This window comes from Martes martes, assembly GCF_963455335.1.
Source record: "Martes martes genome assembly, chromosome: 13".
Taxonomy (NCBI): domain Eukaryota; kingdom Metazoa; phylum Chordata; class Mammalia; order Carnivora; family Mustelidae; genus Martes; species Martes martes.
Genome location: NC_137901.1, coordinates 76625827 through 76686774, shown reverse-complemented (window position 1 = coordinate 76686774; position 60948 = coordinate 76625827). Strand labels below are relative to the sequence as shown.

The window sequence follows — 60948 nt, the reverse complement described above, 5'->3', positions numbered from 1 at the left end:
ACTAACTTTTAAAGGGCAAGGGCCACCTGGGCACGCACAGGTGGCCAATGAGATTGTAACACACAGAGAAAGCTGCACAGTCATGCTAGGTCACACACGGGTGGCCAATTGAATTACAATTTACCCTAGTAGATATTTGAACTAGCCTATCACCTTGGTCAGAATTGGTGCCCAAAGACACCCAAAGGTCGGGGCCCATACTCCTTGGTAGCTAGGGAGACAGTAGGTACCCCCACCGATTGGATACCTCCACCTGGCCTGGCCCACCCTCGGGCTTTGTTACCTGGGACTGGTTTCCGGGACTTGTTTTTAAGTAAGTCCCCTGGGGGGAGAGGGGGCAGGGACAGTTTAAGTTTTACTGCATAAACAACAAAATCACTGTTTAACCGGATGGCATCGCTCTGGCTAAAGAGGCCCTTACATTACTGATACCAAACTCTGTAGAAATGTGGGGTCTTCCCCTGGAAATGGAAAGGTGGGAAACAGTTCATGGGATTTGGGGTTAAAGGGCCTCATCTCAGTGCCGGGCTCCCCAAATACAGGCACTATGACCCTGCTGTCATTCAGCACCCTCTCCAGCCTCCCTTTTCTCTGAGGCCAACTGAGTACCACAGGAGTCCTTCTCTTTAGTCATGATCGATCCCACTGTCTGCTCAGAGGTGAGACCCATCTTTAACTGAAGTCATTCCTGACAGACTCATGGGGATTCCAAAAATGTATTTTTCCTCTCAGAACCCTGGGAACATTTTCCTGTGTGGTAATGGGATTTTTTCAGATGAAAGAGGTATATTTGGCATACGATACACTACACAGATATTTAACTCTTACAATGCCGTAAGTTCTGACCTGCATACACACCCCTGAGGCAAGGGGATGGGATTTTCTTTTTCTTTTCCTAAATGGCAAAGTTCACATCAGTAACTGTGCTATTTAGGGAGACATAAATTCTGGGAAACACACACACACATAGACACACACAAAACCACATGCCCACTCAGAATCACACCTCATCAGTTCACACAGAGACACACCCCACCTCCACACACGCAAACTCACTACGTGAATGCTACACAGCCACTTACAAAGACATGACCACAGTTCTCCATGTGGAAAACCCATTGTTTCACTACACCCCTGATCCCCATTCCAATGGGAACCCAGGATCTGATGGTGTCCCTGACTAAAGACAGCAAGAGACTGATTCCAGGATATATACCTCTTTTGCTCAGTCTGGACGGCACCTGCAGGTACAGAAAAGAGGACATGATGAGGCTCAGGTCATGTTGTACACTGTCTGACTTCATGATCTTTAGTTCTCTCAGTGACATTAGGAAACCAGAGGGAACCCAGTGTTTGGCCCCCACAGTAAGCGAACAGGATGCCTGTAGGAAATTATTTTTCCTGGGGGATGTGTCTGCCCAGTCCACTCAGGATGGCGACTACAAAATTCTCATCCAAGCAGGAGAAACTCTTGCTGACGGAAAGGATCCTACCACAGTGATTATAACCAGGTTTGCTGTTGCCAATGGTAAATGTCCTCTTGAATCAGATGATGGTTGGCAAGAGACAACCACTCAGCACTCTCCCCAAAAGGGAAATTATATATATGTCCTCTCAAATGTGCATGTGTGTATATATCAATATATATTTCAATACATATAAATATATATTGATATATATATACACACATGCACACACACACATGTTCACACACTCATACAATTTAAACATTTTATTTCCATATACAAGCAATTTACATTAGGAAAATGAATTTTTATGTTCAATTCACCAGCATGTAGTATGTTATCTGATTTTCAACTGAATTTGATGAAAGAAACCAAGAAAACAATGCTTGTTCCTTGGGGAAAGATAGGCAAGCTCACCTTGGCAGTACGCCGGTCCTTCTGGACTTCGATGGTCGGGCGAGGCCATGCCCAGACTGAGCTATTGTCCACATCTAGACGGACATCAAGAATGTACCCGTCAGCACATTGGTGGTGCTTCTCAGGAATAATTTGGGGAGCGGCGCCTGGAGGGCTCAGTCCTTTCAGGATCGGCCTTCCCCTCAGGTCATGATCTCAGGGTTGTGAGATCGAGTCCCACATGGAGGCCACTCTGCTCAGCGAGAGTCTGCTTCTCTCTCTCCCTCTGCTGCTCCCACCTGACTGTGCTCTCTCTCTCTCTCAGATAAATAAAAACTTAAAAGAAAAATGAATAGCTCGGAGAGTATTGCTTGATATGAATGGGGGTTAGATCATGTGGGGTCATGTGGTTGGCTAGCAGGGGCTGAACTGCCCCTGTGGGGCCACCCGCAGTCAGAGGGCTAGAACATGTGCCGTGATGAGGTTTTTTTCTTTTCTCTGAGAATGTTGACATTGGCCATTGCACAGTGGCAGTGGGATCTATCTCCTGCAGAAACAGACACACTCTCTCTTGCTCTTTCCATCTCTCCCTCTCCCTGTCTGTCTCTCTGTCTCTGTGTCTGTATCTGTCTTTCTGTCTCTGTCTCTCTCTGTCTCCCACACAAAAGCACCCACTCACAATCACACTACATGGAGCCACAAAAGACACCCCAACCCAAAACCTCATGCACACAAACTCGCACTACACACACGGAACACATTGGCTTCCTAGTCCTGCAGACACAAGAGCATACTTTGTCACCTGGGAAATATGCCTGTCCCCAAACCCCCAAGAGTCCTGCCAGGAACCCCCAATCAGGGAGGCTCTCTAGACTGAAGATTGCAAGGGGGCCCCCACCTGCCTTACCAGCTAGAGTTTTTTCCCAGGAAGAGACTGAGTCCAGAATACGTACCACCTCTCTCTGTGGATGATATTTCTGGAGGCTGCAGGTACAGAAAAGAGGACACCATGAGGCTCTGGTCATGCTGTATACTTGTCTGCCTGCACTGATCTGTAGTTCTCTGAATGACTTTAGGAAACCAGATGGAACACAGTGGTTGAGTCCAAGGCCCCAAGTATGGGACCTGGATACCTGTAGGAAGTTGTTTTTCCGGGGGGATATGTCTGCCCAGTCCACTCAGGATGGCGACTACAAAATTCTTCTTTCAAGCAGGAGAAACTCTTGCGGATGGAAAGCATCCTACCACAGCATTTCTAACGAGGTTTGCTGTTGCCAGTGGTAAATGTCCTCTCTCATCAGCTAGTGGTTCACAAGAGGGCACCACTCAGCATGCTCCACAATAGGGAAATCATAGGATGTGTGTGTGTGTATATATATATATATACACACACACACACAGAGACACACACACACACACACATACACATATATAATATGTTATTTCTTTCCAATCAAATACAGATGACAATGGGACAATGTACATTTGAGTTGATATATATATACACACACACACATACATACATACATATATATACACACATACATACATACATATATTATATATATATATCTCAACTCAAATGTACATTGTCCCATTGTCATCTGTATTTGATTGGAAAGAAAACAAGAAAGGAACATTTGTTCCTTGGACAATGTCAAGCTCACTGTCACAGTGGATAGATCTTTGGTAATGATGTTATCACCCAGAGCTGTTCCTAGGAAGTCCTCCGAGAGATCTAGGACACAGAATACTTGTCAGCACATTGGTGGTATTGCTCAAGAGTAACATGGGGTGTGTTGCTTGATATGGACATGAGCCTAGAATGTATGGTGCGAGTTGGGTACCAAGCATGGACTGAAGTGCCAATGTTGGGCCACCCACAGCAGTAAGGTTGTAAAGTGTGCAGTGTGATATATATATATATTTTTTAAGAAGGTTGATCTCATGTGGTATCTGACAGTATCTCCTGGAGAAACACATTTAGCTCTCTCTGTCTTTATCACTTCTCTCTGTCTCTGTCTCTGCAGGAGGGCACTTGATGGAATGACCACTGGCTGCTATATGCAATACATGAATCACTCAATTCTACCTCTGAAACCAATACTACAGTATCTGTTACCTAATCTGAATTTAAATTTTAAAAACTAGCATGCAGGTGGCTCTTGGTGAGCCACCCTTCTTCATGGAAGGAAACGCAAGGCAGAGGAGCAGAAAAGAAGGGAGAAACAGAGTCTTGGCTTTGCCATTGAAGACAAAGGTACACCTGAAGCTAATGGGATATTGTGTGTGAACTCGGCCTCCATGAAAAAACAATAAGGGAAAATAAAGACACCGTAAAGAAAGAAGAGTGTTCAAAAATTTAAAAATATGAAATAAGTACAAGTAACCATTATTAATCTCATGGTATCTTTCCATCCAGTCTGTGTCTCATCTCTGTATTCACTGAGTTGGGTGGCTCTCCGAGCGAGCAGTAGTCATCCACTCATGGGTTGGTTCTTTACAGTGGGAGGCCTGGGTTCCTCCCGATGTTCTCTATAACCCAGCTCTGTAAGAGAGTTGCAAGGAAAAGAGTGGACCCTAGGTTCATAGCCAAAAGTGACTTTGAGTTCTTGTTTGTCCCTGTTGCTTGGCTGTGTAGTTTCCCGCATTTGAGGCTTTCTGGGGCTCAGCAGTCAAAGAGTACTAACTTTCTCCCCATTCCTGTTTGGGGCTGGCTGCTGAGAGGTGACCCAACACTGAGATCGACTTACCAGGTTTTTCAATGTTATGCCTCCCAATCTCAAAATCTGTGAGCTGGACAGACAGTTTAGACCTTTTCCGTGATTGTCACGCTAATGGTGATGCCGACATTGGTCCTCCATTGGACCACTGAGGTCACCTTATGATGATAGACAGTGTTTGGGATTTCTGTAGACTCATGCAGTTTAGAAATCTATACAGGCTTTGGAAAGACCTTCCATGGTTTCTATTGAACCCATGGCTCAGAGCTAGCCTTGTCAGTGTGGTAAGTGCAATTCAGTATCTCAGAGGATCAGCATAGGGTCCCACATCTGGGTTCACATTTTGACATTTCCACTTAAGAGCTTGTGTGCCTAGGCACATTCATCTCTGTGCCTCAGTTTCTCCATCTGAAGAGTGCCTTTAGCAAGCAAACCACTACATTGGTGGTGAGGGTTGAATGGTTTGTGTAAGTAAAGCATGCCGTGTGAATGCTCAGGAAGGGTACTTAGAGGTGAGATGTCTTGTCTGAGATCCTATAACTTCACAAAACTCAGAGCTGCATTCAAACCCCAGCATCCAAGCTCCCAGGGCAGTGCTTTTTCCATGACCCACAGCTGCTCTGTCTAAAAATGACCACTTTATCTTAAGCCAGACCTGGTGTTGAAGGAGTCAGAGAAAGGTCTCAGAAATCTTTTGGTGACTGCTTAAGTATACACTAAGTGGCCATTTCCCAAAATAATGTGCATGATGCTTCCAGAATATGTTAGTTGCCCGACCCAACACCTATGTGGTCAAATACAATGAACACTAGTTTGCTAGGGAGAGAGGGATTACCTACATAACATATGGGTGTTCCAAAATGTGTGAAATGGAATCATCTCGTGTGATTTATTCCTCCTCAAAGTGAGCATGTCAAACTAAGACCTGTTGCCAAGTCATGCAAATGACCATAGCTTTGCCTTTGGAAAGAGCTCTGGGTGAAGACTCATGGGACCTGAGTTGTGCATTATATCAAAAGAACATCAGTAGAAACTTGTTCCTCTTTAAAGCTAGTGCTCTATATGCAAAAGTATGCAATGATCTATATGCATAATTTTTTATTTCTGTTTTCATCTCAAAACTTGACCTTTCATTTTTTTGCTATGGTACTAACGCCCTATGGACTTGCGTTTCTATCCATCTCTGTCAATGGATTTCTTTGTCTATCGTTGTGTGTAAAAGGTTGGATACTCAATGGGTATCTATCTATCTATCTATCTATCTATATATTTTTTCTATTTTCACCAGTCCATACCTCTGGGGTGGGTAAAAGGTTGAGTGAAAGCATGTTGCTGATATTTCTTTATAAACTTATAATTTGGGATAACAGCCAAAAGATAATGTGTGTTTTAGTACAGAAGCTTACATCCAGACACATTCTTCTCAGCTGTTTTGGAAAAGTAGTTCTATGAATGAAATCACCATGTGCCCAAATATATTGAACTCAAGACACGTGCCAGGAGAAGGAAGATTGAAGGCACAGGAAGACGAAAGGAGAGGCTTCTACGTGCAAGGAGCATGGAAATCACCTCTTCTTGCTAAGGACAAGGGAAAGCCTGAAGACACTGAAAAAATCAACCACTCCTCTGGGATCCATAGGAGAGGGGAGGACACAGGGAAAACCATGGCCCTCAGGAGACAGAAAAGGGAACACAGGGAATCAAGCTTCTCTGGAGCACTGGAGCAGAGACTCTCTAGCAGAACACACCATTTTCTCAAGCTCACGTGGAACATTCAGCAAAAGAGACCACATTTGGACCGTAAAACACACCCCAACACATTTAATAGAGTAGAAGTAATACAACAGCTGCTCTCAGACCTTTATGAAATTAGAGATCAACAACAGGAAGAAATCTTGGAGAATCTCCAAAGAGCTGGAGACTTAAAAATACACTTCTGAATAACACAGTGGTCAAAGAAGTTGATCAAGAGAAACTTTAAAATATTTTGAACTAAATGAGATGCAAATATACCTTGACAAACATTTATGGAAAGGTAGGGCTTGGGGGAATTGATAGTACTGAAAGTCATGTGTCAGAAAATCAGAGAGATGTAACATGACTAGGCTTCATTTTTAGAAAACAAAGCAAGAGTGTAGTGGGGAGTGTAGTAGGGGTGGGAGGTTGGGGGAACCAGCTGGTAGGTTATTAGGGAGGGCACGTATTGCATGGAGCACTGGGTGTGGTGCAAAAACAATGAATACTGTTACACTGAAAAGAAATAAAAAAAAAACTTAAAAAAATTCCATCTTTACTCATATTCCATCCCTTCATTGTGTTTCCCCCTATTTTGTATATATATATGTTTCTCTTTCTTTATAATTTTGGGAGGTAATTTCTTCTAAGAGACAAAATACACCCAAAATCAAGTGGGTGGCTCTGTTCTATTCACCAGTCTAATATATACATATATAAATTATATATATATTTATACAATAAAATATAATGTGTATATATTTTAATTCCTTTATTCCCCATTGTTCTCCCCCCAGCTTTGGATCTCTTCTGATTTGGTTAGTGTACATTCTTCTGGGGTCCTTGCCACCCTTTTTAATCTTTTTTTTTTTTTATTTTTTTTTTAAATTTTTTTATTTTAATAAACATATAATGTATTTTTATCCCCAGGGGTACAGGTCTGTGAATCGTCTGGTTTACACATTTCACAGCACTCATCATAGCCCATACCCTCCCCAATGTCCATTTCCCCACCACCCTCTCCCGTCCCCCTTCCCCCCCGCAACCCTCAGTCTGTTTCTTGAGATTGAGTCTTTTATGGTTTGTCTTCCTCCCAATCCCATCTTTTCATTTTTTCTTTTCCTACCTCTCCCCAAACCCCCCCACCTTGCATCTCCACTTCCTCATATCAAAGAGATCATATGATAGTTATATTTCTCCGATTGACTTATTTCGCTAAGCATGATACCCTCTAGTTCCATCCACGTCGTCGCAAATGGCAAGATTTCATGTCTTTTGATGGCTGCATAGTATTCCATTGTGTATATATACCACATCTTCTTTAACCATTCATCTGTTGATGGACATCTAGGCGCTTTCCACAGTTTGGCTATTGTGGACATTGCTGCTATAAACATTCGGGTGCATGTGCCCCTTCGGAGCACCACGTTTGTATCTTTAGGATATATACCCAGGAGTGCAATTGCTGGGTCGTAGGGTAGCTCTATTTTCAGTTTTTTGAGGAACCTCCACACTGTTTTCCAGAGTGGTTGCACCAGCTTGCATTCCCACCAACAGTGTAGGAGGGTTCCCCTCTCTCCGCATCCTCGCCAGCATCTGTCATTTCTTGACTTGTTAATTTTAGCCATTCTGACTGGTGTGAGGTGGTATCTCATTGTGGTTTTGATTTGTATTTCCCTGATGCCAAGTGATGTGGAGCATTTTTTCATGTGTCTGTTGGCCATCTGGATGTCTTCCTTGCAGAAATGTCTTTTCATGTCCTCTGCCCATTTCTTGACTGGATTATTTGTTCTTTGGGTATTGAGTTTGATAAGCTCTTTATAGATTTTGGATACGAGCCCTTTATCTGATATGTCGTTTGCAAGTATCTTCTCCCATTCTGTCAGTTGTCTTTTGGTTTTGTTCACTGTTTCTTTTGCTGTGCAAAAGCTTTTGATCTTGATGAAATCCCAATAGTTCATTTTTGCCCTTGCTTCTGTTGCCTTTGGCGATGTTCCTAGGAAGAAGTTGCTGCGGTGGAGGTCAAAGAGGTTGCTGCCTGCATTGTCCTCAAGGATTTTGATAGATTCCTTTCGCACATTGAGGTCCTTCATCCACTTTGAGTCTATTTTCGTGTGTGGTGTAAGGAAATAGTCCAATTTCATTTTTCTGCATGTGGCTGTCCAATTTTCCCAGCACCATTTGTTGAAGAGGCTGTCTTTTTTCCATTGGATATTCTTTCCTGCTTTGTCAAAGATTAGTTGACCATAGAGTTGAGGGTCTATTTCTGGGCTCTCTATTCTGTTCCATTGATCTATATGTCTGTTTTTGTGCCAGTACCATACTGTCTTGATGATGACAGCTTTGTAATAGAGCTTGAAGTCTGGAATTGTGATACCACTGACTTTGGCTTTCTTTTTCAATATTCCTTTGGCTATTCGAGGTCTTTTCTGGTTCCATATAAATTTTAGGATTATTTGTTCTATTTCTTTAAAAAAAATGGATGGGATTTTGATAGGGATTGCATTAAATGTGTAGATTGCTTTAGGTAGAATAGACATTTTCACAATATTTGTTCTTCCAATCCATGAGCATGGAATATTTTTCCATTTCTTTGTGTCTTCCTCAATTTCTTTCATGAGTACTTTATAGTTTTCTGAGTATAGATTCTTTGCCTCTTTGGTTAGATTTATTCCTAGGTATCTTATGGTTTTGGGTACGATTGTAAATGGGACCGACTCCTCAATTTCTCTTTCTTCTGTCTTGTTGTTAGTGTAAAGAAATGCGACTGATTTCTGTGCATTGACTTTATATCCTGACACTTTACTGAATTCCTGTATAAGTTCTAGCAGTTTTGGAGTGGAGCCTTTTGGGTTTTCCACATATAGTATCATATCATCTGCAAAGAGTGATAGTTTGACTTCTTCTTTGTCGATTTGGATGCCTTTAATTTCTTTTTGTTGTCTGATTGCTGAGGCTAGGACCACCCTTTTTAATCTTATTCTCTCTTTCATATATTCTTATCTGGGTAAAATGACAAAGCAGAAAAACTCACAACAAAAACAAAAAAAGAACAAGAGGCAGTACCAATGGCTAGGGACCTAATCAATATGGACTTTGGTAATATGTCAGAACTAGAGTTCAGAACGACAATTCTCAAGGTGCTAACTGGGCTTGAAAAAGGCATGGAAGATATTAGAGAATTAAAGATATTAGAATAAAAGATAAATATCTAATAAAGATATTAGAATAAAAGATATTAGAGAATCCCTTTCTGGAGAAAGAAAATAACTAAAATCTAACCAAGTTGAAATAAAAAAAGCGATTAATGAAGTGCAATAAAAAATGGAGGCTCTTACTGCTAGGATAAATGAGGCAGAAGAGAGAATTAGTGATATAGAAGACCAAATGACATAGAATTAAGAAGCTGAGCAAAAGAGAGACAAAGAACTACTGGACCACGAGGGGAGAATCTGAGAGATAACTGATACCATAAGACAAAACAATATTAGAATAATTGGGATCCCAGAAGAAGAAGAAAGAGAGAGGGGGGCAGAAGGTACATTGGGACAAATTAGACAATTTCCCTAATATGGCAAAGGGAACAAGAATCAAAATCCAGGAGACATAGAGAACACCCCTCAAAATCAATAAAAATAGGTCCACACCCTATCATCTAATAGTAAAACTTACAAGTCATAGTGACAAAGAGAAAATCCTGAAAGCAGCTCAGGACAAGAAATCTATAACATACAATGGTAGAAATATTAGATTGGCAGCACATTTATCCACAGAGACCTGGCACGGTCACAAAGGACTGGCATGATATATTCAGAGCACTAAAAGAGAAAAATATGCAGCCAAGAATATTATATCCAGCTAGGCTACCATTGAAAATAGAAGGAGAGATAAAAAGCTTCCAGAAAAAACAAAAAACAAAAAACAAACAAACAAAACGCTAAAAGAATTTGCAAACACCAAACCAGCCCTACAGGAAATATTGAAAGGGATCCTCTAAGCAAAGAGAGAGCCTAAAAGTCATAGAACAGAAAGGAACAGAGACAATATACAATAACAGTCACCTTACAGGTAATACAATGGCACTCAATACATATCTTTCAATAGTTCCCCTGAATGTAAACGGGCTAAATGCCCCAATGAAAAGATACAGGGTATCAGAATGGATAAGAAAAAAAAACCCATCAATATGCTGCCTACAGAAACTCATTTTAGACCCAAAGACATTCCAGATTTAAAGTGAGGAGGTGGAAAACAATGCTAATGGACATCAAATGAAAGTTGGGGTGGCAATCCTTATATCAGATACATTAGATTTTAAGCCAAAGACTATAATAAGAGATGAGGAAGGACACTATATCATACTTCAAGGGTCTGTCCAATAAGAAGATCTAACAATTTTAAATATCTATGCCCCTAACATGGAAGCTGTCAACTATATGAACCAATTAATAACAAAATCAAAGAAACACATTGACAATTATACAATAATAGTAGGGGACTTTAACACCCCCCTCACTGAAATGGACAGATCATCCAAGCAAAAGATCAACAAGGAAAAAGTCCTTAAATGACACACTGGACCAGATGGACATCACAGATATATTCAGAACATTCCATCCCAAAGCAACAAAATAGGACATTCTTCTTCAGTGCACATGGAACATTCTCCAGAATAGATCACATGCTAGGTCACAAATCAGGTCTCAACTGGTACCAAAAGATTGGGATCATTCCCTGCATATTTTCAGACCACAATGCTCTGAAGCTAGAACTCAATCACACAAGGAATGTTGGAAAGAACTCAAATACATGGAGGCTAAAGAGCATCCTACTAAGGAATGAATGGGTCAACCAGGAAATTAAAGAAGAATTGAAAAAAATTCATGGCAACAAATGAAAATGAAAGCACAACTGGTCAAAATCTTTGGGACACAGCAAAGGTGGTCCTGAAAGGAAAGTATATAGTGATACAAGCCTTTCTCAAGAAACAAAAAAGGTCTCAAGTACACAACCTAACCCTACACCTAAATGAGCTGGAGAAAGAACAGCAAAGAAAGCCTAAATCCAGCTGGAGAAGAGAAATCATAAAGATCAGAACAGAAATCAATGAAATAGAAACAAAAAAAACCAGTAGAACAAATCAATGAAAGTAGGAGCTGGTTCTTTGAACGAATTAATAAGATTGATGAACCCCTGGCCAGACTTATCAAAAAGAAAAGAGAAAGGATGCAAATCAATAAAATCATGAATAAAAGAGGAGAGATCACAACCAAACCAAAGAAATACAGACAAGTATAAGAACGTATTATGAGCAACTATATGCCAGCAAATTTGACAATCTGGAGGAAATGGATGCATTCCTAGAGATGTATAAACTACCCAAACTGAACCAGGAAGAAATAGAAAACCTGAACAGACCCATAACAGACCCATAACATCCCCCTCATTGAAGACATTGATGACATTGAAGCAGTCATCAAAACCTTCTGACAAACAAGAGCGCAGGGCCAGAGGGCTTTCCAGGGGAATGCTACCAAACATTTAAAGAAGAATTAATAGCTATTCTCCTGAAACTTCCAAAAAATAGAAATGAAAGAAGAACTTCCAAACTCATTTTATGAGGCCAGCATGACCTTGATCCAAAAGCAAAGACTCCTTCAAAAAAGAGAATTACAGACCAATATCTTTGATGAACACGGATGCAAAAATTCTTACCAAAATATTAGGCAATAGGATCCAACAGTACATAAAAAGGATTATTCACCACGACCAAGGGGGATTTATTCCTGGGCTGCAAGTTTGGTTCAACATCCACAAATCAATCAATGTGATAAAATACATTAATAAAAGAAAGAATGAGAACCATACGATACTCTCAATAGATGCTGAAAAAGCATTTGACAAAGTACAGCACGCTTTCTTGATCAAAACTCTTCAAAGTGTAGGGATAGAGGGTACATACCTCAATATCATCAAAGCCATCCATGAAAAATACACAGCAAATATCATTCTCAATGGGGAAAAATTGAGAGCTTTTCCCCTAAGGTCAGGAACACGACAGGAATGTCCACTATCGCCACTGCTAGTCAACATAGTACTAGAAGTCCCAGTCTCAGCAATCAGACCACAAAAAGAAAAGGCATAAAGAAGAAGTCAATCTCTCACTCTTTGCAGATGACTTGATACTTTCTGTGGCAAACCCAAAAGACTCCACTCCAAAACTGCTAGAACTCATACAGGAATTCAGTAAAGTGTCAGGATATAAAATCAATGCATAGAAATCAGTTGCATTTCTATATGCCAACAGCAAGACAGAAGAAAGAGAAAATAGGGAGGTGATTCCCATTTACAATTGCACCCAAAGCCATAAGATACCTAGGAATATACCTAATCAAAGAGGCAAAGAATCTGTACTCAGAAAACTATAAAGTACTCATAAAAGAAATTGCGGAAGAGACAAAGAAATGGAAAAATCTTCTATGCTCCTGGATTGGAAGAAGAAATATTGTGAAAATGTCTATGCTACCTAAAGCAATCTATGCATTTAATGTAATCCCTATCAAGAAACCATCAAATTTTTTCAAAGAAATGGAACAAATAATCCTAGAATTTATATGGAACCAGAAATGATCCCGAATACCCAGAGGAATGTTGAAAAAGAAAGCCGAAGTTGGTGGCATCCCAATTCCAGACTTCAAGCTCTATTACAAAGCTGTAATCATCAAGATAGAATGGTACTGCCACAAAAACAGACACACATAGATCAATGGAACAGAAAAGAGAGCCCAGAAATAGACCCTCAACTCTATGGTCTACTCGTCTTTGGCAAAGCAGGAAAGAATGTCCAGTGGAAAAAAGACAGTCTCTTCAACAAATGGTGTTGGTAAAATTGGATAACTGCATGCAGAAGAATGAAACTAGACGATTTCCTTACACCACACACAAAAATAGACTCAAAATGGATGAAAGACCTCAATGTGAGACAGGAATCCATCAAAATCCTTGTGGAGAAGACAGGCAGAAACCACTTCTTCGGCCTCAACCACAGCAACTCCTTCCTAGAAGCATTGCCAAAGACAAGGTAGACAAGGGCAAAAATGAGCTATTGGGATTTCATTGAGATCAAAAGCTTTTGCACAGCAAAGGAAACAATCAAAACAACCAAAAGACAACTGACAGAATGGGAGAAGATATTCAGAAATGACATATCAGATAAAGGGCTAGTATCCCAAATCTATAAAGAACTTGTCAAAATCAACACCCAAAGAACAAATAATCCAATCAAGAAATGGGCAGAGGACATGAACAGACATTTCTGCAAAGAAGACATCCAGATGGCCAACAGACCCATGAAAAAGGGCTCCATATTACTTGGCATCAGGGAAATACAAATCAAAACCACAGTGAGATACCGCCTCACACCAGTCAGAATGGCTAAAATTAACAAGTCAGGACACGACAGATGTTGGACAGGATGTGGAGAAAGGGGAACCCTCCTATACTGTTGGTGGGAATGCAAGCTGGTGCAGCCACTCTGGAGAACAGTATGGAGGTTCCTCAAAAAGTTGAATATGGAGCTACCCTATGACCCAGCAATCGCACTACTGAGTATTTACCCTAAAGATACAAATGTAGTGATCTGAAGGGGGCATGTGCACCTGAATGTTTATAGCAACAATTGTCCACAGTAGCCAAACTATGGAAAGAACCTAGATGTCCCTCAACAGATGAATGGATAACGAAGAAGTGATATATATATAGATATATCTATATATATATATCTATCTTTAGGGTATACCCTAAAGATACAAATATAGTGATCTGAAGGGGGCACGTGCACCTGAATGTTTATAGCAGCAATTGTCCACAATAGCCAAACTATGGAAAGAACCTAGATGTCCCTCAACAGATGAATGGATAATGAAGAAGTGATATGTATACACACACACACACACACACACACACACACACACACACACACACAGTGGAATACTATGCAGCCATCAAAAGAAATGAAATCTTGCAATTTGCAGCAACGTGGATGGAACTAGAGGGTATTATGTGGAGGGAAATAAGTCAATCAGAGAAAGATACTTCTCCTATGATCTCCCTGATATGGGAAATTTGAGAGGCAGAGTAGGGGGTTTGGGGGATAGGAAAGGAAAAAATGAAGCAAGATGGGATCAAGAGGGAGACAAACCATAAGAGACTCTTAATCTCACAAAACAAACTGAACTGAGGGTGGCTGGGGGAAGTGGGGTGTGGAGAGGGTGGTTGGGTTATGGACATTGGGGAGGGTATGTGCTATGCTGAGTGGTGTGAAGTGTGTAAGCCTGTAAGTGTGTAAGCCTGACGATTCATAGACCTGTACCCCTGGGGCAAGTAACACATTATATGTTAAGAAAAATACTTAATAAAGAAAAAGAAAATCTATACAGTACCAATGTCCATCGTTGCTGATTCCATGCAAGGCACATTTGTAGTTTTGGGTTTTCTAAGAAGCACACTGGAAAGAAGAAAAATGAAAACCGTAAGGGAAATGTGAATGATAATTTGGGTATTTTTTTTTTTTTTTTAAGGAGGCTCCTGCCCAGTGTGGAGCCCAAGGCAGAGCTTGAACTCACAACTGTGAGATCAATACCTGCGCTGGTATCAAGACATGGTCTTTTAACCAACTGAGTCACCCAGGCTTCCCTAAATTCATGTGTTTTTAATTCAATATCCTCCACATGTTAAGATTTTTCACATATGATCTTTCACGTGAAAGGTGGCCACATTTCAAGAACTCAAGAGCCACCCAGACCTGGTTGCTGCCATATTGGACAGTGCTGCTGGAGATCATTTACATCAGGGAATGCTATTGGACAGTGCTTCTCAGGATATCCCAGCCTATACTGCATTTTGATTTATGAACATCCTGAAATAAGCCAATTCTTCAGACTGAGTACTGAGAATCACTTCTGTGCCTGTGATTCCCAAGCCCAGTGAGTCAGTGTGTGAGGAAATTCCATACATGTTGCCAGGCACGGATGGTAGTGGCTCAGTCATGGTTTACTCAACAATATCTAAATTCTCCATCTTGCTTTCACTTTAGCCACCCTCTTGAGAATGTGAGAAACAATGAACGGAATGAATGATTATCAATCATTTTAATTAATTAAAATAAATTAATTTAGGGCTCTCCTCTCCTCCCCTTGTAACTTGGCCCCTAGGTGTCTCTTTCTCTCCCTGTATTCACACCCTGTCAATGCCTCTTTATTCTGATAGTATTTTTACTCAATTAAAGTACATAGTAGAATATTGTACCCAGAGAGAATAGCTTCCCTGTTCTCTGGGACACATTCCATTGGTGTCCAGTGGTCCCCAAGCAGGGAGGATTTTGGACCCAGGGGACACTTGGCAATGACTTAGTACATGGGAGGTTGCCAACTGTGGGGATGGGTACTACTAGCATTTGGTGGTGGAGACCAGGGATGCTACTCAACATTCTATAAGGCACCCTGAAGCTCCCCACAAGAGTTACCTTGTCCCAAAGGACAACCCAGAGGTTGAGAAGCCCTGTCTTAAGCCATGTCTGTTAAGTCCCTTTAAGCAAAATGGAGATTCCTAGGGACACCTGGGTGGCACAGTCAGTCGGGCACCTGACTCATGGTTTCAGCTCAGGTCATGGTCATGGGGTCCTGGAATTGAGTCCCTGTTTGAGATCCTCTCTCCCTCTCCCTCTGTCCCTCCCACTTATGCTCTCTCTCTCTCTCTCTGTCTCTCAAATATATATGTAAATCATTTCTTTTAAAAAAGAAAGAAAAATGGGGATTCCTACTGATGTCTTTTAACCCAATATTAAAGGGTCGATATCTATGTATGTGGAATTAGTCATAGACCCCACTGATGTAAGAAGATATACACATATTCTTCATTTCAATTTTTTTAAGTAGAAAATATGGACTCTGAAAAACAACCTGAGGGTTTTGAAGGGGCGGGGTGGGAGGGTGGGGGAACCAGGTGGTGGGTATTAGGGAGGGCACAGATTGCATGGAGCACTGGGTGTGGTGAAAAAACAATGAATACTGTTACGCTGAAAATAAATAAAAAATTAAAAAAAAAAAAAAGAAAATACTGTTTTGAGAAGTGTTCTCTCAAAGCTCACTCCGTGGACCCAGTCATTTCTCCCCAACTATTTTTCTCCATGATTGCAAAGATGTATTTCCAAGCATTGTTAGACAAACTGGAACATGCCCCAAACCACCTGAAATTGGGCAATAGCCTTTCATTTTTGAAAAATTTGCAAGAGAGTATTATAGAAATAAGACATCGGAAGTTGCAGTAGAACATCCTGCATCTTTTATCCAAACTGAAATTCATATTCACAGACACATTAGCACTGATCAGCCATTTCTCACAATTTTTCACCCCCTGCTAATGCTAATAAAGTGTATGATTTTTGATTCTGGAGGTGGTTGACAAAAGTGTGAACCCACAGCCTTTACAGCCTGCTAGAAGGGTGTGTACCTTGAAATCAGATACAACCACCATTTCCCCATATTGCATCTGATGAGTTTCATATTTGCTTTTTTTTGTTCACCACAAGTTTGGAAATGTTTGAAACTGTACAAGAATTATGGGAATTATAGACTTTATTTCTGAGATGGGAAATTATGAATAATTTTTATATCATCTTCTCATTTCCCCATCTTGATGTTGTACCACAACTCAGGTAAATGGCCTTTGTTTAATTCTTTGCATAAGGTACAATCAAGTTTTCTCCCTTCAATTATGTTATATTGCTTTATAATACTCCTAGATAAGCAGGAGAGTGTAGGGAGCATGGAAATCAGGAGATAATAAAAGGTAAATCTGATTGACTTCAAGATATAAAAGTAAATTATATCAATCTAATAGTAACTATTTGTTATCTACTTTTTGCTGGATATTCCTTGTAGTTGATATCCAAAATCAAGACCACATACCCAGCTCTCTCTTAAATTTGTCTCATTCAAAATAACTTAAGACCACACCCATTCAAAAACATAGTAACTGATTCTATTAGAAGTGCTTATAAGTTGGGTCACTTGGGTGGCTCATTTGGTTGAGGGTTGGATTCTTGGTTTTAGCTCAGGTCATGATCTCAGGGTCCTGGGATGCAGCCCTCTGTCAGCTCCACACTCAGCAAGGAGTCTGCTCCTGTCTCTCTTTTCTCTCCCTCTCTTCCTCTGCTCCTCTCCTGCTTGTGCATTCTCTCATTCCAAAATAAATAAATAAAATCTTTTTTTAAAAAGGGGGGACACCTGGGTGGCTCAGTGTGTTAAAGCCTCTGCCTTCAGCTTGGGTCATGATCCCCGGGTCCTGGGATCGAGCCCCCCATCGGGCTCTCTGCTTGGCCGGGAGTCTGCTTCCCTTCCTCTCTCCCCGCCTGTCTCTCTGCCTACTTGTCATCTCTGTCTGTCAAATAAATGAAATCTTAAAAAAACAAAACAAAACTGAAATTGGAAGTCTAGCACTATCCGTAGTTCTATGTGTTAGTTATAGGGAAGTGGTGAAACAGAGGGACTATGGGAATCCCTGAATATAGAGCTAGTCTGTCAGAAAAATGCAGGTGGCCTAGGGATCCCCAAATTGCATCTGGTGCCTGATATAAGGACAGTCTTCTGAGGGACCTTGCCCTTCTCTTGGGGGATCTTGTGCTAACTCAGTGATCAGCAACTGTATTCTATTGGAGTATGGCAAGTTGGGGGGCAACAGAATACTTGAGTGTCAGAAATGGGGTATTCCTGAGAAGGACTGACTCACTAACACATGTGGTTTAGAAAGAGAAGGGATGAGAGTGTGGGTATGAGCTTCCTTTGAGTCCTACGTGATCAGAAGGCCACCCACAGTACCGACCAGCATCTGTGCCTCAGTCATTTCTCTAAAGTGAATGTTGCAGAGAAAAGCTGGGTAACAGAATTTGGACATGATGGGCCCAACGCCTAGGGAGCTGACCCACTAGAAATGTAAAGCAAATGTAAAATAATAAGAACAAGGTAAGGAGGCAATCCCTTGGTCATGGTTATCATTAATAGCTCAAAGGAAAAGGACACAGAGTGGTGGGTTGGATTTGAGGGCAGACCAAGCTCAGATTTCATTCAGACTCAAGGATTCCCCCAAAAGAAATATTAGGCTTGGACAACACAGTGCATCCCTAAGACCCCTGGTCACCAAAAAGGTAATGCAGCTGGGGGAGGGGGTGAGAAAACCAAGAAATTACTGAAGCCAGGAGGTATAGTGTGAAGAAGTTGCCTGATTTATGGATGGGCATCACCAGCTCCCCAACAAACCTTTACTGAAATGGGATGTGAGAGTGACTCATTTGGGGGCTGTGTCTTTCATTTTGAAGGCTACACAGTGGGAGGGCATGTTTGGGTCCAATGAGGACCCACGTCTCACTATGGAACAATTGCAATGGCTGTGCGTGGTCCAGACACACTGCACGTTATTCCTGAGACAACCAGCAAGCCCAGGGGCTGGATAAAAGGCACTGTATGGTTTGTTAATACTGAGAAGGAGGGGACTGCCTGACTGCCCCTATAAATGCCAAGGGAATGTCTTGGATGAAGCAACTGATAGACTTTGGATGTAAGAGAAGCCGCCCTGGCTTTATGATGACCAGGAAGTGTATCCCTGGAACAAGACCCTTGTCAAGGACATGGTAGCTGCTGTGATTAAAATGCCCCTTTTGTATAGGCACACCATATAACTTTTCCACTGCAAAATCGTTTGAGGGGTCAAACTCTCTTAAGGATTTTACTGTCTCAGTTTTCCCTTATGGGTCTTACGGATGCTGTCCAAAATGGAGAAAATCAGAGAGTCTAAGGACTCATCCCAGCAGAATAGAAATCTTTATATGGTTTTTAAGGAATGGGACAAAGAAGGCAGACGTGGAGTAATAAGGAATAGCACAGAGGACCATAGGGGAAGGGAGGGAAAGCAGAGTCGGAAAAAGTAAGAGAGGAAGACAAACCATGAGAGACTCTAGACTCCCACAAAAAAATGAGGGTTACAGAAGGGAGGGAGTAAGAAGGGGGGGTATCGGGGTGATGGGTATTAAGGAGGACATTTGTGGTGATGAGCACTGGGTGTTATACACAAACAATGAGTCATTAAACATTGCATCAAAAACTAATGATGTACTCTATGGTGGCTAATTGAACACAATAAAAACAAAGAATGTAGACAAAAGGGGACAGAAAACAACTATGGGTCCACACATTGGCTGCAGATGTTGATTCCTGTTAAACATGAGCCCATTCTTGAGTTAGAGTGTGTCTTGATTTCTAGAATTAGAGGCCCTACTGATTGACTGGATCATCTACCTTTGCATACAGGAGAGAGGAATGTGGCTGAACATCTCATAGTTTTCTCTTAAATATGGGTCACTGAATAAAATAGACTCATTATTCTTGAATGAACCTAATGAGTCTGTTTCCACAGTACCTTCAACTGGGTCATCCCTAGGGGGCCTCCTGTTGTTTGGCCAGATGTGATGTTTCCTGAATCACTGCTTCAGGCCAGTTGATATTCTTCACCTCGGGTGAACATTTCTTCTTAATCCTTGAGGCAAGATGCCGGGAAATGCATCATGATAGAGAGAACTGTGGACATCTTGCTGGCAGAAGAATCCAGGGAAATGGGTGGTAATCTATGCATAGTTCAGTCCTTTTATCTCATTATTCACCTGCTGCCTGCTCAGTGGAGCCTCCTGAATCTGAGTTGGACTTCTGGAGCTTCTGCAGTTGGGGTGCACTTAGAACACCTGACAGAGAGGTCCTGAGGGCACATACCTTCATTTGACGGAGGCATTGTGGAAATGCAGCAACGGGCGGTATCCATGACTGATGGCCTGGGTTCCAACTCCATTTAGAAGCCAGGAGTATGCAGAATGTTACATAGACCCCTCTGTGTCTCATCTCCCTGAGATGTTGAAGTGTGAATATGGCCTACTTATCAGTATGATATTATGAGGCTAAACATAATTAAACACAAGGAAAGCCTTAAGAAAAAATAGATGACTGGTGTTTCCTAATTGCCCTAAGTGTTCGAGCCCTGAGTGACTGCAAGAAGAAGGTAGACACTTGGGAGTGGTTGAATCCAGAGAGGGGATTTGGACGGCTCCACAGCAGGAAGGAAGGAAGCCCCCTCTTAGCTTTTGCATGGGAATGATGTTTCACAGCTCGTGGACGATACCTGTGACCATCTCCTGTAACCCCCAGGTCAGCCCTCTTGAGGTGTCGGAGGGCAGAGCAGGGGCTGTAAGCCATATTCTACAGTGGGAGGCCCTGAAATGTACAGAGATGAACTGACACGCCGGGAATTACCATACAGATGAGGATGGGGTCCAGGACAGGAATAGAGTTGTTCCCTGGGGAGAGAGATCCCTGAACACCCGAGATCTGCCCAGGGCACCAGAGATCATGCCTATCACCCAGAACCAAGTCTCTTGCCTGGACGCTCTTTTTTTTTTTTTTTTTTAAATATGATTTTTTTTTTTGCTACACCTCTTTTGGTTTGTCAAATTCTGCCTTTTGTCATATTACATTGAGAACATTGGAGGAGGTGCCTGAGCCAACAGAAAAGTCCAAATGTTTACTCAGCCTCCCACCTCTAAGTTTCAACCGCTGACCCAAAACACAAGACAGTTACCCCCAAGGGAAGCCAATGGAAGACCCATTGTGGCCATCCTTCCCCAGTGTTCACATTACCAACTGTGTCACATGGAGCCTTACCAGGGACCAGCTGGCCATGCTTAGTGGCCACTGAGTGGTCTGCTCAACTGCTCAACTACTGAGAACATAGGACATTTCCAACCAACTGTCATGGGATGGCTCTGCCAAGAATTAGATTCCTTTTACTGACCAACCCTCACTGACCAGTTACTGTGAACGAATTGGGAAAGTGGCCACCTGCGTTGGTGCTTTGGTGGCTTAATAAATTAAACCTGTGACCTTCCGTGACTCACTGCTTGTTGATCTGAGTAAGTGTGCAAATAACCTGGATTAAGGCCTGGCTGAGAGTGAACAGGGGCTGCACTGGCTCTGAGTGGGCAAATTTCCCGCTCCTTCTTTGCAAAGCATCTCCCCAGATCACGTCTCTACAGACTTTCTCCTTTATTTCCTTACGGGGCAGGGAACTTGTTCCATCTCCTCTTAGAGGGCCCCCTCCATACCCACAACCTGCAGACCCCCTCCCCAGGACACTCACCAAGGGTCCCCAGACATACGTTCCTATTTTCTCTTTCACTCAGGAAAACTCTGTGCTGATCGGTTCCAAACTTTCTGACCTAGCATGGCCCCACTTCAAATCTAAAATTTTGTCCACACCATGCCGCAGACGTCCAGAATCTTATTCAGCAATTCCACACAGTTGTCTCATGCCTCAGTCTTCATATTTTCAAAGCTGAAGACAAAGACAAGAGAACTTCTGGGACCAGACCCGTGCTGGAGCAATCTCGAGAGTGGAAATGGACGGGCAGATTGGCATGTCCAGAAGCACCCAAATCAGAAAAACCCCAGTGTGGGGAGTACCTGGGCCAGAAGCAGACTTCACAGGGTTTCCTTCTAGCAGGGGGTTCCTAGTATACCTGACTCAGCCCAGCTCCTTGCCTGGACAATTCAGGGTTTGTTGACACTATTCAGTGGTGCTGTCAGCATATAAATGAAAACCAACCACATGACAACAAGTAAAGGGGATTTATTCAGAACTTGCTAGAGCATGGGAGTCAGCCACTATCACTTGCATGTAGGCAGAGATTCAAAGGCAGCAGAGGAGTAGGGAAACTTTGTAGGGCCAGAAGGAAAGCCTTCAGAGATGCCCTGATTAGAGCCTCTTGACATAAGGAAGCTACAGTCAGCGGTCTAGAAGCAGGACATCCCATGTCTTTGTCAGGGCTATTGTATCTGTGGGGTCTCAGGTGGAAGTAGGGAGAAAAACCAGGCACAGTTTCAGTTACAAATCATGTCTTGGTCCTTCGGGGCCAATTGCTACAGGGCTTATTGGTTAGCTTTCTGGGCTGGATGCCCCAGATAGTGGTCTGATGCCTTCCAAGGCAAAAACTGTAGGTACTGGGTTGGTTTCCTGGGCTGCACACTTCAGGCCAGAGTCCCTATTTTTCTATATGGTCAAGGCACTGCCCGTTTGGGTCTTCCATGTGTCTGTCCCCCATTTTGGTCCTTGTCTCACTTGGGAGAGGTTGGCCCATTCTGAGAAGACCAGAGATCCCACACTTCACTGCTGGACATGGTCTAGTCATCTTCATAGGCAACTGTATTGGAAGATCTTCTTGACCATGCATGTGATGAGAGAACATCTGTAGAGATGCTTGTAAGACTCTGGCTAGAACGCAGTGGACCAGCACTCTGACCACTATGAAGACAAACAAAACAAACAAGACCATGTTAAGAGTCTATATAGGGTGCTTCCAAACCAGGAACCCCTATTGTCCAACCCAGGCCAAAAGCACCAATCCCCTAAGCCATGAGGATCAACCTTAATGCCAAACAGCTTCTTCCTTAAGGCATTTCAGAGCCTGTTCTACCTGTCTTACTTGATGGGGCCAAACACAGATACCACTACATCCTGCCCACAAGAAATCTATGGCAATGGCACAAAAATCACTATGCCACCAATAGGCTGAGACTGATCCATATTCCATCTGGGACATAAATTGTATTATCAGTAAATTTTCTCAAGATTAGAGATAGGTTTCTTACAGGCTTTCTTATTTATGCCGTTTCCAATAAAGGGAACATTGTTCTAACTTGTGGCATAACTAGTAAATCCTCCAAGTCGTGTGCCTGAATAATCAAAAGTCGCCTTCTTTTGGAGCTCACCCAGGACTTGGAATTTCCAGTCTTGGTGATTCATTTCATTTGATGAAATCTGAGTTTCCCAGAAGGATTTCCCATGGGGTCCAGGGATGGATGGCACATCCTGCGGTCAGAAGCACAGAGAGGATAATAACTAACAAGGATAATAGTTAGTAAAGTGATTATAAGAAAAAAAGGAGTAAAGGGGTCATTCTGGGTGAATGGTAGCAAGCGGTTTATGGAAAATGAGAAGAAGTATTTTAACTAAGCGTATACAAAATGAAAAAAGAACTAGATGGGAGCCTTGACCCAATATCTTGTGTGTTACATGCCTGCTTTTCAAACGAACGATTTTGTCAAATCAGGTTGTCCAGAGTTGGCCCCGAAGACCCAAATCATCATGGGCGAAGTTGTGGGGAATAAGAATTGAGATTGCAAGGAAAGTACATACAGGAAGCAGACATTTTTGTTTTCTGGGAAAAGAGAGAGTTTAGGTTTAGAGGATTCCGAAGAGAAGTGGTGATGGTTGGTCAAAATAGAACATTTATATATCTCATGCCTTGAGCCCCCCAAATGGCAGGTGGCCACCTCTGAACACAGGCCCATCAATATGGACTCTCCAGCCAGTGGAAACCCAGAGAGGATACTCCCAGGACCCAATATTGACGTAGTGGGAGAACTTCAGCTGGTTTGATTGGGGACCTTCAGCTCAGTTCATCCCGGCGGATGACAGTCTGCTGAGATCATCAGTCTCCCTGGTCTGTAAGGCTGACTCAGACAAGATCCACAAGAGCCTATACATGGTTCCAAGCTCTGATTCTTCTTTTTATGACTCACAACAGTTTTGCACAGCACAACACAACATTGGAACCAAAAGGACAGCATGAGCAGACAAAAAGGAATGGTCTGATTCCACCAAGGAGGCCAAAAAAAATGGGACCCCAAAACAAGGCCCAGGTGCCAGCCTGAGTATGAACAGCCTAGGAACTCACTGCAAGAGAGCAAATTTCAGATCCATTGCTCACTCACCAGGTCCTCACAGACTCGACAAGCTACAGGCAGCAAGGCCCAAGGGGCCTTGTGGGCACAACACTGGCTGGAAAGCTGTGGTTTTGAAGCAATGGCAGCTCAGACGGGGTCTCAGCGGGACCTCTGGGATGACCTGTCCGGTAAAGAAAGGCCATTCAAAGGACAACAGGCAAAGAATATCAGAGCTTGCTAGAGCAAGGGAGTCAAGCCACCATTATGTGCATTTGGCAGAGACTCAACATCAAGCAGAGGAGTGAGAACTCACACTAGTGGGGACAAGGGAACGCCTCAGCTGTGCCCGATGGGAGCCTATTGGCACAGAGAGCCTCAGTGAGCGGTCTAGAAGTGAGGCATCCTATGTGGTTGTTAGGGGTCCCTACTTGATGTTTTCTGGTCCGTCGGTCCTAGGTGGGGAGTGGGGACAAGAGTTAGGGAAGCTCTCCGATAGAACTACGGCCATTTGGGGCCCATTGTTCTGCGGGATCTGGTGCAGATTCCTGGCCTTTTGCTAGATACAGCAGCCAACCTCCTTCCAAGTCTGACATGCATACTAAGCCTGCTTGCTCGGCTGACACCAAGGACTGGGTCCTGGGTTGGTTGTGGTCAGAAACCTATCTTCATGTTCAGTCTGCCTACGGCCCATTTGTGCACTCGCTTTTTCATGCAGACTGGGGACCAGAAACCGGGAAAATACTGAGGAAGTTGTTGAGCAGGGCTGAGGAGACAGTATAGATTTGGAGATCCAAGAACATCGAGTGCCTGCGTAAGCTCACTCCTACAGGATGAGAATCGTAAAAAGCAGGAAAGAGGAAAGTAGCCAAAGCTACCAAAAGGAGGTTATCAATAAGGGAGAGGAAGGGTGCCTGGTTTCTTCAGCTGGTGAAGCGTGTGAGTCCTGATGTTAGCTGAGGCCATGGTCTCAGGGTCGTGGAGTCGAGGCCCCTGTCAGGCTCTGCACTCAGCCAGTAATCTGCCTGGGATTCTCTCTCTCCTTCTACCCTTCTCCCCCTCACGGGATCTCACTCTCTCTCAAAAGAAAATAATTCATTACCAAAAGAAAAGAAAAAGAAAGAAAAGAAAGAGTATAAAGGACTGAAAGAGGCCATAATGGCACAAGGATTGTGGATCTATCGTTCTGAGTATTCACGGTCTGCAAAATAGTCTTCTCTGGGCAGAGCGATGGTAACAGACATGGCCATGCCTTGGGAAGGGAAAGGGGACAGTCAGGGTGAGGTGAGGACTCAGGTCACTTCTCCCAGGATCATGTCCCTGACCCCAAAAGTCCATTTCTTTCCTCAGCTCTGCAGTCCCCCCATCTCACCAGCCCCAGAACCATGATCCCCTTAACCCACTGATAATGAAGGCCTCCAGGGTCTCTGGGCCTTTCTCAGCCCTCGGATTTCATAACTGGGACCTAGAAGCCATGCCCGTCAACCCATTCCTTCAAGAGGCAGCCATGGTGCTGTCCATGACTTTCTGTCCCCATGATTTCCTGCCTTCCTCTGCTCCCTCCTGCTACACTCCCTCATTCTTCCCTGAATCATGAATTTCTTCTTTCCCTTCTCCTCTCACCTCCACCAACCAGATTGTTCTCTGAAATGGCAACCGTGGAGCAATCATCGTGGGTTTACTGCCATCCTCCCTAGTCCCTCCGTTGATCAGTGAGCCGAACCAGCTAGCGTGGAGGTGGTTTCCATGGGCCTGGGTTGTGCTGGGCGTGAGGGTGACAGGCAACTGGGCAATAAAGGTACTGCCCTATGCCTGGGCTGATCATAGGCACTTGAATCCTACTTGAGTGTTACTACAGCCCATAAGTGTCCTAGCCCAGAGAAGAGATGAATGTGACAGGAGAGATCAAATGATGTGTCCAAATTCCCCTAGGCTGTCAGTGTGGGGTTCCAGGGTTCCACAGCAAGAACAGCCATATAAACACCAGCACTTGCCAGCAATCATGCCAAGCCCCCAAGCCCTGGCAGGACTGGGGCAGGCCCCCAGCAGGTTGAGGGATGGTCCAAGGGTGGTCTGTGACCATGATGTGGGGAGCAGGTCCATTGCTGTGTGGCTGGAGCAGCGGGATCAGACAGGAGCAGAGACCATGGTCCCACTTCTAGAGCCTCTGTCCTGGGCCTGGTCCTCCAGGAAACCAGCTCGTGGGACCCTCGAGCGCCAGGGTATGTGACCAACTCAGCAGCCTTCACACAGGCCTCTGGAATTCCCACCAGCCTGGGAGGGTTTCCAAAGGCTCTCACGCTTGGCAGTGAGGAACGAAGCCTCACTGCGCTATCCGAAGAGAATCTTAAATATCAAATAAGAAAAGAGGATTACAAACAGAGCCCCTTCAAAGCACAGAGGCAAGCTACTTCTTACTATTATTTCAAAAGATCCTACCATTACAGGAAAAGAACAAAACAGAGACTGAATCAGGGTGGCTCGGTCGTTTCAACGTCTGCCTTCAGCTGGGTTCCTGATCCCTGGGAGCAGGCCTGCATTAGGCTCCTGGCTGAGCCTGGAGTCACCTCCTCCCTCTCCCTCGCCCCCTCCCCGCCAATCCTTCCCTCTCTCTAAGAAATTAGATGCCTCCAAGGCTGAAAAACAGAAAGAAATCCTCTAATACATATACTTCATCTTTCTGATTTCCTACCTCCCACTCTTGGTCTACAAAGCAGCTGCTGTAACGTGCCTGTTCCCAGGAACCCTCTCCCGTTGGTTCCTACCTGAGTGTAGTTCCCTACCTGGCGAGTCTTCCTCCTCTGAGCTGGCCTCATAGATGGTCTCGAGGCTCCGTTCTATAGAGACACAAGCATGAGCAGCGGGTTGTTAGAGAGAGGGGCTCCCTTGCGCCTGCTGCGCCAGCCAAGAACAGGCTGGCTCGCCTGGCATCACCTGCTCTTCCTCCAGATCCTCAGACCTGCCCTGGGCTCCCTGGAGGCAGAGCCCTTCAACGAGACCTTGAGCACAGCTGCAAACCTTCAGCGAGAGGAAGGATGCCCCTTCCCATGGCACTTCCCTATCTCCACGGGATCACGATAGCTCTCACTTGCACACGGATCAACCCGAGATCCCAGCTGGGGTGGCAACAGTCTGGGTTAGATGGGGTCCGTGAGCAGCCCCTCTGCCAGGCTCAGAACGGGTGCCCAGGGGAGCTGTCTGTGAGGATGGAAATGTTCTGTGTTGTCAACATGCACTATGGGGCACCTGTAATTTGGTGGATGTGATGAAGGACGGGGCTGTTTAACTTGGTTTCCTCGAATTAACTCACATAGGAGCAGGCATGTCTAGCTAGGGGCAGGGACACTTCACTGTCCTCAGGAGCCCACCCTTCTCTTCCTGGTCCAGACTAGAGCCTGGGCAGGCAGTGAGCATAGTGTGGGGCCACATAGGCCCAGACAAGCTGAAGAGGGAAGTTTCTGCCCCTGAACTAGACCCTAATCCAGGCTGTATCAAGAGAGGCTGCTCAGCGCTGACCATCTGGGGGAGAAGGAATGAGGGAGATGCTGGTGGTGCCCTTGCAGTGGCGAGCAGGGGCCGGGGCTCCTGTGTCCATGAGTGGAAGCACACAGAGTTTGGGTGTGAGAACTCTCAGTTCATTTCAGAGAAACCATCAAACTGATGTCGTCTGGGCCACAAAAGGGAGGAGCAAGGAGCACCCCACCCTGGGGTCAGCTCCCATCACTTTGCTAAGCTCACCGTGCCTGGAGTCGGTTGCACATGAGTTGCATCTCATGTGCAACTAGAATGTCTACAGCTGCCACAGTCACATGGTGTGAGATCTCTTCAGCATAAATATGTCTGCAGGCCAGATAACCCTTGGCCAACAACATGTAGACAAGGACTGGTTGTCAAGTGACTTCCAGAAGCAGGTGAAAAGTAAAAACTCGCCCCTCCTAGCCCTGGGTGGTTCAGGCTGGGAACCTCTGTGTGTCCGGCCTGGTCCTGGTTCCATCCCCACTGATGTGTATCAGGTGTGGGAACAGGAGACCTGAATGCATTCTCTGCCTCTCCCTAATTTCCATGATGGAAAGTGCCTGGTTCTTCACACAGGTGGCTGGAGAAGGGGATGGAATGGGAAGCAAGCCCCTTCCCCAGGGATTTAGGAAGACGTCCGTGCAGTGCTCCCACCAGCCGTGACACTGTGACCTGCCTCGTCCCTGCTCAGGAGGAGCCGGAATGGCGTCCTCAGTGTGGGCAAGGCTGGGCCCAGGCAGTGATGCTGGACTGATTCACCTAATCTTGCAACCGTGGCGTCCCCTCCCACTCTCGCAGGGCCTGGCTGTCCTTTGAGCTTTCCCTCCGGCCCCCACCCACCATGCCCTCTACAGCTTCCCTCTGAAGATCTAGTCCAAGCCCCTAGGTTGTGCCCTCACGCTTCAATGCAGAAGGATCTGACGGAGCCAGGCCTCCTCAGAGCCTAGCTGCTGCTCTCACTTCTGTGTCGGGTCGCACCCAGCAGGCATTCCCTTCCACACTACCGTGAGACCACGATCTAGAGACGAAGGATTTCCTGAACCTGGAGCCTCCCACTTCTCAGAGTTCCTTCAGAACAGGGCGTGGCACCCATCTGCCTTTGGGGCCCCCTGCCCCAGCTCTCCCGCTAATTCGGGGAGGATTCCTTCTCAGGCTCCTTTTCTTCAGAAACAGTTTGGGAACAGAGGAGGGGCAGTTGGCGAAATGTCCCTTTAACCTGAAGAGTCTGATGGAACGTGGCCTCTGGGATTGGGGTTGGTGAGAGCCCCGTTCGGGGAAGATCAAGAACAAGGCCAAGAACTATTACTGATGCCACTCGGTGTTGAAATGTAGGGTCTCCCCTAGAAATAGAGATGGGAAAAGGATCACGAGATCCGGGGTTGAAGGGCCTCATCTCCGTGCTGGGCTCCCCAAACACAGGCACTATGACCCCGCTGCCATTCAGCACCCTCTCCAGCCTCCCTTTTCTCTGACGCCAACTGAACATCCCATGGCTCCTTCTCTTTGGTCATGATTGATCCCACTGTCTGCTCAGGGGTGAGACCCATCATTAACTGTTGGCATTCCTGACAGACTCACGGGGATTCCGAAAACGTATTTTCCTCTCAGGACCCTGGGCACACTTTCCTCCATGGTGTTGTGATTTTGTCAGATGAAACCAGATCTATTTGGCATACGATGGACTGCACACATATTTAAGTCGTACAATGCCATCAGTTCTGACATACATACACACCCAAGAGGCAAGGGGCAGGATTTTCTTATTCTTTTCCTAAATGGTAAGTTCATACCAGCAACTGTGCTATTCAGGGAGACATAAATCCTGGGAAACACACACACACACACACATAGCCACACACAAAACCACACGCCCATTCAGAATCACACCTTGTCAGTTCACACAGAGACAGAGCCCACCTCCACACACACAAACTCACTACCTGAACACTACACAGCCACTTACAAAGACATGACCGTGGTTATCCACATAGAAAACCCATTGTTTCACCACACCTCTGATCCCCATTCCAGTGGGAACCCAGCATCTGATGGTGCCCCTGACTACAGACAGCAGGAGACTGATTCCAGAATACACACCTCTTTTGCTCAGTCTGGACGGCACCTGCAGGTACAGAAAAGAGGACATGATGAGGCTCAGGTCATGTTGTACACTGTCTGACTTCATGATCTTTAGTTCTCTCAGTGACATTAGGAAACCAGAGGGAACCCAGTGTTTGGCCCCCATGGTAAGCAAACAGGACGCCTGTAGGAAATGGTTGTTCCTAGGGGATGTGTCTGCCCAGTCCACTCAGGATGGTGCCTACAAAATTCTTCATCCAAGCAGGGGAAACTGTTGCTGAGGGAAAGAATGCCACCACCGCGATTCTAAGCAGGTTTGCTGTTGCCATCGGTGAATGTCCTCTTGAATCAGATGATGGTTGGCAAGAGACAACCACTCAGCACTCTCCCCAAAAGGGAAATTATATATATGTCCTCTCCAATGTGTGTGTATGCGTATATGTGTGTGTGTATAAATATATATGTATACGAGTGTGTATATATATATATACACACACGTACACATACACACACATTCACGCACACATACAGTTGAAACATCATTTTATTTCCATATACAAGCAATTTATATTAGGAAAATGAATTTTTATTATTATGTTCAATTCACCAACATATATTATCTGATTTTCACCTGAATTTGATGAAAGAAACCAAGAAAACAATGCTTGTTCCTTGGGGAAAGATAGGCAAGCTCACCTTGGCAGTACGCCGGTCCTTCTGGACTTCGATGGTCGGGCGAGGCCACGCCCAGACTGAGCTATTGTCCACATCTAGACGGACATCAAGAATGTACCCGTCAGCACATTGGTGGTGCTTCTCAGGAATAATTTGGGGAGCGGCGCCTGGAGGGCTCAGTCCTTTCAGGATCGGCCTTCCCCTCAGGTCCTGATCTCAGGGTTGTGAGATCGAGTCCCACATGGAGGCCACTCTGCTCAGCGAGAGTCTGCTTCTCTCTCTCCCTCTGCTGCTCCCACCTGACTGTGCTCTCTCTCTCTCTCTCTCTCTCTCTCTCTCAGATAAATAAAAACTTAAAAGAAAAAGGAATAGCTCGGAGAGTATTGCTTGATATGAATGGGGGTGAGATCATGTGGGGTCATGTGGTTGGCTAGCAGGGGCTGAACTGCCCCTGTGGGGCCACCCGCGGTCAGAGGGCTAGAACATGTGCCGTGATGAGGTTTTTTTCTTTTCTCTGAGAATGTTGACATTGGCCATTGCACAGTGGCAGTGGGATCTATCTCCTGCAGAAATAGACACACTCTCTCTTGCTCTTTCCATCTCTCCCTCTCCCTGTCTGACTCTCTGTCTCTGTGTCTGTATCTGTCTTTCTGTCTCTGTCTCTCTCTGTCTCCCACACAAAAGCACCCACTCACAATCACACTGCATAGAGCCACAAAAGACACCCCAACCCAAAACCTCATGCACACAAACTCGCACTACACACACGGAACACATTGGCTTCCTAGTCCTGCAGACACAAGAGCATACTTTGTCACCTGGGAAATATGCCTGTCCCCAAACCCCCAAGAGTCCTGCCAGGAACCCCCAATCAGGGAGGCTCTCTAGACTGAAGATTGCAAGGGGGCCCCCACCTGCCTTACCAGCTAGAGTTTTTTCCCAGGAAGAGACTGAGTCCAGAATACGTACCACCTCCCTCTGTGGATGGTATTTCTGGAGGCTGCAGGTACAGAAAAGAGGACACCATGAGGCTCTGGTCATGCTGTATACTTGTCTGCCTGCACTGATCTGTAGTTCTCTGAATGACTTTAGGAAACCAGATGGAACACAGTGGTTGAGTCCAAGGCCCCAGTTGTGGGACCTGGATGCCTGTAGGAAGTTGTTTTTCCTGGGAGATGTGTCTGCCCAGTCCACTCAGGGTGGCGACTACAAAATTCTTCTTTCAAGCAGGAGAAACTCTTGCGAATGGAAAGGATCCTACCACAGCAATTCTAACGAGGTTTGCTGTTGCCAATGGTAAATGTCCTCTCGAATCAGACGATGGTGGGCAAGAAACAACCACTCAGCACTCTCCCCCAAAGGGAAATTATATATATGTCCTCTCAAATGTGTATGTGCGTGTATATATATATACACACACACACATACACACACACATACTGTTTAAAAATCATTTTAGGGGTGCCTGCGTGGCTCAGTGGGTTAAAGCTTCTGCCTTCAGCTCAGGTCATGATGCCAGGGTCCTGGGGTCGAGCCCAGCATCGGGCTCTATGCTCAGAGGGGAGCCTGCTTCCCCCTCTCTCTCTGCCTGCCTCTCTGCCTACTTGGGATCTCTGTCTGTCAAATAAATTAATAAAATCTTTAAAAATCATTTTATTTCCATGTACAAACAATTTACATTAGGAAAATGAAGTTTTTATTATGTTCAATTCACCAACATATAGTGTATAATCTGATTGTCATCTGAATTTGATGAAAGAAACCAAGAAAGCAATGCTTGCTCCTTGGGTAAAGAGAGGCAAGCTCACCTTGGCAATACTCGGGTCTTCTTTTTCTCTGATCCTGTGGCAAAGCCACGCCCAGACTGAGATGTTCTCAGACACATCTAGAAGGACATCAAGAATGTACCCGTCAGCACCTTGGTGGTGCTGTTCAAGAATAATTCAGGGAGGGGTGCCTGAATAACTCAGTCCTTTCAGCACTGGCCTTCCCCTCAGGTCATGCTCTCAGGATCCTATGATCCAGTCCCACGTGGGGCTCCCCTGCTCAGCGAGGGCCTGCTTTTTCTCTCTCCCTCTGCCCCTCCCACCTGACTTTGCGCGCTCTCTCTCTCTCTCTCTCAGATAAATAAACTCTTAAAAAAAAGTGAATAGCTCGGAGAGTATTGCTTGATATGAATGTTGGTTAAATCATGTGAGGTCATTGCTTTTCTATCAATCTATATCAGTGGATTTCTTTGTCTGCCATTGTGTGTGAAAGGGTGGATACTCAATGGGTATATATGGAAACATATCTTTTTTCTATTTTCACCAGTCTGTACCTCTGGGGTGGGCAACATGTTGAGTGAAAGCATGCTGCTGATATTTCTGTATACCTATAATTTGGGATAACAGCCAAAAGATGTCAAAGATGTAATGTAAAAGAAAATCTGTGTTTTAGTACAGAAGCTTGTATCTAGACACATTCTTTTTTTTTTTTTTTTTTAATTTTTTATTTATTTTCAGCGTAACAGTATTCATTGTTTTTTCACCACACCCAGTGCTCCATGCAATCTGTGCCCTCCCTAATACCCACCACCTGGTTCCCCCACCCTCCCACCCCGCCCCTTCAAAACCCTCAGGTTGTTTTTCAGAGTCCATAGTCTCTCATGGTTCACCTCCCCTTCCAATTTCCCTCAACTCCCTTCTCCTCTCCATCTACCCTTGTCCTCTATATTATTTGTTATGCTCCACCAATAAGTGAAACCATATGATACTTGACTTTCTCTGTTTGACTTATTTCACTCAGCATAATCTCTTCCAGTCCTGTCCATGTTGCTACAAAAGTTGGGTATTCGTCCTTTCTGATGGAGGCATAATACTCCATAGTGTATATGGACCACATCTTCCTTATCCATTCATCCGTTGAAGGGCATCTTGGTTCTTTCCACAGTTTGGCGACCGTGGCCATTGCTGCTATAAACATTGGGGTACAGATGGCCCTTCTTTTCACTACATCTGTATACAATCTCTTGAAAGCCGCTAGGACAAAGAAGCTCCTTACATACAGAGGAAAGCCCATCAGAATAACGTCAGACCTGTCCACAGAGACCTGGCAAGCCAGAAAGGGCTGGCAAGATATATTCAGGGCACTAAATGAGAAGAACATGCAGCCAAGAATACTTTATCCAGCAAGACTGACATTCAAAATGGATGGAGAGATAAAGAGTTTCCAAGACCGGCAAGGCTTGAAAGACTATGCAACCACCAAGCCAACACTGCAGGAAATATTAAGGGGGGTTCTATAAAAGAGGAAAAATCCTAAGAATAGCATTGAACAGAAATATAGAGACAATCGACAGAAAGAAAGACTTCAAAGATAACACAATGTCAATAAAAACGTATCTCTCAATAATCACTCTCAATGTGAATGGCCTAAATGCACCCATAAAACGACACAGGGTTGCAGATTGGATAAAACGACAGGACCCATCCATATGTTGTCTACAAGAGACCCATTTTGAACCTAAAGATACACCCAGACTGAAAGTGAAGGGATGGAGAAGCATCTTTCACGCCAATGGGCCTCAAAAGAAGGCCGGGGTAGCGATTCTCATATCAGATAAATTAGATTTTAAACTAAAGACGGTAGTCAGGGATACAGAAGGACACTACATCATTCTTAAAGGGACTATCCACCAAGATGATCTAACAATTGTAAATATCTATGCCCCCAATATGGGAGCAGCCAATTACATAAGAAAACTATTAATCAAGATAAAGAGTCATATTGATATGAATACATTAATAGTAGGAGATCTTAACACGCCTCTCTCAGAAATAGACAGATCATCGAAGCAGAAAATCAATAAAGAAATAAGAGCATTGAATGATACATTGGACCAGATGGACCTCATAGATATATACAGAACATTCCACCCTAAAACAACAGAATACTCATTCTTCTCAAGTGCACATGGAACCTTCTCCAGAATAGACCACATACTGGGTCACAAATCAGGGCTCGACCGATACCAAAAGACTGAGATTATTCCCTGCATATTCTCAGATCACAATGCTTTGAAACTGGAGCTCAATCACAAGGAAAAGTTTAGACACATTCTTCTCAGCTGTTTTGGAACAGTAGTTCTATGAATGAAAGCAGCATGTGCCCGAATGTGTTGAAGTCAAGACTCGTGCCGTGAGAAGGGAGTTTGAAGGTACATGAAGACAAAAAGAGAGACTTCCACGTGCAAGGACCATGGGGATCACCTCTTCTTCCTAAGGACAAGAGAAAGCCTGAAGACACTGAAAAAATCAACCACTCTTCTGGGATCCATAGGAAAGCAGAGGACACAGGGAAACCATGGCCCTCAGGAGACAGAAAAAGGAACACAGGCAATTGAGCTTTCCTGGAGCAGACACACTCTAGCAGAACACACGATCTTCTCAAGCTCACATGGAACATTCAGCAAAAGAGACCACATTCTCGGCCCTAAAACACAGCCCAACACAATGAAAAGAGTAGACTCAATACGACAGCTGCTCTCAGACCTCTATGAAATTCAACTAGAGATCAACAACAGGAAGAAACCTTGGAGAATCCCCAAAGAGCTGGGATTTAAAAATACACTTCTGAATAACACAATGGTCAATGAAGAAGTTTCAAGAGAAACTTTAAAATAGTTTTCACCAAATGAGATGCACATGTACCTGGACCAACATTTATGGAAAGGTAGGGCTCGGGGGAATTGATAGTACTGAAAGTCGTGTGTCAGAAAATCAGAGAGATGTAACGTGACTAGGCTTCCTTCTTAGAAAACAAGGCAAGAGTGTAATGTCATAGAAAGCAAGCAAGAGAAAAAAATAATATTATTGCAGATACCAGTGAAATGGAACACGGGAAATTCTCACACCAAATCCACTAAACCAAGACACAAGCTCGTTCCTTGTAAATATCAGTGAAACGGATAAAGCTCCAGCCTGAAGAAAAATGAAAGAATAAGAGAAGATGTACATTAACATCAGACACAAGAGTCTTCGTCACTACAGATCCTATGGAGGTGGAAAGGATTCAAAAGTAATACTGGGTATTTACTCCCAAAGATACAGATGTAGGGAAAAGAAGGGCCATCTGCACCCCAACGTTCATAGCAGCAATGGCCACAATTGCCCAACTGTGGAAATAGCCAAGACGTTCTTCAACAGACGAATGGATCAAGGAGATCCGGTCCATATATACAATGGAATATTATGCCTCCATCAGAAAAGATGAGTACCCAACTTTTGTATCAACATGGACAGGACTGGAGGAGATTACTCTGAGAGAAATAAGTCAAGCAGTGTCCATTATCATATGGTTTCACTTACTTGTGGAGCATAAGGAATAACATGGAGGACATTAGAAAAAGGAAAGGGAAAGTGAATTGGGGGAAATCAGAGGGGGAGATGAACCATGAGAGACTGTGGACTCTGAGATACAAACAGGGTTTTAGAGGGGAGGGGGATGGGGGTTAGGTGAGCCTGGTGGTGGGTATTAAGGAGGGCAGTATTGCCTGGACCACTGGGTATGGTGCATAAACAATGAATCTTGGAACACTGAAAGAATAAAGTTAAATTAAAAAAAATAAAGTCATACATGGAAAAATCCTAGGATAGCTTAAACAAAAAGGCCAATTCCTTCCAAAACGGAAACTCTCGAGACCCACACAAGGGAAATAGATTGTCTGAATTGGCGTGTATCAAAGACAGTGAATCCATAGTTCATACATTTCCCAGAAAGGAGATGCCGGCCCCAGATGGTTGGACCGGTGAATTCTATCAAATCTAACAAAGCATAACAGTCTTGCTGTGTACAATCCAGCCATCACGCTCTTAGGTATTTATCCAGTTGAGTTGAAAAACTATGTTCCTATGAAAACCGGCCCAGGAGTGCTTCCATCAGTTTCTTTAGGCACACCACAACTAGAGGCAACTAGGTTGTCCTTCACAGGGTAAATGGGTAAACGACCAACAATACCCCCATACGATGAAAAGGGATTCTGTAACGAAAAGAGCTGAGCCTTCGGGGCGTGTAGTTGGTTCACTCAGTTAAACACCCAACTCTTGATTTTGGCTCAGGTCAGGATCTCGGGGTCAGGAAGTCCAGCCCCGCGTCAGGCAAGCTCCATGCTGAGGAGGAGCCTGCTGAAGTTTCTCTCTCCTTCTTCCTCTGCCCCTCCCCCCACACTTTCCCTCTCTCTCTATCTAAAACAATCATAAAAAGAAAAGAAAAATAATTCAGCTGCCAAGTCACAGAAAGATATCAATGAATGGTAACTGTATAGATAGATGGGAAAGATGTCAGAGTGGAAAAGCAACACGGCTTACGGTTCCAACTCTTATCATATTCTGGAAAAAGGAAATCTAGAGCGATGACAAAACATCAACGGTTGCTCAGATTCCTAGAGAAAGTGCAAAGGCCTTCCTAGGTGAAACACAGGGTTTTTATGGCCGTGAACCTACCCTGTAAATGGTGGATACAGGACTTCACCCATTTGTCAAAACCCATGCTACTGCACAACACAGAGCAGACCTTAATAACAATGGTGGAATTCAGTGAATAATATCTCTAGGCTGGTTTGTTATTTGTGACGAATGTTCCACAATGATGAAGGTTTTGATACTTGTGGAAATGGTGCACTGTGGGATAAGGGTGATAAGGGAAATTTGTTTGATTATCTCTTCACTTGTTATGATACTCTACACCTATTCTAAGTAATAAGGTCTATTGATTAAAAACTAATAAGAGGTCTATTTGGCTAATGTTTAACAACACACTCATGTCCAAATGTTAGCTTCACTACGCCTATCATTTAACGTGACCAAACTGGAGTTGCAATTGCAATTTTACTCCTGTGGTTATAAACTAATGAGTGACCAGCTGAATTAAAATGTTCCCCAAAATAATATGGCTTGGTATCTTTGTCTGAAATATGGGACACTCACAAGATAGTATAATGATACACCTTCTTTTTTTTCTTTTCCTTTCTTTTTTTCTTTTTTCTTTCCTTCTTTTTTTTTTTTTTTTTTTTTAGCAACAAAGAGAGAATGTGAGCAGGGGAAGGGCATAGGAGAGAGAAGCTTAAGCAGCTCCATACCCGCCATGGAGCCCCACATGGGGCTTGAGTCAGGTCCCTGGCATCATGACCTGAGCCAAAATCAAGAGTTGCACACCACCCAGGTGCTCCTAGAATAATTATTCTTGAATCTACTTCATGAATGAATTCCCATGGTACCTTCATTGGATCCATCAGAGGGTTGTATTTTTATATGATGTCTCCATCGTCGGGCCCATATTTTGGTTAATTTCCCACCTGCAAAGGAAGGAAATGTCAACATTTGTGACAACCTGGATGGCCCTGGAGGACATCGTCTTAAGTGAAATAAGCCAGACCCAGTGAGACAAATATGGCATCATGTCACTTATATGTGGCACCTCAAATAGTCCAATACGTAGAAGCAGAGACTAGAATAGGGGCTGGGAGGAGGAGCAAAGAGGGGAATGTTGATGACACGGTGCAAAGTTTCAGTGATACCAAAGAAATGAGTTCTGGAAATGGACCTTGCCACATGGGGCCTGGGAATAACAACACTGTACTCCAGGCTTGAAAATCAGTAAAATGTTGGAATGTAGCTTAAGTGTAGCTTAAGTGTACTTTACTACCAAAGGAAAAGATGGGGAAAAGCTCTAGCAGACACTGCGTGAGACCATGGAGAAAGACAGAACAACACTGTCTTTGAGAGAATGGGGTTGGTGACTTGCCAAGAGTGACTCTACTGAGGAGTGGGAAATCTGGGACAGGAATGGAGTCAAATCCTTGGGGAGAGAGGTCCCTCAATACCCGAGATCTGCCCAGGGCACCTGAGATCATGCCCTGCAGCCCTGAACCAGGGCTCCCTCAGTTCAGTCTCATCCTGCAATCCTCCTGCCCCACGTGGGAGTGCAGGAGACACTTGATGCCCTGGAGGGAGTGTGGGAGACGCTTGATGCCCTGGAGGAGGTGCCTGAGTCAACGGAACAGTCCAAATCCTAACTCAGCCTCTCCCCACTAGGTTTCAATCCCCGACCCGGAAGACAATGCAGATGGCCCCGTGAGAAACCCCTCTGAAGGGCCAGGGGAAGCCAAGGGCCAGCCACCCACAGCATGCATACTCCTAGCTGGCCATGTGGAGCCTTCCCTGTGACCAGTGGACCACCCTCAGGGACCAGTGGTCTGCTGGGCTCCCAAGCTCATTCCGAACCCAGGACATTCCACACCAACTGTCCCATGATGGCTCTACCAAGAATCTGCTTCCCTTCAAAGGACCAACCCAGGCTGAGCCATTCCTGTGAATTCACTGGGAAAATGGCCACCTGGGCTAGTGCTTTGGTGGTTGAATAAATCAAGCCTGGGACCTTCAGTGTCTCCTTGGTTATTGATTTAAGTAAGTCTCCAAACAGCCTGGATGAGGGGCTGGCTGGATCAGAGTGAACAGGGGCTGCACTGGCTCTCAGTGGGCACCTTCCCTGTTCCTTCCTCCCTCCCCCAGATCCAGTCTCTATAGATCCCTCATCCTTCTCTACACCCTGCAGTGGCAGGCGACCAAGTCCCACCTCCTTTGAGGGGAGCCCCTGTGGGGCACCTGTGTGGCTCAGTGGGTTAAGTGTCTCACGCTGGGTCATGTCGTGATCTCGGGCTCTGGGGATCGAGCCCATCCTCTGCTTCTGCACTCAGCTTGGTGCCTGCTTGTCCCTCTTCTCCTCCCCATTTTCCCCATACCCAGTGCTCCCGTTCTCTCTCTTCCCCTCAAATAAAGGCTTCTTTAAAAAACCAGGGACTATACAAAGGACACATAGGGAGGGACCCTTTAAACCCACCCCTTGGAGAAGCTCCCCCTCTCATGACACTCCCTGAGGATCACCCAGACCTGTTTTTGCCTTTATCTCTCCTCTGCTGTATACTCTTTGGCACCTGATAATAAGTGACCTTTCATTGAGAGACTAGATTCAAATCTATGCGCGACATTCTGTTGCTTGGTTAGGAAGCAACCAAATTGCTTGGTCCTTGGTGAAGAAGCTCACCAGTTGTTGACAATTTGTAAATAATGAAGTCCTATCATTGAAAACCAAACACCATTCTTAGTTCTATGTTGATTTCCTTCTGGTCTTGCTTTGTGATGCCAGGTGTATATATTCATTGAACATGGACTCTCTCCATGTTTGCACTTACTAGCCAACAATGGGAGAGCTCTTTAAGGAGGCAAGGTCCCCACTGGAGCATGGACACTCCCTGACCCTGCTGGACAAGCATGTCAAAACATAGACCATGGACACCAGGCTGTTACGAGCGTTTGAGATCTTATTGGTCAGTGTCCCTAAAGTGTGTAATTCACGGCATTGAAGCATTTTTTTAGGGCTTATGGGGAGAATGTTATCCAATATACTACACTAGGTCCCTAATTCTTTTTTCTTTTTTTTTTTTTTTTTAGTAGGCTCCATGCCCAACATGGGGACCAAACTCATGACCCTGAGATCAAGAGTCAAATGCTCCCCTGACTGAGTCAGCCAGGAACCACCCACTATGCTCCCTGTTCTTATTCTATTTGTGCCATGCCCTGAAAAGGGGCCATGCCATGACACTGACCATTCTCTATCTCAGCTCTACAAGGCAATGGCAATGAGGGCGGTGGAGAGAAGGCTAATCATGAACTGGTTCTCTTAGTCCTTTTCATTTTCCCGGGAGTGTCCCTGGGCTCACAGGATTTCTGCATTACTAGGACTCACTCATACTGGCAATGCCATCAAATACGATGAAAGGATCTCCTCTGTTCTGACTGGACTGAGGTCAGGTGCTGAGGAGTAGCCCAGCATTAAAAGTTTGACTGGGTTGTCCTAAAGGGTGCCTCCAAACCCTCAAAATCTTTGAACTGACCAGGCTTTCTTTGTCCCTTTCCGATTAAAGACTATGGCAAGGTCTGTACTTCTGGAGCTCAGGACCTTCGCTGGGCTGTGGGACCCCTGAGATGACCTCATAATGGGAAACAGTGCTTGGGATTTCCCTTGGCTCAGGTAATTCCTGATGTACACACTGAGACTACAGCTCTATGCACAGACACTAATGATCCCATGTCTGAATAATCAGTGCAGTTCAGTTCAGTAGTTAGAGCACGAGCCCTGGGACTACAGGCCTGGGTTCACCTCCTGGCTCCTTTACATAGGAGTCCATGAACCTGGTCACATTCATCCCTATGCCTACGTTCCTCCACCTGGGAAATACGGAGAGCAAACAAACCGTCCAATATGTGTGTGATGAGCATTTACTGAATTAATGCATGTCACATGGTCAGGGAGGCTCATTAGAGGGTGTAGATCTTGTCTGAGATCTCACAATTTCACAACTTCCAGAGCTGGGTTCACATCCGGGCGTTTGAGTTCCCAGACCATTGCTTTGTGACACAGCTGCTTTGCCTAGCTACAAGTGTTTTACCCTAATACAATTTCGTTTGGACGGATCAGAGGCATCAAAAAGTCAATAAGGAAAAAACAACCAATTGCTGACTCCCTGAATACACTCTCTGGGACCCTTGGTCAGAAATAGTCATGATTATTCTCTAGACTTTTCCAGTTGCCTGACTCATGGTCAGTAGACCAAATGAGAGGAATCCCAGGGTAAAGGAAGGGAGGGTCACTATTGCAAAGTCTTGTGTTTTAAAGCATGTGAAACAATGCCACCTTGCATTATGTATTCCTCACACAAACATAAGTGCCTCCAAGCAAAATATGAGTTCCTGAGGCCCCTGTCACAGGAAAAAACCATAGCTTAACTGTTGGAAAGAGATCTGGAGGAAAGGTCAAGAGAACTAAGAAACACATTCCATCGAAACCACTCTAATGAAGACTCTTTCTGCTTTCAAGCTACCATCCTATGGGCAAGTGTACATGTTTATCCACATACATGTAAAGTTTGTCTCTACTCATGGTCTACATCACCCATTTTTCTTTGTGCATTCCTAACAATCTATGTGCTTGGTTATCGATCACTCACTAACTCAATTCATTAACCAACTAACCATCTTTCACCGTATGTTGAAAGACTGGCTATTCATTGTGTAACTGAGGAAAGAATGTCATTATAGTTTCACCATGCTTACTTCTGGGGAGCTGAAAGGGATGGGGGATAGCATATCACCTAGACAGCATATCACCTAGAATAAGTAGTTTTGGAGAACACCCAAAGTAGAAAGGGAAACATCTGCTTGGGGGTCGTAAGTGAAATGTAGACTCTCCTGTTCTTAGGATCTTTTGGGGGCACCTGTTTCTATGAACGAACCAATATGTCCCCCAAATCCTGAAATCCATACCCATTTTGGGATAGATGGTACAGGAAGACATTGTAAAACATGGATAAAACAATAATAAATATCCTCCATATCGACCTTTCTGGGTTCACTCTCACTTTCAGAAAGGACGAATGTGAATATATAATTTTGGACATTAAAAAAAGGTAAATGAAAATAGACATTGCCATATTTTCTCCCCTAGGGGAACCTAGTGTGACAAGGGTGGGGTGCAGGATATCAAAGGGAGGAGTACATTTTTCACAACGGAGGACAAAAGTCAAGGCAGCTAGCTTGGTAGAATAACCAAAAATAGAACTCAAGGAATAAAACTGAACTATAAAACATTTGTATAACTCTGGATGACAAGTTGGAGAGAGAAAATTTTCAATGATGAGAAAATCGTTGGAGAGTTAACTATCTGGTTAGCAGCAAACAGATTCAGGAGATCTGTAAGAACATACCGCAACAGCAGCCACACAAAGTACTTCCGATCCCGTTTCCCATCCTTGAGAGCTGTACGTGTCTCAATGACTCACTCAGCTCAAAGAGGGACCGCTGGACAGGACAGCAGAGGTGTATCTCTCGTCGCCACGGTGATGGTGTCATCATAGACCTTTCAGAGTCACTGCAGCTGCACAGTGGCCAACTCCTGCTGTCCGGACAGGTGCCTGTTCACAGACAAGGGTGGCACGTGAGAGTAAACGCTTTCTTTCCAAAGCTGAACTCTGGTCTCACACATCATCCCTCTGTTTTTGAAAATAAATGACATGAGGGGAGATGACCTGCCCCCCCCCAAATAGAGTCACTAGCCAAACTTTAGGGTGAAGAGGGGAAAAGAAACACATATTGAGAATAAATAGAGGTCCCATTTTTGATTGAAATCACCATCCCTACCCATTTCTACCATCCCGAATCACCAGACCTTTCTAGAACAAAGTTTAACATGGGTCCCAGAAGAAATCAAAAGCAGTGTTAACACAAATTCCATTTTCCAAAGTCGTATTTCTCTAAGCACATACTAATCAAATTATGTCATTCTCTCACCATCTGTGTATGTGATCTGCTTTTTCTCTGTGTGTAGCTAAGGCTAGGTACTTCGTTATCTCTCGACCTTTGTGAACTCACTGGCCAATTTCTCAGTCACTATGTGTGGGAAAAACAGGCTCTTCATGAGTAATTATGAGAAACCAATCACTGTATTTTCAACACAGCATTTCTGTAAGAGTGGACGGGTGGAGGGAAATACATACAATGAATACTTTTCTAAATGAAGGAGTTTAAATACTCCCCAAAAGGTAGGGTTCAGTGTGTGTTCTGGCACATAGACGGATACTCAACATACACATTATTTTGTTCTGTTCACGAAAAGGGGCAATGGAAAGAGAAGGAACCAGCCCCTAAGTACATGAAACAAGGAAAACTTTTAGAACAAAACCAAGAGACATGGCTTGGTTAAAGTGAAGCAATTGCAATATATGGTAAAAAAAAAAATTCCATATATTCCAGGCGCCTGGTTATCCTGGGACTCTGAATGTCAGCTCAGGGCATGACTCGGGTTCGTGAGATCCAGCCCCACGTGAGGCTCAGCACTAAGCGTGGGTCTGCTGGAAATCCTCTCTCTGCATCTCCCTGTGCCTCCACGCCACACGCACTCACGTGCTTTCCCATGCTCTTTCTCTCTGCAAATCAATAACGTCTTTCAAAAGAAGACAATAAAATCCATATGGCACCAATGTCCATCGTTGCTGATTCACTGCAACTTTCTAGACATAGTCAATCAAATAAGCTCTTCAGGAGACAGAAAAAAAATCGCATTAATATGGTTAGGGCCACATTTTCTCCATAGAATACCCAACTGAACGGGTAGTTGAACCAGTATGGAGGAAACAGGCAATGGTACACTGGAGCATTAAAAATGGAGAATTTTGGCCCCACCGTGATCGGAAACTCTTAAACATATCAACAGATATGTACAGAAATAAGAAACAACTGGAAAACAAGTTCACACCTCTGAATGCCAAATAGGAGGAGAAAATGCAAAAGCATTAGTTTTGTACAAAAGAGATAAATAAAACATCATTTATGCGTTCATGTTTGTATTACTGGGGGGGTTCCTTTCGAATAGGTATCCCCCCAAAGGGATGGCATAAAACAACCACATTATTCTGCTCGTGGTCATGGGGTTCGGAATTCAGCCAGGACACAGTGCTGTTGCTAGAAAATGAAAGGTTTCAAATATCCTCACCGGGAGACCCCCATTAGGTAGAACATGGGGTCCATGAAAAGAGCAGCCCGAGGCCCAGCGCCAGTAAATAAATGAGTGCTTTCCATTTCTCAAATCCACAGTCCAGAATCCACGTTTTGCAGGCACTGGGTGCCTCCTGTGTCGGTGAAGAGATCCTTTGCAAATGCCCAGATCCTATTCTTATCCAATTCTTTGATTGTTCCCACATCTACTTCCCAGTAGGGTGGCGAGAGGGCAACCGAGGGGAGTCTGGGGTGCAAATGGAGTTGCTGAACCTCTCAGCACCTCTTTCTGATTCTATTTGAAATGAATGCCCATGTTGGACACCCTTCAGGGTAGCAGAAGTCATGAAGTTCTCCTTGGATGTATCTCCATCTGAGGTCATAGCCATCGGAGAGAAAGAACCAAAATCAGCAACTGGTCAGAATGCACAGCCTGAACCTAGAAGAGGCCCACATACTCCTTTTGCATTTAAGTGGCTTATCTCTGCTCTTTCCACAGTCAGTAAACCTTTCCACAGAAATCTTCCCTGAACTCCCACCTCAGGACTAAAATTAATGATGCATATTTACACCGATCTTGTCTCATGGTCGTTAAGCAGCCAACCAGGAAAGCGGGTTAATGAGGGCACCCGGGTGGCTCAGCAGTTAAGCATCTGCCTTCAGCTCAGGTCATGATCCCTGGGTCCTGGGATCCAGTCCTGCACCAGGTGACCTGCTCAGTGGGGAGCCTGCTCCTCCCACTCCCCCTGCTTGTGTTCCCTTCCCCCCCCCCCCCCCCCCGCTAACAACGATGACAAGATTTTGTTACATGTCTTGTGAGGGAAATCAAGAATGGAGACAGGTGTAATAATAATAATAATCTCTGTGTAATAGAGATTACCCCTGAGGTTTGGCATGGCAGGGAGACCTTCCACAAGGGCACCAATCAAGATCCCAGAGGAGTGGGGAAGCAACGGTAGCAAGAGTGTATGGGTGGGTACCCCTCCAAAGAATAGAAGTCTCACAAGAAACCAACCTGTACCGAGAACGGGCTCTGTCGGGTGGCTCACCTGTGTCCAGAGCAGGACTCAAGAATCAGTCTTTATCAGGGACCTGCCAGGTCATTCTACTGTGCACTCGGGACTGAGGGGCATAGGCACATAGAATGTCTAAGGTCAGATAATTCCCACCTTCCATGGAGAACCAGCGGTGATATCATGATCTTTGAGTCCTTAGTGAGGAAGGGGGGAAGGGGGTAATGTCAGCATCCATGGGTTCACCCAGAGAATAGCTCTCGCCTAGGGCTCCAGATCCTTGATCTTGGAAACCAGCTCTCCCCACTGCCAGTTGAACCTGATTCCATTCTTCCAAGACCACAGAGCACAGAGGACCCCATGGGGGTCTTTATGCAGTCAGTTGGTGCCATGGTGGTAGCAGATGTGTTCCTGTTTCAAGTACATGGGTGTGTCCTATTTGCTGACACCAACCACCACCAACTCCAAGTTGTCCAACAATTCCATTCCATTCTGCCAGGAACCAGCCAGAAGAGCTTGCACAGCCTGTGACGTAGCTCCACCTAGTGGCCAGCTGCATTTACGACCGCTCCATTCGCCAAAAGTTCCACGTGTCTGCCACAATCCCTTAAGAAATAAAATCCACCAGGACTTTCCATATTTGAGGAATAAAGGCAAAATAAGTGAGGCGCAACAGCCAAACACCTCAAATTTCATTGAGGGACTGCTAACAAGGATATTTAAAACAGTTATAATTTATGAAATGTTCATCGGACCTTCCCGTGTTTTGAATCTCAAAGATACTTAAAATTCGCTTCATGGTTTTGATATGCCTATATTTTTATATTTCGCTGTGCAGCAAACATGATAGCCATAAGGGATTTCTTCTTTGAGTCACCGAGTGGCAATAAAGTCAACGTGAAGCATCAATCTCATAGGATGGGAACGAAGCAGAGTCAAATGCCATTCCCCTTGGCTTGGTTCCCTATGATTCCTTAGCAAATAGGTGGTATGGCCATCACCCTGACCCACATACTCTAAATAGTTGAGCCAAAGTGAAAGATAATTTATACAGATATTAGTGAAGGGTGAGTATTGATTAGTAAAGCTGAGGTTTTAATATTAAGAAAACAGGAGTGAAATTGAAATGGGAATTTTACCTCCCACGGTGTGGTTTCAAGATGAAGCATGAATTTTTTATAAATATATATGGAGGGATACATATGGAGAAATATTGGTGAAGTCAAATACACATGTCTGAATTTGTCTAAAAGATGAGAAAAAATTATAATTGTTGGCCACAGGCAATTCTTGAGATTTGTAAATACTCAAATTCAAATTTCTTGAAAGTGTAGCACCCTGTTCAATTTTGGGTGAGTGTTGAATACAAACATTTGTGGCCACCTTTCTGTCATCAGTGAATCGCTTTTCTCCTAGAGTTAAACTAAAAGGAATCAAATTTAAGAGGCGATTGCTGCTATGGTAGAGTGGGAGGAGAACCCTTTAACAGAGATCCCTTCTGGATCAATCTCACTCCAGAACCGAGTCACCTTCGGAGGGAGTGGGAGACCAGAGAAGACTCTCATAGAGGGCACATCCAATCTTGTGAAACTTTTTTTTATTTAACCCTCAGGGTTTCACAAAAGGAAATATGAGACAGCAAGCCTGGGAAGTGAAGTATTTTCCTAATACAGCAAGTGTTTTGGAGGCCAACTCAATTCCAAACACAGCGTCTGCACCTAGAGACACTGGGCTCTCTGCCCTAGGAGCTGTGGGCAGGACTAGATTTTCAATAGCCACACTGGAGAGAGGACCAAGTCTTTCTATTCCTTAACCAGATCATAGCTCGGGCTGCTCTACGAGATGCTGCACTGAGTTTCCCCACTGACTGATTCCACCCCTCAGTGGCTGCTGTGGTTCTGAGTCGCGGCCAGGTGGGACCAATTCCCCGAGCTGGAGACTCGGGATTGAGTCTGGCAATGCCTGCAGAAATCTAATGTGTCCCGCCCACGTCAGTTACAAATTTTCTAGCAGGCACAATACACACAGTAAAAGGAAGTAAGTCAAAATAATTATAATTGGAAAAATGGTATCCCTTCCACATGTATTTACGTCAATGAGAATTGTTTTAAAGATCTCAATAAGATAATTTAACTTCTTCTTCCTTCTTCTGGTTTCAGAACCCAGTGTGCATTTTACACTTAGAGCACATCTCAACTCAGAGGAGCTGAACTCCAGGTGCTCGACGGCCACAGGTGGTCGGTGGCTACAGTATTGGACACCCACGATCTGGTTCACTTCACCAGCTCAGGTCAAGGCTGAATGACCAATCGAGCTTTTTATTCTCATTAGCATTTCAAATATCAGAAGTTTGGGGCCAAGAGTCACTTATTGTTATATTGTGTGCCATTTCCTAGTCGAGGGATGACGAGTAATAGCTACATAACATGTCTATGCAAGAAAAGAAGATTAAGAACCCAAGCACTCAAGGTCATTTATGATTAGGAAACTCCAGTCTACATGTTTTTCCGCAGAGAGTGGGTCTGGCGGAACATTTTAAAGAAGGAAGGAGATGTCTCATCTGCCTGGGTTATCTTGAGAAACCCATGTACCTAAAATGTGCTTATGTCTGCGGCCACAAGTACTCCAATTCAGGGCAGAAGAAGCCCCGTGGGGAAGGTTTGTTGTGTCTGTTCTGCTCTGTGGTCCCTCAGAAGAGTGAGATCAAGACAAGCGTTCAGCTGGGGGAGCTGGTGTCCAAGATCAGGGACCTGGAGCCCTGACAGGAACTATTCTCCACTTTCACTCAGGATGCAAAGTTCAGCATCTCACTTCGCAGGCGCCAGTTCCTTCCTCTTGTCCCTGGATGTGTGTCACAGAACCCAGGACAGGACAGTGGCCTCACCTGGGTTCTGTGACACACGTCCAGGGACAAGAGAAAGGAATTGACCCCTGCAAAGTGAGATGCAGAAACACAGCATCCAGTCAAACCTTACCGTGCAGAGACTTTCTTGCGGGCAAGGAAAGCTTGACTACTGCCCCAGGGGAAGGCAGGCAAGCTCCTCTCGATGCAAAGCTGCCACTGGGGAAATTCACGTAAGTAACTGCAGGAGAAAAAGGCCAAGTCCCACCCTCTGGGCCCTGTGAGGAGCAGGGGGTCTGAAGACAGAGGCCAAGAGTGGTGACCCTGCCCCCACCCCTCATGCAATACAACCCATCATGACACCTGCCCCGGCACAGTGGACAGAGCCCTGAAACTGCCCCCTTCCCTTGCTCATATTCCTTCTCCCTAACACACCATCAAACCCTGCCTATGGCTTTCAGTTAAAAGACAATCAGTATAAAGACAACTGACAGGATGGGAGAAGATATTTGCAAACGGCACATCAGATAAAGGGCTAGTACCCAAAATCTATAAAGAGCTTAGCAAACTCAACACCCAAAGAACAAATAATCCAGTCAAGAAATGGGCAGAGGACATGAACAGACATCTCTGCAAGGAAGACATCCAGATGGCCAATAGACCCATGAAAAAGTGCTCCACCTCACTTGGCATCAGGGAAATACAAATCAAAACCACAATGAGATACCACCTCACACCAGTCAGAATGGCTAGAATTAACAAGTCAGTAAACGACAGATGCTGGCGAGGATGTGGAGAAAGGGGAACCCTCCTACACTGTTGGTGGGAATGCAAGCTGGTGCAGCCACTCTGGAACACAGTATGGAGGTTCCTCAAAAAGTTGAAAATAGAGCTACCCTATGACCCAGCAATTGCACTACTGGGTGTTTACCCTAAAGATACCAATGTAGTGATCCTAAAGGGCATGTGCACCCGAATGTTTATAGCAGCAATGTGCATAACAGCCAAACTATGGGAAGAACCTAGACGTCCATCAACAGATGAAAGGTTGAAGAAGATGTGGTATATATATATATATATATATATATACAATGAAATAATATGCAGCCCTCAAAAGAAATGAAATCTTGCAATTTGCAGCGATGTGGATGGAACTAGAGGGTATTATGTGGAACGAAACAAGTCAATCGGAGAAAGACAAGTATCCTATGATCTCCCTGATATGAGGAATTTGAGAGGCAAAGTGGGGGTTTAGGAAGCAGGGAAGGAAAAAATGAAACAAGATGGGATCAGGAGGGAAACAAACCTTAAGAGACTCTTAATCTCACAAAACAAACTGAGGGTCACGGCAGGGGGTGGGGTAATGGAGAGGGTGGTGGGATTATGGACATTGAGGAGTGTATGTGCTATGGTGAGTCTGTGAAGTGTGTAAGCCTGACGATTCACAGAACTGTACCCTGGGGCAAATAATACATTATATGTTAATTAAAAAATTTAAAAATTAAAAAAGAAATGGCAGCGGTACCTGGGTGGTTCAGATGGTTAAGCGTCTGCCTTTGGCTCAGGTGGTGATCTCCAGGTCTTGGGATCGAGCCCCCTGTTGGACTCACAGCTCAGCAGGGAGTCTGCTTCTCCATTTCCCTCAGCCTCTTCCCCTGCTTGTGCTCTCTCTGTCCCTGTCTCTGTATCTTTCTCAAATGAATAAGTAAAAAGAAAATCTTTACACAACTAATAAAATAATTAATTTTATGGCTTTAGTATATTCCAGGAATGTAATATGACAGAAGACCCTGCTTCTGAACATACAAGTTATATTTGTTTTATTGACAAAAGTGGAAAGTGAAATATACACAATTTCTTTTTTTAAAGATATTATTTATGTGACACAGAAAGAGAGAGAGAGAGAGAGAGAGAGAGAGAGAGAGAGCACAACCAGGGGGAACAGCAGGCAGAGGGAGAGGGAGAGGAGGATCCCTGCTGAGCAAGGAGCCTGACTCTGGGCTCGACATGGGGCTCAATCCCAGGACCCTGGGATCATGACCTGAGCTGAAGGCAGATGCATAACTGACTGAGCCAGCCAGGTATCCCTGAATTGTGCACAATTTCTAATCCTAACTCCTTAACATATTCCAAATTAGCACTGCACTCAATTTCCTTCACATTCCTGTGTTTTGTTTGGTTTTCCTGTATGTATGAAAAATCTATAGAACCTGAGAAATGGTGACATGAGGTGTCCCTGGCCATCCATGGGTCTCCACAGAGGCTGAAGGGCCCCCGGGGACTGGGGCCTCTCCCAGCTGGGGTTGGATGCTACCTTGTTGCTGACTTGAGCCCGGGATGCCATATGTTCTCAGGGACACACGGTGGGCCAGCTGAGCCACCCTGTTGGCATGGGAGGGACCCCCAGGGCCTCTGTCCTCCTCAATTTCCTCGGGAGCCTAAGCTGGGCAACAGCAAGCCCACCCCGCATTATCTCCCCACATGGATTGGCTGAGCTGTTCCCTGTTCACCTTGAGAGGGCCACAGCCGACTGGTGAACCCTCCAGGGATACTTTCCACAAAGAACGTTATGTGACTCCTCCTGGAGTCAGGCACAGGGTGACCCTTTGCGTGTCTACAGCCCCCTCTGCCCAGCGTGGGAGCCAATGGGGGCCTCAGCCTAGAAAACTCAGGGCTGGGGAAGGTGGGGTTTACTTTCCCAGGAAATGTTTGCATTACATCCTTCCCTTGTGGCACTGGCCTTGACTGTCATCCCCCTCTCCAAGGCCATGGACAGTGGAGGCCACTGTATCCAGAATACACTAGCTGTCTCTACACCTTAAAGAACTGGAGAATCAACAACAAATTAAGCCAACTCCACACACAAGAAGGGAAATCATCAAGATTAGAGCAGAGATCAATGAGATAGAAACTAGAGATACAGTAGAACACATCAATGAACCTAGAAGCTGGTTTTTTGAAAGAATAAGATCGAGAAACCATTGGCCAAACTAATCCAAAAGAAAAGAGAGAAGGCCCAAATTAATAAAATTATGAATGAAAAGGGAGAGATCACAACTAACACCAAGGAAATAGAAACAGTCATCAGAAATTATTATCAACAGTTATATGCGAATAAGTTAAGCAACCTAGATGAAATGGATGCATTCCTGGAAAAGCATAAACTTCCAAAATTGAACCAGGAAGAAATGGACAACCTGAATAGACCGATACCTAGTAATGAGATTGAAGCAGTGATCAAAAACCTCCCAAAAAACAAGAGCCCAGGACCTGATGGATTCCCTGGGGAAGTCTACCAAACTTACAAAGGAAAAATAACACCTATTCTCCTGAAGCTGTTCCAAAAAATTGAAGCAGAACAGAGACAGGGGCAGAAAGTAAAGGCATGGCTGGTGCCTGGGGACACCTAACTAATTAGTCAATGTTGAGAACAAGAATTACTGGGGCAACACTTATATTTATCTTCCCATCGTTGTTGGTGATGCTGACTCCCAGAATCTGCACTGTTCTCTGCCAAGACTTTTGAAGGAAATTATGTGACAATTTCCCAAGGGTTTTTAAAATGCCAAGGTGAATATTGCTACTACTTTGTGGTAGAAGTCCAGACTACAGTTTTCTACTGTGATGTATGCCCTGCAGCCAGAGCATAGGTGTTAAAAGAACAGACTTTATGGTGAGAAACAGTGGGATCACACCCTGCCTTTCATGAGGCTTTTGGGAAGCTACTGGGAATGCCACCTTTCTTAGGCAGTTATTCTTCATGCATCTAGCATTGTTATGATTATTTTCATTGCATATTCTCATCTGAAGAATATTTTTTTTTTTTTTTTTAAATTTTTTTTTTAAATTTATTTATTTATTTGTTAGAGAGAGAGAGAGAGCGAGCACAGGCAGACAGAGTGGTAGGCAGAGGCAGAGGGAGAAGCAGGTTCCCTGCCGAGCAAGGAACCCGATGTGGGACTCGATCCCAGGACGCTGGGATCATGACCTGAGCTGAAGGCAGCTGCTTAACCAACTGAGCCACCCAGGCGTCCCGATCTGAAGAATATTTTTATTGTGCTCCCTATCTCCTTGAAAAATGAAAGCAAACATTTTTTTCCTCTTCAGGGAAAAAATGGATTTTTCTGTAACATCTCTAATCTAGAAGGCCCCCTCTTTTTAAACGTATCTGGGATGTGGTGGAGGTAACTGGGTGGCCATCAGTTAAATGTCTAACTCTTGGTTTTGGCTCAGGTCATAATCTCATAGGTAGAGGTTTCAAGCCCTGCATCTGGCTCCATGCTCAGTGCAGAGTCTGTTTGAAGATTCTCTTCCTCCCCTCCCCCCCCCAGTGGTGTGCTTTCTCTCTCTCCTCAAAATAAATAAATAGATCTTTTAAAAATTAAAAAAAAATTGAAGCAGAAGGAAAACTTCCAGACTCTTTTTATGAAGCCAGCATTACCCTGTGGTAAAAGACCACAACGTGAGGCAGGAATCCATCAGAATCCTAGAGGAGAACATAGGCAGTAACCTCTTTGATATCAACCACAGCAACTACTTTCAAGATAAGTCTCCAAAGGCAAAGGAAACAAAAGTGAAAATGAATTTTGGGGACTTCATCAAGATCAAAAGCTTCTGCACAGCAAAGGAAACAGTCAACAAAACAAAGAGGCAACCCACAGAATGGGAGAAGATATTCGCAAATGATAGTACAGACAAAAGGCTGATATCCAGGATCTATAAAGAGCTTCTCAAACTCAACACACACAAAACAGATAATCATATCAAAAGATGGGCAGAAGGGGCGCCTGGGTGGCTCAGTGGGTTAAGCCTCTGCCTTCGGCTCAGGTCATGATCTCAGGGTCCTGGGAGAGAGTCCCGCATCGGGCTCTCTGCTTGGCAGGGAGCCTGTTTCCTCCTCTCTCTCTCTGCCTACCTCTCTGCCTACTTGTGATTTCTCTGTCAATAAAGAAATAAAATCTTTTAAAAAAATGGGCAGAAGACATGAAGAGACACTTACCCAATGAAGACATACAAATGGCTATCAGACACATGAAAAAAGTTTCATTATCACTGGCCATCAGGGAGATTCAAATTAAAACCACATTGAGATACCACCCTACACCAGTTAGAATGGCCAAAACTAACAAGACAGGAAACAACGTGTGTTGGAGAGGATGTGGAGAAAGGGGAACCCTCTTCCACTGTTGGTGGGAATGCAAGTTGGTGCAGCCACTTTGGAGAACAGTGTGGAGATTCCTTAAGAAACTACAAATAGAGCTTCCCTATGACCCTGCAATTGTCCTACTGGGTATTTACCCCAAAGATACAGATGTAGTGAAAAGAAGGGCCATCTGTACCCCAATTGTTCATAGCAGCAATGGCCACGGTCGCCAAACTGTGGAAAGAACCAAGATGCCCTTCAACGGATGAATAGATAGGGAAGATGTGGTCCATACACACTATGGAGTATTATGCCTCCATCAGAAAGGATGGATACCCAACTTTTGTATCAACATGGATGGGAATGGAAGACGTTATGCTGAGTGAAACCAGTCAAGCAGAGAGAGTCAATTCTCATATGGTTTCACTTATTTGTGGAGCATAAGAAATAACATGGAGGACATGGGGAGATGGAGAGGAGAAGGGAGTTGGGGGAAATTGGAGGGGGAGATGAACCATGAGAGACTATGGACTCTGAAAAACAATTTGAGGGTTTTGAAGGGGCGGGGGGTGGGAGGGTGGGTGAGCCTGGTGGTCGGTATTATGGAGGGCATGTATTGCATGGAGCACTGGGTGTGGTGCATAATCAATGAATTCTGGTACACCGAAAAGAAGTTAAAAAAATAAAAAATAAAAAAAAGAAATTCAGATTTCTCAGTAAAATACTAGGAACTGACTACAATAGGACATTAAAAGAATCATACACCAGAATCAAGTGGGACTTATTCCTAGGCTGCAGGCTTGGTTCAATAGTCACTAGTCAATCCAAATGATACACCACATTAAAGAAAGGGTAAGAACCATATGATCCTTTCAATAGATGAAGAACAAGCATTTGACAAAGTACGACATCCACTCATGATAGAAACCCTCAACAAAGTAGGATTAGAGGGAACACACCTCAACATGAAAAAGGCCATATATGAAGGAGCCACAGCTAATATCATCCTCAATGAGGAAAGACTTGTTCCCTCTATGGTCAAAACAAGACAGGAATGTCCACTCTCACCACTGTTGTTTAACATAGTACTGGAAGCCCTAGCCTCATAAATCAGAGAACAAAAAGAAAAGGCATCCAAATTGGAAAGGAGGAAGTAAACTTTCACTATTTGCAGATGACATGATACTCTATATTAAAAGCCCCCAAACCACGAAAAAATTGCCAGAACTGATATATGAATTCAGTAAAGTCACAGGATACAAAATCAACATACAAAAATCTGTTGCATTTCTATTGGCTAATAATGAAGCAGCAGAAAGAGATATCAGGGAATCAGTCCCATTGCACCAAAACCCATAAGATACCTATGAATAAACCTAACCAAAGAGGTGAAAAGATCTGTACTCTGAAAACTATAAAACACTGATGAAAGAGATTGATGATAACACAAAGAAATGGAAAAATATTCCATGCTCATGGATTGGAAGAACAAATATTATAAAAATGTCTGTATACCCAAAGCAATCTACACATTAAATGCATTCCCTATTAAAGTACCAACAAAATTTTTACAGAGCTAGAACAAACAACCCTAAATTTTGTATAGAACTCCAAGAGACCCCAAATAACCAAAGCAATCTTGAAAAAACAAAAGCAGAGCTGGGGACTTCACAATTCTGGATTTCAAGTTTATTACTAAGCTATAGTCATCAAGACAGTATGGCACTGGCACAAAAATAGACACCTAGATCAATGGACCAGAAAAAAACTCAGAAATGACCCCACACCAACATGGTAAACTAGTCTTTGACAAAGCTGGATAGAATATCCAAAGGAAAAAAATAGTCTCTTCAATAAATGGTGTTAGGAAAACGAGACTGCAACGTACAAAAGAATGAAAGTGGACCACTGTCTTACACCATACATAAAAGTACATTTTAAATGGATGAAAGACCTAGGTGTGAGACAGGAAACCATCAAAATCCTAGAGGGGAACACAGCAATAACCTCTTTGACATTGACCATAGCAACTTCTTATAAGATATGTCAAAGGAAACAAAGGCAAAAATAAACTATTAGGACACCACCAAGATAAAAAGCTTTTGCACGGTAAACAATCACTAAAACTAAGAGGCAACCTATGGAATGGGAGAAGATATTTGCAATGATGTACCTGATAAAGGGTTAGTATGCAAAATCTATAAAGAACTTATCAAATTCAACACTGCACTATAAATAATCCAATTTAAAAATGAGCAGAAGACCTAAACAAATATTTTTTTCAAAGAAGACCTTCATATGGACAACAGGTACATGAAAAGATGCTCAACATCACTCATCATTGGGAAGTATAAATAAAAAATACAATGAAACGTCATCTCACACACACAAAAGCCTGTGCTTCATGTAGGAGTCATGATTCAAATGACTCCTCAGATCATACTTGGCCTCACTTGATATATTGTGATTACTAAAATACTACCTTGACTTGTTTGCTTTCAAAGGCTACAGAATAGCCAAGAGCCTTTTTCATCTGGTAGGTCCTCCAGCGACGTGAATGGCGATCCCTCTGTCACATACTGAGTTTCTCCGGGCCTGGCAATACACCACTTCCCCTCTCCTTCGTCCACCTAGGTGGGAAGCCAAGTGCCCACCCTAAGGCTCAGCCCCTGAAAACCCTGGGGCTCACTGTCTATCTGACAGGGTGTTTCTTCTCCTAAGACACAGAAACCGCAGCTAACACAAGTGACGGGAAACCAACGTTCCACATGAGCAGGCCATTTCCTAATTTTGGCAGCATTTTCTGAAGCAAAATATGAGACCCTAGTGAGTAAAAGTTGCATGGAAATCCCATGGAATCCACTGGAGGTCCCCCCTCCTTGGTCGTTCCGCAGCTGGGTGTGACATGAGGTTGCACCAGGGGCCACCTGCCCCAGCTCTCCAGCTAAGAGGAGGAAGATTCTACCTCAGGCTCCTTTAATCAAAAGGGTTTGGAATGAGAAGCAGGCCAGGAGGGAAGTATTCCGTTTTGCTAATTATAACAAATGTACCACATGCAAGTAAGATGTTATTAATGGAGGAATCTGGGGGTGGGGGTGGGACCTGGGAACTTTCTGTATTATCTGTTCAACTCGTACATTCATCTAAACCTCCTGTTCTAAAATAATGCCCATTCATTTTTTAAAATCTGGAAACACTCTATCGGGGAGAGATCTGTTTCAGCCAAAGTTCAAAAATCAGTCAAGCAGAGAAAGACAATTATCATATGGTTTCACTGACTTGTGGAGTAATAAGGAATAGCACAGAGGACCCTAGGGGGAGGGAGGGAAAACTGAATGGGAAAAAATCAGAGAGGAAGACAAGCCTGAGAGACTCTGCATTCCTGCAAAAAACTGAGGGTTACCGAAGGGTGAGGGGAGGGGAGGGGGTATCGGGATGATGGGTATTAAGGGGGACCCATGTGGTGATGAGCACTGGGTGTTATAGGCAAACAATGAGTCATTGAACACTGCATCAAAAACTAAAGATGTACTCTATGGTGGCTAATTGAACATAATAAAAACAAAGCATGTAGACAAAAGAGGAAAAACACAACTAAAGGTCCACATGTTGGCTAGAGATGTTGCTTACTGTTCAACATGAGCCCATTCTTGAGTTAGAGCATATCTTGATGTCTAGAGTTAGAGGCACTACTGATTGACTTGATCATCTACCCTTGCATACAGAAGAGAGGAATGTGGCTGAACATCTCACAGTTTTGTCTTAAATATGCGTCACTGAATAAAATACTCATTCTTCTTTTTTTTTTTTTAAGATTTTATTTATCAGATAGAGATCACAAGTAGGCAGACAGGCAGGCAGAGAGGGAGAGAGGAAGGGAAGCAGGCTCGCTGCCGAGCAGAGAAACCGGATGCGGGGCTCGATCCCAGGACCCTGAGATCATGACCTGAGCTGAAGGCAGAGGCTTTAACCCACTGAACCACCCAGGCGCCCCCAAATACTCATTATTCTTAAACGAACCTAAAGAGTGTGTTTCCACAGTACCTTCAAGTGGGTCATCTATAGGGGGCCTCCTGTTAATTGGCCAGAGGTGGAGTTTCCTGAATCACTGCTTCAGGCCAGTTGATATTCTTCACCTCGGGTGAACATTTCTTCTTAATCCTTGAGGCAAGATGCCGGGAAATGCATCATAATAGAGAGAACTGTGGACATCTTGCTGGCAGAAGAACCCAGGGAAATGGGTGGTAATGTATTCATAGTTCAGTCCTTTTATTTCATTATTCACCTGCTGCCTGCTCAGTGGAGCCTCCTGAATCCGAGTTGGACTTCTGGAGCTTCTGCAGTTGGGGTGCACTTAGAACACCTGACAGAGAGGTCCTGAGGGCACATACCTTCATTTGACAGAGGCATTGTGGAAATGCAGCAACGGGCGGTATCCATGACTGATGGCCTGGGTTCCAACTCCATTTAGAAGCCAGGAGTATGCAGAATGTTACATAGACCCCTCAGTGTCTCATCTCCCTGAGATGTTGAAATGTGAATATGGCCTACTTATCAGTATGATATTACGAGGCTAAACATAATTAAACACAAGGAAAGCCTTAAGAAAAAATAGATGACTGGTGTTTCCTAATTGCCCTAAGTGTTCGAGCCCTGAGTGACTGCAAGAAGAAGGTAGACACTTGGGAGTGGTTGAATCCAGAGAGGGGATTTGGACGGCTCCACAGCAGGAAGGAAGGAAGCCCCCTCTTAGCTTTTGCATGGGAATGATGTTTCACAGCTCGTGGACGATACCTGTGACCATCTCCTGTAACCCCCAGGTCAGCCCTCTTGAGGTGTCGGAGGGCAGAGCAGGGGCTGTAAGCCATATTCTACAGTGGGAGGCCCTGAAATGTACAGAGATGAACTGACACACCGGGAATTACCATACAGATGAGGATGGGGTCCAGGACAGGAATAGAGTTGTTCCCTGGGGAGAGAGATCCCTGAACACCCGAGATCTGCCCAGGGCACCAGAGATCATGCCCTATCACCCAGAACCAAGTCTCTTGCCTGGACGCTCTTTTTTTTTTTTTTTTTTAATATGATTTTTTTTTTTGCTACACCTCTTTTGGTTTGTCAAATTCTGCCTTTTGTCATATTACATTGAGAACATTGGAGGAGGTGCCTGAGCCAACAGAAAAGTCCAAATGCTTACTCAGCCTCCCACCTCTAAGTTTCAACCGCTGACCCAAAACACAAGACAGTTACCCCCAAGGGAAGCCAACGGAAGACCCACTGTGGCCATCCTTCCCCGGTGTTCACATTACCAACTGTGTCACATGGAGCCTTCCCAGGGACCAGCTGGCCATGCTTAGTGGCCAGTGAGTGGTCTGCTCAACTGCTCAACTACTGAGAACATAGGACATTTCCAACCAACTGTCATGGGATGGCTCTGCCAAGAATTAGATTCCTTTTACTGACCAACCCTCACTGACCAGTTACTGTGAACGAATTGGGAAAGTGGCCACCTGCGTTGGTGCTTTGGTGGCTTAATAAATTAAACCTGTGACCTTCCGTGACTCACTGCTTGTTGATCTGAGTAAGTGTGCAAATAACCTGGATTAAGGCCTGGCTGAGAGTGAACAGGGGCTGCACTGGCTCTGAGTGGGCAAATTTCCCGCTCCTTCTTTGCAAAGCATCTCCCCAGATCACGTCTCTACAGACTTTCTCCTTTATTTCCTTACGGGGCAGGGAACTTGTTCCATCTCCTCTTAGAGGGCCCCCTCCATACCCACAACCTGCAGACCCCCTCCCCAGGACACTCACCAAGGGTCCCCAGACATACGTTCCTATTTTCTCTTTCACTCAGGAAAACTCTGTGCTGATCGGTTCCAAACTTTCTGACCTAGCATGGCCCCACTTCAAATCTAAAATTTTGTCCACACCATGCCGCAGACGTCCAGAATCTTATTCAGCAATTCCACACAGTTGTCTCATGCCTCAGTCTTCATATTTTCAAAGCTGAAGACAAAGACAAGAGAACTTCTGGGACCAGACCCGTGCTGGAGCAATCTCGAGAGTGGAAATGGACGGGCAGATTGGCATGTCCAGAAGCACCCAAATCAGAAAAACCCCAGTGTGGGGAGTACCTGGGCCAGAAGCAGACTTCACAGGGTTTCCTTCTAGCAGGGGGTTCCTAGTATACCTGACTCAGCCCAGCTCCTTGCCTGGACAATTCAGGGTTTGTTGACACTATTCAGTGGTGCTGTCAGCATATAAATGAAAACCAACCACATGACAACAAGTAAAGGGGATTTATTCAGAACTTGCTAGAGCATGGGAGTCAGCCACTATCACTTGCATGTAGGCAGAGATTCAAAGGCAGCAGAGGAGTAGGGAAACTTTGTAGGGCCAGAAGGAAAGCCTTCAGAGATGCCCTGATTAGAGCCTCTTGACATAAGGAAGCTACAGTCAGCGGTCTAGAAGCAGGACATCCCATGTCTTTGTCAGGGCTATTGTATCTGTGGGGTCTCAGGTGGAAGTAGGGAGAAAAACCAGGCACAGTTTCAGTTACAAATCATGTCTTGGTCCTTCGGGGCCAATTGCTACAGGGCTTATTGGTTAGCTTTCTGGGCTGGATGCCCCAGATAGTGGTCTGATGCCTTCCAAGGCAAAAACTGTAGGTACTGGGTTGGTTTCCTGGGCTGCACACTTCAGGCCAGAGTCCCTATTTTTCTATATGGTCAAGGCACTGCCCGTTTGGGTCTTCCATGTGTCTGTCCCCCATTTTGGTCCTTGTCTCACTTGGGAGAGGTTGGCCCATTCTGAGAAGACCAGAGATCCCACACTTCACTGCTGGACATGGTCTAGTCATCTTCATAGGCAACTGTATTGGAAGATCTTCTTGACCATGCATGTGATGAGAGAACATCTGTAGAGATGCTTGTAAGACTCTGGCTAGAACGCAGTGGACCAGCACTCTGACCACTATGAAGACAAACAAAACAAACAAGACCATGTTAAGAGTCTATATAGGGTGCTTCCAAACCAGGAACCCCTATTGTCCAACCCAGGCCAAAAGCACCAATCCCCTAAGCCATGAGGATCAACCTTAATGCCAAACAGCTTCTTCCTTAAGGCATTTCAGAGCCTGTTCTACCTGTCTTACTTGATGGGGCCAAACACAGATACCACTACATCCTGCCCACAAGAAATCTATGGCAATGGCACAAAAATCACTATGCCACCAATAGGCTGAGACTGATCCATATTCCATCTGGGACATAAATTGTATTATCAGTAAATTTTCTCAAGATTAGAGATAGGTTTCTTACAGGCTTTCTTATTTATGCCGTTTCCAATAAAGGGAACATTGTTCTAACTTGTGGCATAACTAGTAAATCCTCCAAGTCGTGTGCCTGAATAATCAAAAGTCGCCTTCTTTTGGAGCTCACCCAGGACTTGGAATTTCCAGTCTTGGTGATTCATTTCATTTGATGAAATCTGAGTTTCCCAGAAGGATTTCCCATGGGGTCCAGGGATGGATGGCACATCCTGCGGTCAGAAGCACAGAGAGGATAATAACTAACAAGGATAATAGTTAGTAAAGTGATTATAAGAAAAAAAGGAGTAAAGGGGTCATTCTGGGTGAATGGTAGCAAGCGGTTTATGGAAAATGAGAAGAAGTATTTTAACTAAGCGTATACAAAATGAAAAAAGAACTAGATGGGAGCCTTGACCCAATATCTTGTGTGTTACATGCCTGCTTTTCAAACGAACGATTTTGTCAAATCAGGTTGTCCAGAGTTGGCCCCGAAGACCCAAATCATCATGGGCGAAGTTGTGGGGAATAAGAATTGAGATTGCAAGGAAAGTACATACAGGAAGCAGACATTTTTGTTTTCTGGGAAAAGAGAGAGTTTAGGTTTAGAGGATTCCGAAGAGAAGTGGTGATGGTTGGTCAAAATAGAACATTTA

At 44.4% G+C, this 60948-nt stretch overlaps 2 long non-coding RNA genes across 2 annotated transcripts in view; both read right to left on the bottom strand.

Moving 5' to 3' along the window:
* Positions 1–22022: 22022 nt before the first annotated feature.
* On the bottom strand, positions 22023–30734 carry LOC308354423. Its single transcript, XR_013967861.1, has 5 exons — positions 30427–30734; positions 29749–29773; positions 26919–26972; positions 23182–23281; positions 22023–22714 (listed from the first exon to the last, which is right to left on the bottom strand). It is a non-coding gene; the product is annotated as an uncharacterized lncRNA (long non-coding RNA).
* Positions 30735–59267: 28533 nt separating this feature from the next.
* LOC308354225 overlaps positions 59268–60948 on the bottom strand; it is an 8710-nt gene continuing 7029 nt past the window's right edge. The window contains exons 5-6 of the long non-coding RNA XR_013967853.1: positions 60426–60525; positions 59268–59958 (exon numbers count right to left, since the gene is read on the bottom strand). This is a non-coding gene — a long non-coding RNA (uncharacterized lncRNA). The remainder of the gene's footprint in view (positions 59959–60425; positions 60526–60948) is intronic.